Source organism: Lygodium microphyllum, chromosome 3 (assembly GCF_053477565.2).
Source record: "Lygodium microphyllum isolate KBCC chromosome 3, Lygodium_microphyllum_v1.1.10, whole genome shotgun sequence".
NCBI lineage: Eukaryota > Viridiplantae > Streptophyta > Polypodiopsida > Schizaeales > Lygodiaceae > Lygodium > Lygodium microphyllum.
In genome coordinates, this window is record NC_141137.1 from 186142397 (window position 1) to 186214485 (window position 72089).

The 72089-nt window shown below is 41.6% G+C and overlaps 1 protein-coding gene across 1 annotated transcript; it reads right to left on the reverse strand.

Moving 5' to 3' along the window:
• Positions 1–19818: 19818 nt before the first annotated feature.
• LOC148039300 (ABSCISIC ACID-INSENSITIVE 5-like protein 4) lies at positions 19819–55558 on the reverse strand. Its single transcript, XM_087675200.1, has 6 exons — positions 55214–55558; positions 53179–54507; positions 52079–52150; positions 51049–51075; positions 20272–20339; positions 19819–20128 (listed from the first exon to the last, which is right to left on the reverse strand). Exons 2-6 carry the CDS (start codon positions 54283–54285, stop codon positions 20074–20076), a joined length of 1329 nt encoding a protein of 442 aa, XP_087531326.1. The 5' UTR covers positions 54286–54507; positions 55214–55558; the 3' UTR covers positions 19819–20073.
• Between the last annotated feature and the right edge of the window lie 16531 nt (positions 55559–72089).

Here is a 72089-nt window from a genome sequence, read left to right on the forward strand (position 1 = left end):
TGATGTGAACTACCATGGCTAATTGTGTTTCATAGGTTCTATATTTTTAGGGATGATTTGGTAATAATTGTCAAGTGATTCAGAGCTAACTCATATTTTAGCAAAAAACTTACATTCTCCAGGGTTCAACACGTATGTTGGGCAATAAAACCTTCTTTAGTAGCCTTGCACTGAAGAATAATTTTACACTGCGATTAAATTAGCGTTGCGTTGGTGTGGTTGAGAATAGTGAGAGCTTTGTCTTCGAAAAAACTCTTTTGCGGTTCAAAAATCGGGTTTATGAGGATGTTGGTTTACACGTTGTCAAGCGTCTTTGTAAAAGCTAAAAACCCATAGTCTAACTGTAGTTAGGTTTGATTTTTACTAGCTTAGTTGTTTACCTGGTCTGATTGCTTTGTCGTTTTGTAATTGGATTTCTTGTGTATGAATAGCTTAGGATTTGTTTTTGTCATTTTGTTTAGTTTGTTGAGTGTGAAACTTTATAGCCTTGGTCGAGCTTGGTATTTTTTTGGACAGGTTGAAGCTAGAGTTTGCTAGTAGTTGCCGAACATTGTGGAGCATGGTTTGTTTTCTTACTGAGACTCTTGCACATCACAGGGTTTATGGATTCACGAGCACTTCATATTGCACTTATTGATGCACTGCACTCAAGGGTCATCTCCTATTCTTATCAAATACTTCCATGCCATGGGTTGGGACAAATTCATAAAGGCCCTTTCCTATGAGGAAGTTCATCACACAAAACTTCCATGAAGGGTAGTTCTTCTTGTCGAGCTTCTCCATAATGGTATTTCCACTATTCTCTGCCATTATCACAAACAAGGATATAACACACCAAGCTAGTCTTCTGCAATCTTCCACAACACATGCACAGCAATACACCAAGCAACCTTTTTCACTGATTACTCAATAGTACATATAATCAGCAACCTATTTGCAGATAAACCTTATGTTTGCTTCCTGCAAACACCTCAAAAGTTACATATTCACAATCTATAACCTGCACATCCACTTTCAGTCAATACAACCGAAATCACAGTGTACCGTGAAATTGTTGTCCGCAACCTTGCGGCTCTAAAACGGGGCCAGAAATGGTCTCAGATGCCCAAAATAACTGCGGCAAGCCCTAAAGGACTTAACTGCAAAATATACAATGATCTGCTCGCACACCAAATCTATTGAGATATTTGCAATCTCACCTACTTTAGTCCCTTTGTATAGGATAGCTAGGCTAGGAAGATGCAGTCCATTCTAAGAAGAGAGACAAAATCCCATATGCACAGAGGATGTTAAGTGCTACCAAAGAACTCTATATAATGATGTACTTGAACTATCACTTTCATATGATGATAATGCAATAGTACTTGTCTCTTCTGTCAAGTGTCTATGTCATTGTTTTCCATAGATAAGATTGTGTTTATGAGTTCAAGTCTCCATCTTGAAACCTAATTCACTTGTGTAATAGTTGTCTACATTGTCATGTCAACATGAGTTGTGTCTTTATCTTCCATCCTCCATAGCTTCCACCTTTGCCATGCTCTAGATCCCGCATCTTTTACATGGTATCAAAGCATAGTCGAGCATGGCATTGCTGCTCCTCCAGCTCCATTGTAGTCTCATCTAGCTCAGGCTAAGTCCAGGAGCTCATCTTCTACTCCTTCTCCATTTGACCTTGTGGCAACCATAGCTAGCAACACCCTGTCAACGTGAAGCTCCTGAATCTCTCTCCACAGGTCATATCTGAACTTGCTCTGTTCTAGACATTTGTTCATTGACTCCCAAGGCTTCTCTCTATCACTTAAGAGCTTGACATTGGCCACTCTATAGCTCATCATTGCTCAAATTGTAAGTCACTACCATAGCCTAAATCTATGACCTGCATGACATACCTTGATTGGAGCCCCTGGATCTCCCAACACAGAGCATATCTCCTCTTGCTTCCTTCTAAGGAATCATTATTTACATCAGGGTGCTTCATTGTAGCACAACACAGCATGACATTGATCACCTCTGCTCCAGCATTCACGAAATTGCGAGGACATGGTTGAACTGCGCCTGCTGATGATCGAGTTGCTCTCGCCATCACTACAGGCCACGATCTGGACGTGGATCATAGGGCTTTGATAGGCCTTGAAAAGAGCTACATTTCCATTAAAAAAAGTTTTGAAAATGATCAACCATAGCTCCTGCGATCAGCAAAAAACCAAGCCCCTGTCATGAAACCCTAAAATCCACCATAGCCAATTTTCCACTCAAGCTCAAAAATCTCATTATTTCCTCTCTCCTGGCACCTGGAGCAACACACTGCCACTTTGATATATTGTCCCAGCATCAAAACAAGAAGGGAAAGAACCTAGAAAGATTGAAGAAGGATCAACGACCCCGAACAAAGAAGATTCAAGCTCAATATCAACACATACATAGTCTCCGCATAGTGTGTTTTCACACTGTCATTACTTGTGTCTCTTGAAACATTGTAATCTGCTCTTCCACTGATAAATCTCAAAATTCTGAAGTTGGTTTGCTACTGTTCCCATAAGTCTAATATGGGCAAAGACTCTCCAACTATTCAATTTAAAGGAATTGGGTTTCACACCTGGCAGACCCGCATCAAACTCATCCTGATGAAGAAGGGCCTCTAGGCCATTACCACTAGAAAAGAAAAGAAGCCTCGTGATGCGGATCTTGTTGTAACTTGGCAAAAGAACAATGATAAGGCCCAGGCCATTATCAAACTGGAGCTAGATGACAGCTATATCCACCATGTGGATAACTGTGAGACCTCACATGATACATGGAAGAGACTTGACATCTTGTCCGATGCACATTCTAAATCATCAAAGTATGGTCTCCTGATTGAGTTTTTCACGCTTGAAATGAAGTCCAACATATCACTTGCCACACATCTAAATTACATAGAAGGACTTCTAACCCAACTTGCAGGAATCAACATTAAAATGGAAGAAGATATTTGCATCAGTGTTCTACTTAAGAGTTTGCCTCCTAAATATAATAATGTATCAACAACTTTAATCAACATGCCAAATCCTGAACTTGTTGATATCCAAGCATCACTGTTAGAAGAGGAAAAGAATCCAAAAACTAAGGAAGAACCAAGTACCTCTAGAGATGAGCATGCATTATATGTTGGCAACATGTACAAAGGCAAGAAGGATCAGCTCTTCTGTGACTTCTGCAAAAGGACCAGACACATCGAGAAGTTCTGCCACGCAAGAAAGAGGTTCCAAAAGGCATATCTAGTTGTAGTCCAAGAAGAAGAAGAAATTTGAGCAAAGGAAGAAGAAGAAGAAGACCACCAGGAGAAGGACAAACCTCATTAGTCCTTCTATTCAGATAGACTTTTTTGGTTTTGTGTTTCCTAGCCCTAATGTCTCAAACATAAACTTGTAAAACTCCTCAATTATCCTTGTACTACAGCCTCTGTACACTTTGTAAGGCCCCTGCTACAGCCTCTGGATGTTCATCATGTTTGTGGTACCCACACTTAGCCTTTTCTGCAACACCCTCCGGTGTTTTGCCATGTTCATGGTGTGCCCACACTTTGCAGGTGTTGCTTTTACTAAAGCCTCTACACACTTTGTACTTTTGGTTGTGATTGAAGAGGGGTGTTGAGATATTTGCAATCACACCTACTTTAGTCCCTTTGTATAGGACAGTTAGGCTAGGAAGATGCAGTCCAATCTAGGAAGAGAGAAAAAATCCCATATGCACAGTGGATGTTAAGTGCTACCAAAGAACTCTATATAATGATGTACTTAAACTATCACTTTCATATGATGATAATGCAATAGTACTTGTCTCTTCTGTCAAGTGTTTGTGTCATTGTTGTCCATACACAAGATTGTGTTTATGAGTTCAAGTCTCAATCTTGAAACCTAATTCACTTGTGTAACAATTGTCTACATTATCATGTCAACATGAGTTGTGTCTTTGTCTTCTATCCTCCATAGCTTCCGCCTTTTCCATGCTCTAGATCCCGCATCTTTTACAAAATCTCATAGCAATCTGAGATTTTTTCTTGACCCTGCTTCTGGTGCCTCCACAGGCACTATCCAAGAGAGAGAGTGGAAAAATGGGAGAGCTTCTTACTCATTGCTTGCTTGCTCGAGCCTTGCTTCTTCTCCTTCACTTTAGCCTTCAAAATCAGCCTCTCTCAATGGCGCGGCTCTGATACCATGTCAAGAATCATGTGATGGGGGAACTTGCTTGAGCTGCTACGCGAAACACACATTGTATATACAAGAGGAAGCTCACTCAAGAACAGAAGAGAAGAGATGGGAGGCCAAAACGTTTTCTTGTTGGTTTTTTCTTCTTCTTCCACACACTATACAATGTACACAAAGTATAGATAAGATACAACATAAAGGAAAGTGGCCTACTAAGTCAAACAGTGCATAACCCACTACACTAATCGACTGGCGCTATGTCTTTGCCAGCTGTAGGTAGGTGTAACAAACTAAATATAATAAGTGATAAGTCAGTGGCCATGTGAGTATCATAATGACCACCAACGTGCTAAGTGTAGACATGCGGACTCATCTAGCCAGGCAGTCCATCATCAATGTCCACACGTGTTGAGCTTGCCATCTCAACAATAATTGGGCTGGATAGTGGTGACTCCATTGATGGCATCACAGATGGGACTTTGCACTCAAAAGCACTTTGAGATGTTGCAAGGGTTCTAGTGGCATAAGAGGTGTGTTACATTCTATCTGAGCCGGCATGGGGGTGTTCAACTCCTCTGACTTGGATAATTTTGGGGCATCTAGCTTTGGAGGATAAATGAGTTGGGATTCATTCATCACAACCGGTGTGATGGTCCAGCTTGCTTTGCAATTTGAGCTCCGTATGTGCAAGCCTCTCTAGCTCAAGTGAGGTTGCTCAGAGTTGAGCCTCTTGAATGTCCACTCTTAGGCACCCATATCCAGGGGTTGCCCTCATAGTATCCTTATGCTCACAAGAGATTGTTAGGGATCCATCACGGCATGGTCGTGCACCTATATCGATAGTGTCTGAGCTGCCTCTTAGGCTGTGACTGATAGTTTTTGCGTTTAGAAGCACGTTTATGAGGTTTACAAGGAGGTGGCCCTTGTCATTTTGGCACCCATATGAGCGTGGACTCCTTGGCCTTATGAATGGCCTTGGTGGGCTTGGTTTTAGCAGTTTGAGCATGGGGTGAGATATCACAACCCTTCTCCCTAGGCTTGGTCATAGGTGTGGTCATAGGGGTCTCTATCATCGGTGGCTTTGCAATTGTAGAAGGATCAAGATAACCCTTGCTGAAAGTAGTCACTTTGCGCACATTGCCTATAGCAAGATGGATGCAATCTAGGTTACAGTTCACATTGCAGTTCGTCTGCTTTTTAAAAGTGCAACCTAGTAGTGACTTATTACCGGCCCCTTTAGTGTTTGGCAACACATAAAAAAAGACTGGTATACTTTCAGACTCGATAGAGACAACCACTTTGAATTTTCCTAAGAGTGAGTAAGTGTTGCCCCCAAATGGGCTGAGTTTAGTGTCTGTGGGCTATAATTTAGGTTGACTAATGCGTGTCCAATGGTCATGCGTCAAGATATTATAGTCGGCACCTTCGTCGATCAAGGCATCAAAAGAATACGTTCGTTCTGTAGTAGTGACCATGATTCGTAGGTAGGCGGGTGCCACTGCTTCTTTATCTTGATCTGTCAGTTCGGTAATAGTGGCCAGCAGACGTTGACAGGGGCTTCAAGCATAGGTGGCTCATGCAATGGATGGGAAGGAGAATAGTACTTTTTTATTCGACAGCCATTGAAAAAGCCTATTCCTTCACCTTCGAGCGTCTCCGATTCAACATTGCCTATTCTACTAATTGTACGTACTCGGAAAGGTCCTAGTCCTCAAAATTTCATTTTCTGTTTGTGACCCTTCACAGAGTATAGTAGAACGAGGTCCCCCTAATCAAAGTTGCACTATTTGACATGCTTGTCAAACCACATCTTTCTTCGTGCCTTCTCACAAATCAAAGCATGGATGGCTAAGAGTCAAGTCTCTGTGAGACGCTCTAACTCCACTAAGCGGTTGGTCCAAGCCTCTCTTCCCTCCCAATACTCCTGGGCTACTATCATTAAGCTAGGGACAAAGAACTCTAAGGGTAGAATGGTCTCCGTTCCATAAGTCAGCCTAAAGGGCGTCTATCCTACAATCGTCTTATAAGTTGTACGATAGGCCCACAAGGCCGCCATTAATTTGTTATCCCTGTCACTTAGTGATGCGGATACCACCTTCGTAAGCAGGTTGACTAGGATTTTATTTGTGAATTCTGCTTGGCCATTTTCCTGAGGGTAGTAGGGCGAGGACCGTTTATGAATTATTAGAAAGGTCGAGAGCAAATGGGACATCACTTCATTAATGAAGTGTGTGCCCTGATCACTTACTAGTTCAATTGGACAACCAAAACGCGAAAGGACCTGCTCCCACAAGAACTTCACAGTGGTTCTAGCGTCGTTTTTCCTAGTGGCTCTTGCCTCTACCCACTTCGTCAGGTAATCAGTTGCCACAATGATGTAGCATGCTTGGGAGTACTGTGCCGCAGGACTGATAGGTCCAATGAAGTCAATGCCCCATTTTTCGAAGGGCTATCATGCTATTATGGGGGTCAACTCCATCTTATCCTTGCGCACAAGCACCTTAGTCCTCTGGCACTCATCGCAGTGCTTTACAAATTTAGCAGCATCATAGAATAGGGTGGGTCACCATAGTTGGGATTGTAGCACCTTACAGGATGTTGTATCCCCACTAAAGTGTCCTCCAGCTATTCCACCATGTGCTTCTCTCAATACATCATGCATGTTGTGCTTAGACACACATCTACGCAACAAACTGTCTTGTCCTAGCCTATAGAGTTGGTCGGTGATCAGTTGATATGGCTGGATCTTTAAGATAAGTCTCCTTAGCCTAGATTTCTCAATAGATCTCTCAAGTAGACTGTTCTCTAGCACTTGAACTACATCATCAGCCCAATATGGTGTCAGATCGGCTCTAAACAAGTCTCTTTCGCTAGACAGGCCAAAGAGATGAGCGTCCGATAGGTCGTCATGTATGTCTTGTCCAACAGCTTCTGTGGGTATGCGGGACATGTGATCAACCATGTAGTGCTGCTTTCCCTTATGTACAACCATAGAGAAATCGAATTCCAACAAGAGAAGTAACCATCTAGCTATGCGACCTGTAGCGCATGGCTTGTTCACGAGATAAAGCAAGGCTTGATGGTCAACGAAAAAGACGAAGGGGGTGGCCAACACATAATGCCTAAATTTCTTTATAGCAAATACCATGGCTAACACTTCCCTTTCTGTAGTGGAATAGTTTATCTTCGTTTTAGTGAGTTTCCTGCTGGCAAAACTCACGGGGTAATCTAGGTTATGCTCACCAAGTTGGCATAGAATAGCTCCAATAGCAAACTTAGAGGCATCTATGTGTACATGAAATGTTATGCTCCAGCCTGAGGCTCGTAAGATTGGTGCAGTGGTGAGAGCCTTCTTCAACTCTTCATATGCACAATGGCATTCCTCAGTCCACTCGAATACAATCAGCAACTTGTACAATGGTCTAGCAATTAGTGTGTAATTCAGTCCTTGTAGTTAATGGGTGGTGGTAGATCAACAAATGACACTGACTTTTGAGAAGTCAGTGGCAATGTCATTCCTTGACACTACGTGCCCTAGGATACATCCGTGCTTCACCCAAAACTGGCACTTTAAGGGGTTCAACGAGAGGTTGTATAACCGACACCGTTCAAAGACAGCTCTCAACTTTTCTAAGTGTTTCGCCCAACTAGAGTGTACGCATAAGTCGTCTACGAACACCTCTAGCTCACGTCTAAGCATATCCTTGAAGATTGTGCACATTAATCGTTGAAAGGTCGCAATCGCATTCATTAGCCCAAAGGGCATAACGATGTAGGCAAATACACCCCACTCCGTGGCGAAGGCAGTCTTGTGCCTATCGTTAGGGTGCACTTGCACTTGATTATAGCTAGAGAAGCCATCCAAGAAGCTATAGGCTTCTTTGCGTGCTACCCTCTCCAGCATGTGCTCAGTATACGATAAGGGGTAGTTGTCCCTCTTCATAGCTGCATTAACTTTCTTGTAATTCACGCACACTTGAATTTTACCATTCTTTTTCATAGCGATCACTATAAGTGATACTCAATCCGTGTGCTCAATCTCATATATAAATCCCACCTTCATGAGCTTATCGATTTCCTCCTTCACTGCATAGGCATGTTTGGGATTCATAGGGTAAGGTCATTGCTTTGTTGGCACCGCATCTGGAACCATTGGGATATTATGGGTCACAACCCTAGGATCGACTCCTTTAAGCTCCTCCAAGGACCAGGCAAACACGTTGACATACTCTCATAGAAGAGCAACAAGTTTAGCCTCCTCATCCTTGGTCAAGTCGTCAGCAATGAACACAGGTCGAGGCTTCTTGCCTTCCCCTGCCAAGTTGACTTCCTTGACCTTGGCGGGTCCCTCAATTTGCTCATTGGTTTGCCCTTGTCTCTTTGCTCCTAGTAGAATCACCACTCTATCACCCTTCTTAAACTTTGTGAATCGTTTGGGGAGATCCTGTGGCTTCTTTTGCCTCTCTGCTTCTGAGTCAGTTTGCTTCATGGGCTTCTCCTTTAGCCATATGCACCTTAGGTGGACTGGCAAGTCCCCTTTGGTGCGTCTGACCTTAGAGGGTTTGGGTATTTCGAGATCACTCTCCGTACTAACTTCTGACTCCGAGTTAAACTCACATCCCTCACTTGAGGAAGGAGTTTTGCCAGGGGGTCGTAATTCAGTAGGTGTATCCGTCTTAAGCACTGGAACTACCAATGGTTGCGCCACTCCTGCCTGCTCATAATCCATGGCTCCTTTGTGCTCCAACCAAGATCTATTGCACTCCATCCGCATGACTCCTCTTTCATTCCAGCCTACCCTTTCCCTTCTAGGCCTAGAGTCTACCTTGATCTGTTCGATCATTCTCCCTTCAGTGTCATATTCTATCGTGTCTAACTCTTCTTCAATCTCGTCTCCAATAGAGCGGCAATCCTCATACTCCTCATCATAATCTTTGTGTCTGTTCTCTTTCTCCTTCTCCTCCGGCTTTTCTTTCCCAATGAGGCTGTATCCAAGTTACTTTGTCCAAGCAATTAGATGCCTGCCTATTTTGTCTATGCTCGCATCATGACATGTAGTGGGATGGGCGAATCCTCACTGTCAAAGGTCTCCACACTGAACACCCCCAAGGGTACTGAGGGCACGTTGGCAAAACTAGTTGATGGCTTCCATCTAGGACAATCATCAGGAAATAGATGATTCCACACTCAGTGCATCAAAGGTCAACTTTGTCCTTGTTTGCATGTTCCCTTTCTGGGCAGTGTGATGAAATATGGCCTGGATGACCGCAAGTCTAGCATGAGATTGGATCTTGGCTTGGTCCTCCAAAGCCTTTTCCTCTTCCTCTACCTAGCGCCAACACCAGTACTGGTAGGTAGTCCATCAGGATTGGATTGCCTTCCTCATCATAGGATATGTATGGGTTCACATAGGTCTCCTCTTCACTAGGTTCTTCCACATAGTAAACAGGAGCATCACTTGGTGGATGGGTTACATAGGGCCCTGGTGGTCTGGGTATGCCTATTGGGTTCATCTCTAACCTGGGAATGGCCGGTCTTGCCTCATTTGGTGCTGGAAGCACCAACTGGGCTCCCCTGCCAAAGAGGTTAGGTGGCCTGTTGCCTAAGTATGGAGGGTTGTATTGATGTGCATATGGGAATCTCCTTGGCAGTCTACAATGTAATGCATCATGATCAAACCTACCGCAGTTCGAGCATGGCCTAGATCTATGATATTGGCACTCGGCTGGGAGGTGGTTACCGCCACAGTGTATACACTGCACATGCAACCGCACATGTTTCCTCATTTGGTCTTGCAATCGTGCAAGCTCCATTCTCACCTCAGCTAGCTCCTGGCCTTGGTCAAAACTCTTTCCCTTATCCTATATGCTAGAGTTCTCTCTCTCTCCTGAAACTGTTGACCGCTCTGGAGCTCTCTGACTTGTATTGTCCCAACTAGTGTTCCTCATGCTTCACTCCCTAAGATGATTGTCCACCCTTATTGCCTCTTCAAAGACTCTAGCTAACACGTCTCGGTGTAGAGTGGAGTTACTAGCCAAAGCCTTGTAGAGCTCCTCGATTTGAATTCCATTTATAAATACGGTAGAGATAGCCTTCTCGTTAGGTCGCAAATGTAGCCTTCTCGTTAGGTCGCTCATTTGCAGGGATCCTCTTGAAGAGGCTATACACGAGTGACATAGTCCCTTACGTCTTCCTTTTCCCTCTGGTTGACATTCATCAACCGGACAATGAGATTGTCAGAGTACCCTGCCTCAGAGAATCTCTTAATAAAGAGGTCCTTAAGACGGTGGGCAAAGTTTGTGCGCTCAGCTCTGCAGACTAGTGTACCAAATTCTCCCCTTATCACCTAAGCACAGACTGAAAGCTTGAGAGCGTTGTGCGAGGTCCGTGAGACCGTTTGCTTTGCAAACTTGTTCAAATTGCTCCACAAAGCTATATGGATCATTACTAGGTTCATACTTGTCTAGTTGCTTTGCTACAATAGGGATTCTAGATTGCCCCTTGCATGACCCCTAATCCCGAGAGTAATGCAGTGGCTAAGGCTGTTGCACTCTGCTCAACGGACATATTGTCCATGAGCCGCTTGGCTACGAGTTCACTCAACGATAAGTCAGCCTCTGCTGCTCGTTCTCTCTCTTCATTTGGCCCTGCTTTGGCTGCATCAGCCAAGGCTAGCACACGTCAAGCCTCGTACATGTCTGCATCTTGGTCTCGTACATGTCTACATCTTGTTGGAGTTTCCTAGCCTTCTACTCGTGGTTATAGGCAATTATGCTCTCTAGCACCTTTCTAATCGCATTTCTTTCCTCTTCTAGGCTTGCTACCGCTTCCTCTACTGGTCTGCCCTGAAGTACCGTCCTAGTCAACAAGTCGTACTCATTGACTAACTCCTGCACTAAGACTGGGAATTCTCCCAAGTCCAATTGATCCTCTCCTTGTCCGCCTTGTGATCCTGACATTGCTCCCACTTCCATCTCCACAAGGTCATCGATCAATTTGAGTAGCTCCAACAGCATCCGATCCTCTATGTTGTCACCTTCTTGATCTTCGTGTCCTCTTAAGATCCTACTGATGGGGCTTTCAGGCACCCAACTATGTTTTGGGATCTTCTCCTAATAGTGGTTTCCTTGATGTTATTATATCTCCTGATGAGTTCCTTGTTATTGAAAGTAGTTGTCAATCTTATTCACAAGTTGTGCTTCGTGCTTTCTAGTGCTCAATGCGAAAATAGGCTTTTTCTTTTCTTGTAGTGCACCTTTGGTGATAAAGTCAAAAGTGAGGTGCAGATGCAGGAAATGCTCAATGCAAACTCCACTCTTCCCCTCATGTTCGTAGCCTGATATGGCTCTAAGCGCAAGTTCTGGTTGATCTAAGGTCTTACTGAAAGTCCATGCTGCGTTCTCTATTCTGCTTCAGGGTTGGTTGGTTGGTTACCAAAAGTCAAGTCAAGTTCTAAATTCGGTCCACTCAGTGTCTAGCTGTTTGGGGTGAATCCTTGGTTATCCTGTCTAGTCTCTAGCTTCTAAGGGCTAAATTGGGTTTCCAGGGGGGGTCAGAGATGTGAACAGGGTAGCCAGGACTGTCACGCAGGTTCAAAAACCCTCTATTTTAAGTTTTGGTGAAGTGGTATGATTCTCAGAATCGGAGCGTCTTATTTTGGGAATCTGATGAGCTGGTCTGATTGTGAGACTCGGACAGGGTGGTCCAATTTTGAGACTCGGATAGGGTGGTCCGATTGTGAAAATCGAACAAGGTGATTCGATTGTGAAAATCGGACAGTTCAATTTCTACTTTGGTCCAATTTCCCTAGTCGAACAGGGGGGTCCAACTCCTGTGATAGGACGAGTGGTCCGATTGTGGCGCTAGGACCAATGGTCCCTCTCACACTAGGAAAAGTGGTCCGATCCTTGCAGTTGGTCCGATTTTGAGACTAGGATACATGGTCCGATTTTGGCACTAGGTCCGACTGCTGGAATTGGATTGGAAGGAGTGGTCTGATTCTCGCAGTCAGACGGGGTGATCCAATTCTCCCAGTCAGACGGTCCGACTCCAGAAATCAGGTGGTTCGATTCTAGAAATCAGACCCAGACAACTTGGTCCAACTACGGAGACGACAGCCCGCAGGTTACGCACGATGACTCAAGCTCAATGCCTACTCCGTGGAATCATCTAGTGCCTTCCAGATAGGTGCAAAACACTACAAGGAAATGCCAGACATACCTGGAATCACTGTGGTGCTCGAATCAAACGGCTGCCCCTATTTCCCTATTTCTAGCAGCAGCAAAACCCTTTCTGCTTTCTTTATTTATCCTATCCTAATCTTAACCTAATGCAACAAAAATAAAAAACAGAGATGGAGATGGATGGTCCTACTCTAATATTCAACAACAAATCAAAATACTTACTTGCTCCAAGGATTAAAACCTCTTAAATCTCCTAACTATCTCGAGCATCGGTTCGGGCTACAAACCCTACTTCTATGCTCGATTCAATGCACACGGCGCTCGAGGCTCGATTCTGTCGGTCTCGACAAAAACTGAACCAAAATGAGGGGGAGCTATGGAGCTCTATCCCGAGACCTACGGACCGCTTATTGATCAAGTGTTTCAAGCCGAGCGGCCATGGCTACCTCTCACATAGCCGACGTGCAATGCCTACCTTACGGGTGTAGTGAGCTAACCTTAATGCTCGATCGAGTTCCCTCCTCTCTCTTGCACTCCGGTAGCTCCACAATCCTTGTGGCAAGCTCAAGCAACCTCAAGCCCTCTCCGTTAAGCTCCATCCTCCATAGCCACGTGAGAAAAGAGAAGAGAAGAGAAGAAGAGAAGATGAAGAGAGAAGATGGGGAGCTTCTTCTCCACGATCCCTCACTCTCACACACTCACTCCCTCACTCCCTCACACTCCCTCAATCCCTCACTCAAGCACAAGTAAGAAGGCAAGAAACAAGAGAAGAAGAAGAAGAAGCTTTGGCCACACACAAGAATGATCTTCTCATTCACTTTTTAACTTTATATACAAAACCCTAAATCCCTTTTGGACAGTCATCCCCTTATCCCCTTTTTTACATGGTTGGCCGTGGCCTAGGCCCTTTTTCCCATTGTCCTCCTATCTTCCTAGCTTCCTTCCTACCACCCATCTACCTTTACAAATTGCACGGGTGAGAGCCCGGTGCTCCTTAAATTAAATCATGATGCGCTTGCGCTCTTTTACAAAAGTATTGACTTGTGCTTTTCCTTGTGCGCCTTTCTCCCTTATTTAGGACTTCTCTACGCTTCTTGTGTTTCTAGATTTTCCTTGTGCACCTTTGTCTTCAGTTTCACTTTGCCTTGGCCTTTGTCTTCTGCTTTAGCTTTTCCAAATTTTCCACCTTGTTTGTCTACCGGTTAACATTAACTCAAGAACCCAAGGAGTTGCACAGCCTTTACGAAACAAGTGAGAATGATGCAACAAACAACACTCCTGGCAAGAAAAATGAGCATGTTTTGCAAGAGGAAAGAGTCAAAAGGGAAGAAGAATGACAAGTCAATGGGCCAAAAGGTAATCGAGGCCGAGTCCAAGAAAGCAGGCGAAAGCGGCTTGCCAAGGAGAGAAAGATGGCATAGAAAGAAGCTGAGACAAAGGAAGATGGCGAGAAGAAGTCTACAGGTGCTGAGGCTTCCAAGGAGAAGAAAGGACAAGAGGTCGTTCCTCTAACCGAAGAATAGAAGAAAGAGGCAGAAGCTTCACTAGAGCTTCAAAGAGGGGCATACAAGTCTATCTCTGAATTTCTTGGAATTGAACATGATGAGGAGAAGAACAAGAAGCGATTTCCCAATGTGGAGAGTGAGGTGAAGGCTGATGGAGAGGCTGAGAAGTCACCTAAGTAGAAAGAGGAGGCGCCAAAGCAGAAGACACTGACTCCTTATTACTAAGGTTTTAATAAGCCTATACTAAAATATCCCCTTTCACATTGCCTCTCTATCTTATAAACCCTTTCGCACCTATTTTACTCAAACCTGTTTAATTTCCAAAGCTTAGTTCATTGTGCATATCCTCATAGGCATTCCCTTTATTAAAATCCTTATAACTCCCACAACTCTTGTTGTAAATAGGATTAGACACTTCCATTGAGCAAGACTACCAATCCATAAGACCTACCCGTGTTTCAAAGAGAAGATCTTGTTTGATTTTGGAAGAAAATCCAATGCCAATGTATTGTCAAGCCATGAGCCAAAGTCACATGAAATCCCAAAATCTATGTATCCCAAGTGTCTTAACAAAGAAGAAAAGAGCTTCAAGAATGAAGAACAAGACAAAGATAAGGAGCATGAAGACAAAGAAGTCCAAGAAGATCTAGTACGACAAGAAGAGGAAGAATATCACGAAGACTAGCAAAGAATGAAGACTAGATCAAAGGCCAAAGACAGCCACCAAAAAGAAGATAAAGAAATTGTTTCCGTTGACTGACAATAGAAAAAAAACATTTCCCATAGTGGATCTCTATTCCTCATAGTGGATCTTGTATTTCCCATAGTGGATGTAAAAACCCTTGCCAAAGATGTAAAGTTTCAAGCTTTAACTTAACTAGTCTGCCTATGAGCTAGTCTCTTGGGCTATGTCATCATGTAGAGGGGGCAAAAGCCAAAAAGTGTAGAAACTCATCATTTGAGGGGGGTGTTGAAAGATAGAAAAATGATGATTGCTCTAGGAGGAGGTGCTCTATATCCCATAAGCATAGTGAGGAGAGTGAAATAACCCAAAAGCTATATAAGCATGTACTTGGCTCTTGTTTCAATAAATGGTACTTTCAGTTTGAGTCACTGAAGACTATGTTTATGAGTCCAATATAATCTATCTGGAGCCTAATTCACTTGAGTTACAATCTCTTCTCTTTATCATGTATCGGTTCTATGATTTGCTTCCACCATAGCCAACTAGCTCTAGATCCATGTTTCTTGACACCTTTACCTAAAGGCTGAAAAGCTATTGGCTGCAAATGGTTTACAAGGTCAAGCATAAGTGAGATGGATCTATTGAGCACTATATAAGGTACGACTAATTGCCAAAGTGTATGCACAAACTCATGGTATTGATTATGAGGAATCTTTTGCTCCAGTGGCTAAAATGTCCACTGTAAGAGTTATCATAGTGGTGGCTACATCAAATAGTTAGATCATACATCAAATGGATGTTAAGAATGCCTTCTTGCAAGGGGAGTTGCAAGAGAAAGTTTATGTGGAGTAGCCACCTAGTTATGTGGATGAGAATCATCCAAATTATGTATATAAGCTTTGTAAGGCCTTGTATGGACTAAAGCAAGGACCTAGGGCATGGCATGACAGGATTGCAGAACACCTTATCAACATTGGATTTTGCAAAGCACAAGCTAATCACTAACTCTATGTATATGAAAGTGATACAAATATTGTGGTCATCACTATGTATGTGGATGATTTGATCATGGCTGATAGTGACAGAGTTTGAAAATGTGAAGGGTCTCCTTAAGACTGAATTTGAGATGAAGAATTTGGAAGAGCTATGCTATTTTCTCAACATAGAGATAATCAAGACTCTAAAGGGTATATAGTTGTCACAAAGACAATATGCATTGGATATGTTAAAGAAATATACTGTGGTTGATTACAAACCTATTTCTATACATTTGGATGGTAATGCTAAGCTTACTATAATAAGGGTGACTTGATTGAGGACTTCACTATGTAATAAAATATTCTAGGCAACCTTATATATTTGATGATTAGAACATATAAAACATTTCTAATGACTTACGCAACTCCATTACACCAAACCATTATCAACAATTAGTGCATAAAAACATACAACATGCAGTCAAAATCATACATACTACCAAGTAATCAATGCCTAAACATCCAACCACATGTAGTATTTGACTATGTTATGCTCAAACCATGACTAGTTACCAAGTACAAATTTCATATTTTCACCATTAGTAATGCTAGCATATGCAAAATGTTTTGAGGCATTGACTCTTATCCAAGGCCTCCTAAAACATTACTGCCACTTGATTGAAACTCACATAGCCCTTCCAATAGCCATACTTACAAGATATGAATGGAAAGCTACATTCAACATATTAGAGAAACAACATTACACATTTCACCAATACACAAATTAACAAGTTAGTTGTGGCAAAACAAGACACTAGCATCAAATTACTAAAACTGCAACTATTGGATGAAGTCTGCATAAACACATGCTTGTGCTTACACTCAATTAAGCATGATCCAACAACCCATTTAGAAACCTTAATGTGTTCTTTTATTATGATTTACTGTGAGAAATCCATGTCACCAACATTGAATCCTTCAAGTAAGTAAAAATCCATTTAATTACTCATTCTAGAAAGAATGTCTAAAATATGTGAGTTAACATAACCATGAGTCAAATCAACATAGAATTTACAAGTATACTAAACAAAATACATCAAACACAAATGTAAACCAAGTGACACAATACCTACAATATATCATGTCAACAGCCACCAAGACATTCTTAAAACATCTTATCTATTCACACAAATAGATAAATGTGAACATAAGAAATAAGTTTTTGATCGAATATAAGAAGAACATGTAATCTTAGAAAGCAAAGATAGAAGATTACCATCATGCTCCAAATCAATTAAAATAATTAGTGATCTATGCAATACTTTACTCTTTGTCTAACTCTTTATGTAATTGCATTTATCTATGCAAATATCAGAACACATGACCTTCTGTACACATCACAATCAAAGATCTCAAACACATTCAAGTACATATACTTAACCCAAATTGAGAAAAAATGCACACATGTTGATCCATTAGTAGCAACAGGAATAAACAAGATTTAAAACAAAAGCACCATGGCATACTACATTACAACAACAAAACAATAATAACACTCTTATCTGAACAACTAACACACAACCCATAAAAACATTTTGACAGCATTGCAAAAACAACCAAAATTAACACAATCGAGTCTAGTATGCCTACTTAAAACAAACACAACAATACTACAAATGAATCCCAAACTTCGACTCTCTAGTCTTCACAACCAATCATGTACATCAATCCCAAACTTCAACTCTTAAAACTTTAACAAAACAAAACACCAAACTCTAAACACACAAACAAATATCTATACATCAACTTCTTGGACAAACTAATGCACAGATGTAGCTATACAATACATAAAAACATGAACCGCTTTGCCACTAAACAAACCAATCTTTCACATACATGCTATATAAAACCAAGCAAAGCATAAAAAGAAATGCATCTAACAAACAACATGTACAAAAGAATACCCATATAATTGGAGGTTTTTAATCTAGAAAAATGAATGAGACTTTGATAGACTTGATCATATTAATGCTAACAAGCATTGAGCTAAAGATAAAGCTAGCAAGTGAGATGGCAACAATTAGTATGATGATTGAAAGTGCAATTAACGAATTGACAACGAAAGTGAAAGAGGAGAAATTTGAAACAAGGAATGTGGCAAATATTAACACTATTCTATCAAATCTCAAGCAAACCCCATTATAAGAAATTGTTTAAATCACATGATGCAAGACTAGGAAGCCTCCCTAATAAGTGGCATGATAAGAAGAGAGAGAACCAATCATGTCCAAAGTCATGAAATCGAGAGTTGAAACAATTTATTGTGTGATCCATGGTGTTGTAAAAGACATTTGTATGTATGACACCTTGAGATATTGGTGTTTTCCCTATATGCATTTTGGTGGCATCCTAAAGGATGTTAGTACAACTTTCTTTTCTTCCTCATAGTTGATAACCATATTTTATAAAACAATATCATAAGTACAAGATGCTCTACAGCTTCAAATTGTCATGTGAATCATGCCTAAAGCAAATTTGCATTTTCAAACGCCTCATGTGCTTCTAAAAAATTGGATCAACTATTTTTAAGCATGAATCAATGAGCACTCATCTAGGTAGATGGTGCAAAGCACAAGCTGAATTGGACATGTAGAGTCAAAAGGAGAGTAGCTAAAGAATGTCATACAAGCATTGGGCTGCATAAATGTATCATTCTTGCCATGTATTCTTTTCATCCTAGCAAAATCCTCAACTTTCATTGATAATGAATGACTTGTATAGTTTTCCTCATGTTCTCCATTTGAAGAACTAGATAATCAGAGATCATAAATCCCAAGTACTAATTTGGATGGTTTGAAAGGTGAAATTTTAGTTGCATTTTTACCTTTTGGTTGGATATTGAAAAGCCAAAAACTTTTAACAATTAATGTAGAGCAATATAAATGGCAAAGCACAAATCAATCTATTGTACTATTTTTTGCAGTCAAGGTCCAATGCATTGCTGGGTGAAGTCACTAAATCACATGTCCAATTCCCCAATATATATGATAGTTCTTTCTTTCTATTTTGCTCCACAATCACGTTTGTATACTTCATAGTGAAAGAAAATTGATTCATCATATCTAACCTTTACAGTTCACTTCCTAGAAGCCAATCAAATTAAGGTTTTTTGGAGCAATTTAAATATGTAAAGGATACATGTGTCTTTCTCCTTTTCATTATCCTCATTAACTTGCTATTAATTTTTTGGAAAGTTGAGATCAGAACCACTAGATTTCTCCTTTGGGCTTGTAATTTATTTGGGAAAATCAAGCACATTCGCATTCTCACTTGCATTTATAGGGTTCATATCTTTCTTACACAACACACGTATGCATCACTACACGTTAAAATCTCCATGCTCTTCTATCAATCACTCCAACTACATGATGCAGGTAAGATGGCCATGTTCAAATCCTACCATCCCACTCTTACCCTTTCCCTTGTTCACACTTCGACAACTAGAGCTATTTTTTGAACATTAATAAAATGTAAATTCAAGCTTGGGCAGCCCAACATACATGGTAAATAGCCCTCATTTTGGCGGTTAATGCAAAGAATAATAAGCCACATCATGCAAACTGGATCATTGGTGACAAGGTGGATGCTCAATGTCAGGCCTTGATTCAGAACAAGTTATGACTGGCTATTTGGTCTTGGATGGTTGTATCATGTTCCTATGTCATTGTATAGATGTGAGCCTATACTTCCATTAGCAGCTTCTTTCATAAAAGGATTCAAGTACACATGTTTCTATGCTATTGTACAGCATATCTTGATAACATTGAATAAATTTGTGAGCTTGATACTTCCATAAGCTGCTGCTTTAATTAAAGAATTTGACTACACATGTTTCTATACTATCATACAACAAATCTTGACACTGTAGAAACAAATTTCGAAGTTGCAATGCAAGTCCCAGATTGTTTCAAAAAGTTGCTTGTTGTCAAGAACAAAAGCAGACAATTGAAACTCATGATGTTCAACAGTTTGGCAGGTATCAAAAACCTAAAACCCTACACTTCTAACATGTGTTACAAGTGCACAAAATTGAGCCTTTCATTGTTGAATAAAAGTTGTGAAGCAAATACATTTGGAACATATTCAAGTATTGTTTGCTCTCACTTTTAATACGCGCATATAAATCCATACCACACTGTTGGAACCTCCATGACAATACAAGCATGTATGTAATCACCATTCATGCCTAAGTCAACACAAATGTACAGTATGAAAGTTGATGTACAGTAAAATAGACAAAATCATTACCGAGGGTTCTGATGTACTGGCTGGTTTGCATTGCTTCTATCAATATTTTACACACATGTTACACTGACCAATGAAAAACTGTCAACGCTATCACTATGAGTCTATAAGCAGTCACCATGCAACACACCATGTCATCAAGCACAAAAAATGAACCAACATTAAAACTTTGGTGCTTTGAAGGCACGCCATCCTCTCAAGAACTGTTCAGCTTTCAAAACACTAGGATGCCTATGAGAAAGATGGTAGTCTGGCAATTACAAATGGCAACCTCCCAGCTTTGCAACTGTAAACAATCAAAGCTTCAGTATAATCCCTTCAATGGCTCAATATACAGCTCAATCAACACAAAGATAGGCAGATGATACAGCTTATGAAGAACCACTCCTCAAAAGTTTAATCCTGCAAGTAGCAGGGAGTGTACTTTACCATGGAACAGTGTTTGTCCTCCTCAGTTTCCTTTCTTCCTTCCTATTTTCTTGGGATGTGGCTATTACCTGGAATATTTTGCACAGAAAGGAGATAATAACGTGTCAGTCCAAACTCTTATATAAGTCAAATCCTTTGATGCCAATTAGACATGTGAGAGAACAATTCTCAATCAGTGTGAAACAGGAAACCAGAAAACCATGAGGAAAGCAAAGCATAAACCTGGAGCAAGTAATATCCATTGGAAAGATGTAAAGAAGGGTAAAGTGCTCATCTGCTGCATTCTAGTGTTCGGCCACAGATGTCGCACATTGCAGTTGGTAAGCACCAACTGCACACTACTGTGTTGGTAATCAGAACATTGAGGATCTGTTAGCATGGCCTAATGTTGGAGGCTCCCAACCTTTCCAGCTTAAGGTGGCTAAAAGCCTGCTTGAAATCCCAGGCTTTCCTATGATACTAGTAAGTCAATACTCAACACGTTATTTTAAGTGACTTGTGAGATCATGACCTTAGGCTCTCAACCTCCAGCTATTTGGGAAAGATGCATTTGAAGTGGGAGAGCCTTTATAAGAAGAACGAGTCAATACTTTCCTTTTGTGCAGTTCACTTGAATCCTTGCCATAGACATGGGGACCTATTAGGCCACATTTTATTTTATTACAATGCTATGGTGAAAAGGTGATTCTTCTTTGAAAAATTGCCCCTAGTTAACTTGAGTTACATGTCCTACTTTTAGGAAAGAAAACTAATAACAAAAGGGCAATGCTCCTGCGCACACGTGTGCACCCTTGGTGTCCACCCAGAGTACTCATCGGCTAAGACAGACTGTATGACATGGTTGACTGATTTGTTAGCTAAAGCTTGTAGTGTAAACCTGAACAGTTGCAAATCAATCCTCAAAAGATGCTAGTGCTTTCATTGCAACATCGTCTTGTCCAGAGTCATACATTATGCTTCTCTCTCGTCATGTAATATTTCTTGACAGAGTAGTGCACACAAATCAAAAACAGGGTTCTATACCCCAGCCATTGCACTCTACTGTCAATCAGATAGAAGTGATGGTTTATAAAGATATCTCAAGTTTTAGGGTGTTTTTAATTTTAGCTCTTGTCTATGGGCCCATCTTTGGTTGCTCAGTTAGCTAGGAATATGGCTGGTAGGTGGCCATGTTCCTAGCCAGATCAGACACTTTCAGCCAGTGCCTATATATATGCTGCACCTACACATGTAGGTTTTCAGTTGTCATTTTAACTGCTTCAGCCTGGGCTCTTAGCCTGGGATTGTTCTCCATCACTTCCTAATTCTTCTTCTTGTGGTCTGCTCCTCTCTCTCAGTATCCAATTGACCTGCTATGCCATGTTTGTTGAGGTGAGTGTGTAATGAACTGCAAGACAGAAATGGAGCAGGAACAGTGTTGAGAGTAAGAGTGAGAGGATCCCTAGATGAGTATACCAACAAGTGACGGTACACAAAGAAAATAAAATGTATTTGTATGTTAGGGTACAAATAAGGGTGTTCACACCCATATAAGTTTATACACACAGATTAAGGGACTTCACACCCTAAGGGATTTTACACCCAACAGCCTCCCACTTAAAGGCCCAAAGTGGTACCTTTAAGTTAGCCAACTCCCACTAATCAGATGCAATGATCATGATGAGCCTTTCCAAGACTCTTAATGAGAATATCTGCAAGGTTATCTTGGGTTTTGACCTTAGTCAGTGTGACAATACCATCATCCAAGACTTGTCGAATGAAGTGATACCAAACATTTATGTGTTTGGTACGAAACATGGCATTCTTAGCCAGACCAGGTAATGCTTTGTAATGCAAGTAGTACAAAGTCCCCTTTTTGCTGCCTTTAACAATCAGCATAGAGCCCTTCTGGACCTTCCAAGATCCACCACCAAAGGTAGTAAAATATCCTCTTGCATCAAGCTACCCAACTGACAATAGACTTTTCTTTATGCTAGGTACATATCTGAAATCTTGTAAAATCAGCTCTTGGCTATTTTCAAGGCCCAAGTGAATGGTACCTATACCCTCTATCTCACATGCCTAATTGTTGCCCAAGTAAGCCTTGCCTAGGCAACCTGCAGTGTATTCAAAAAATGACTCCAAAGAGGGAGTAACATGAAAAGAGGCACTGTTGTCCACTATCCATGATTGGGACAGCCCATCATGAGCTGAAAATAAGGCATAAATCACCTCCTTTTTGGTGATGTGCATATCACTTGTTGCTGCCATAACATCTACATCATTGCATGAGGCTGCAAGAAGTCTCTCTCCAATGTCAGAGAGCTCTTCAATGACCACACTAGATGTAACATTTGCCTTTGCAACTTCTTTTTAGGGAGAGCTGTCATCATCTTTCTTGTCATCCTTCTTTTTCTTTCCTTGTTGTTTCTTTATTTCTTGCTCTTTCTTGTAGCACCGACAATCGGGCTTTTTATGCCCTTTATGCTACACTGATAGCAAGTAACATCCTGTTGTTTACCCTTGCTTTTGCCTTTATTTCCTGCATCACCCCTCTTTTCTAACCTGCCTCTAAGATGATAGGCTGAACCACTACTTTCCCCACTACACTTTCTTCTAATCTCCTCATTGAGAATAGAGCCCCTAACACCATCAAAGGTTAAAGCAGGGTTGTTGCTTAGTGAAACAACCAAAGACTCCTAACTATCAAGCAAAGTCATCAACAAGAAAATAGCATTCAATTTATCATTGAAGGATTGTAAACCAAAGTCCTACAAACAACTGGCTCAAAATCCCTACGAAAGCACTCAAATGCTCCAATGCTCACTTAGACAGACTCGTCCAACTCCATGTTCACAAGCTTGCGCATGAGATGAACTTGATTTACTGGAGTTGTATTTTCGGAAGTATCCATCAACTTTTTCCATATGGCATAAGCCGTATCAAGACGCTTAATGTCAATAAGTACATCATCAAATAAGCCATTTTAATGTATACAATGGCCTTCTTGTTGAGTCTAGCCCAATCCTCATATGTCATATCTGTAGGCTTAATTTCCAAGAGAGCACCATCACAATCCTTGAGAAACAAAATGCCTTGCATCCTAACCTTCCACAAATCAAAGCTAGTGGCATCAAACCTCTTGATTTCAATAAGCATCATCACAATCCTTGAGAAACAAAATGCCTTGCATCCTATTCTTCCACAAATCAAAGCTAGTGCCATCAAACTTCTTGATTTCAATAAGGGATTTAGTATCATTGCTGCTAGAAGCATTACTGGCCATTGCTCAGCAAAGGGCTAAGTACCAATGCTATATTTTATGACACTCAATATTAGACTAAATATTCAGCTAATTTCAACCCAAAATTTCAGGATATAAAAGCAAGATTTGATCCAAATTCATGTACAACAGTAGAAAGGATGACTTTCAACAATATCACTGAGATTTCAGCGTATAATCCATGCATGCACTGCTGCAAGGTGACTCCCACTTCAGCAATATCACCAAAAATACATTTGCAACAATCCCTGATTTGCAAATGATCACTTAGACCACTGCACCATGAATATTCAGCAATACATTAACTCAATGGGAGCTGCCAAACATGTGTACTGCATACATATGTGCCCAAAAGCACTTCTGATACACAAAAACACCAGAATTCTCTGCAATTTCTTCAAAATCTCACAAGTGGGAGATAATAAACTCGAATTTCACTGCTTATAGCACCAAGATTTCTTCAACAATGTCCCCAATGTGCATTTCACACATCAATTTTGCCAAAATTCACAAATTTCAACAAAAGCCCCAAAATTTCACTAATCAATCTGCCCCAATTGCATTAATATGTGTTCCCAAGAGCATAAAAAATGCAAATTTAGCAAAATTTTGCAAAAGCCCCAAATTTCTCGGGTCCAAATGTGCACCAATGTCAATAAATTTAGCTTAGCTTAGCAAAATTTCACTGATATATGAAAAGCCCCAAAATTTTCAAGGCCCATGTGCACAATTTCTACAATTTCCGGGTCCAATATCACTGTTATGCATGAACAGCATCAAATCTGGGAAAACCCCCAAATTTTCAGTTATAAATATGCACAAATCTGAGAACTGTGTTTGTGCATGCAAAACCCCCGCCAACAAGAAGGGAAACTATACTGCATTAATTAATTTTTTAAAAATGACGAAAAAGACTGTCGGATCGTGATGCTGTTGACCCATCTCCTATTGCGTGGTCTCCGCCAGCTCACGCCTGCCTTGACCACGCCGTCAAGTGCTTCATGCCTCACCTATCCAAGTCAAAAACAACCTATCGCCACCTGACCGACTACCCACGCTGGCCTGAAAAGATGCAACTGACTAACCTGGCCAATTGCCTAGTCAAGACGAACACCTATTGCCCATCGACTGGTTGAAAGATGAACTACCTAATTCCTTCTTCGCACACACATGTTGAACTGACTTGCAATGTCCTCACAAAGCGCACACACTCTTGCTGCAGCTCTAAAACCAATTTGTTGAGGTGAGTACGCAATGAAGTGCGAGACAAAAATGGAGCAAGAACAGTATTGAGAGTGAGTGAGAGAATCCCTAGATGAGAATATCAGCAAGTGACGGTACACAAAGAAAATAAAATGAATTTATATGTTAGGGTACAAATAAGGGTGTCATACTGACAAGAAACGGCCCGAACGGCCCCCTGGCACATGGAATCGCCGTCCCCGGCACGTATCCGTCATGGACCACGTTTCCAATTGATGAAACGTTCCCTATCCGGTTTCAAACAGGAAACACAACAGGGAACGCGAGTGACGGTACACAAAGAAAATAAAATGAATTTATATGTTAGGGTACAAATAAGGGTGTCAGTGTGACAGGAAATGGCCGGAACGGCCCCTCGGCACATGGAATGGCCTTCCCCGGCACGTATCCGTCGTGGACCACGTTTCCAATTGATGAACGTTTCCTATCCTGTTTCAGACAGGGAACGCAGCAGTTCCCTGTCTGAAACAGGACAGGAAACGCCACATGGCACAACTTACCTACGGCCCGCCGCCCGCTTATCCTGCCTGGACGATCTGCAGCCGCATCTTGCTCCCGCTTACGCCCAGTTTGCCTGCTCCCGCCTGCGTCTTATTCCCAGCCGCCTTCTTTCTCTTCCTTCTTCTTCTTTCTTCTCTTCCTTCTCTTCCTTCTCTTCCTTGTCTTCTTTCTCCTCCCACCTCCAACCTCTTCCTTCTCTTCCTTCTTCTTCTTTCTCTTCTTTCTCTTTCTTCTCTTCCTTCTCTTCTTCCTTCCACCTTCTCTTCACTTCTCCCTTATTTTATTCCCTCTTCCTTGAACCTTCTTCCTTCTCTTCCTTCTTCTCCTCTTCTCTTGAGTCTTCCTTCTAAGTTCTTATCCAAGTTCCAAGTTCTCCTCTTTTCTTCTTCTTCTTCCTTCTCTCCTTTTCCCTTCTCTCTCGACTCTTGAGTGAGTCAAGACTCTTGAGCCTTCTCCCTTCTCTCAAGCCTTCAATTTTTCCTTCTCTCGACTCTTGAGCCTTCAATTTTCAGCCTGAAATCAAAAATGGCTTCATCTTCCCGCCCCGCTCGTCGGGTTGGTGGTCGAGGAAGAAGGTCCGATGATTGGTCATGGTGGGAAGAAGTAAATGCTGACCACCCTTTGCCCATACAAGCGAACTAGTGGAGCAAACAAGGTAATCCATTGAGCCGAGCATTTGTATTTCAAATTTTTATTGATTTTAATTTTTCAAAGTTACTTAAATATTAGAATATGGAATAGCAATTGCCACTTGTTCCATTTTAATATTTATGTATAATCATGTCAGAGGTACAGTTTTGTCCAAATGTGACCTTGGAGAAGCAAAGGGAGCTTCGTGACCGTGTAGCAAGTCAACAAGCTTATCTTGCATCTAGACCACGACGTGTTGCAACGTTTGTGACACCATCCCCATCAGATGTATCTAGAGCAGGGTCAGTATCAGGAAGTGCTACCTCCACACCTACTGCAGGCATTGCATCGGCCATGGCATCAACAACGTCACATGTTGCACGTAGACAAAGCACACTTGATGCTAGTTGGGATCCCAAGAAGAAGGAAGAGGTGGATGCATCAGTGACACGCTTTTTTTATCATGACTATATTCAATTTCGTGCAGCCATGTCAGAGTATTTTAAATCGATGTGCAAGAAGATTGGTAAGTATGGCTCTTCGTATGTACCTCCATCATCAGAGACCTTACGCACCACTTTGCTCAACAAGGAAAAGCACCTTGTTGAGCAAGCAGTAGTGACTAGAAAGAGCATGTGGGCTAAAAATGAAGTTTCCTTGATTGCTGATGGTTAGAGTGATACACGCAAGCGATCCATTCATGGTATGGTTGCTTATTCTCGTCGGGAAATGTATTTCATATCTTCACATGATGCATTGCGGACAGGAAGGTCAGCAGATGTACTTACAGCAGAGTGGGTTACAAGTGTTGAGCTTATTGGCCCAGAGCATATTGTGGGATTTGTTGCAGATGGAGAAAAGTAAGTTGTCATTATTTGGACGCCAATTGAACAATCCGCATATCACAGTTTCATATTGTATGTCTCATTGCTTGAACAACCTACTAAAGGATATTGGTAACCTGTCATGGATTGCACCTATCATAGAGCAAGGAGCTCAAATGGTTAGCTTTGTTTTGAATCACCAGGTTCTTCGCCATCACTTCTCTTTGCGGTCGAAGAATACATTTTTAAAATACTCTGATACCAGATTTACCTTTAACTTCTTGATGCTAGGCAGGTTAAGAGAATGCAGTGGTGCCTTAAGGTAATTATTTCTCAGTGATGACTTTACCTCATCAACATTGGCAGATACTCCTACAGGTATCTTATGCTTGGAGAAAGCAAATAACTCCACTTTTTGGGATGATGTAAAGCTGATAGATGCTATGGTATCACCTATTGTACATTTATTGAGGGTTATGGATGCTATGCAACCTTGCATTGGCAAGGTATATGAGGCTATGGATAAGCTGAATGAAAAGTTACAGGACTTGGCACCAATTGATGAGGCATATGAGGAGATACACCATTTAGTTATGACGAGGTGGAAATCCTATAGCTCACCCATGCATGCAACTGCATTTGTTGTGGATCCTGAGTTCCAGGGCAATGGTCAAGAGAATGGCACTGAGGTTATGGATGCATGCAGACTTATATTGTCTCGTCTAGTGCTTGATCATGGCACTAGACGAAAGATCAGAGATCAACTTTCATGTTATAGGACCTTTCGGGGTTCTTTTGGTTGTGGGGATGCACAGGAGGATCGCTATAAGATTGCGGCAGCTTTGTGGTGGGAGGACTATGGTTCGGATGGTTCTGAGTTGCAACAACTAGCCATCCGTATTTTGAGTCAGCCAGTTAGCTCCTCTTGTTTGGAGCAATTGTGGGGTACATACGCTCACATTGCTTCAAAGAAGAGGAACCGTCTTGGTGTGGAGAGGGCAAACGATCTAGTATTCGTTAGTGCTAATTTGAGGATGTTATGTAACAGTATGACAACAAAGCCCGATCCATTCACAGAGTGGGAGATGCAGCAAGAAGAGGAGGCACATGCTGATGTTGAGGGAGATACAGCAATTCATGGTACACATGATGATGAGGCCAGCACTTCAGGAGTGGCTAAAGCAGCCTCAGATCATGATCATGCTCTTTGATTTAGTTTACTTATCATGAGTCTCATGATACATGACACATTTACATTATATATGATATTATGATCATTGATGACAATGTGACACTTGGGCTCTTGACAGTTGTGCCATGCCGATATTATATTTGTACTTGAGCCTTGCAGTCTTGTAGTTGCCCTTTAGGCTATTTTGGCATGCCACATTTTGCTTCAATCTAGAGATTAGACTTTATATTTGTAGTCTTTTTTAGGGCAATGAGCATATTCTTTCAAAGATTAGACTTCAATTTCATATTTGTAATATTTTAAGTTTTTTGGCAAGGGTACCATAGGTATGTTCTTTTAGCTTAGACTTTAAAGTTTAGTTCATTGTTCATTGTTTTATCATTTTTGGCATATGTATTATAGATTTTATTATTTATAATTGAATAGCTTACCTCTTGAGCCTTGTAAGTTGCAATTCAATTTCTAATGAGTAGTTTTAGAATGATGCATGATATCTTAAAGTTAAAACTTAAAATGATTTGTCCTTGTGGATTATATACCTTGGTTTTAAGTTTTAACACTCCAGAATCCACATGGATTATGAGTGAAATATTAATTTTTTTTCATGAATTTTAATTTTTTAAATGCCATTCCCGTTCCCACATCCCCGTTCCCTAGATTTGGCATTCCCATCCCCGTCCCCGTCCCCGTCCCGCGTTCCCATTCCCCGTTTCATGTTTCTATGAAGGGTGTTCACACCCGTATAAGTTTATACACATGGAGCACCCAACAATGTTGAGGCAAATGAAAGGTCTATCTCAGATGCTGTCATTTACCAAGCAATAAACACTTGCAGAAAGTCATGACCCATGCACACCATCTCCAACGTGCCCTCACTCTCTCAGGCCCCATGTTGCATGCACATTGTTATGGTCAACAGTAGCAAGGCAAGTAATGGATCAACTCCCACAACAGGGCACTCTTGCCTAAAGGCTATTTATTGGTAACAAATGCAAGGTGGCCTAGTTATCCTCACCATTAGAATTGAAAAAGTACCAAAAGTCCAAGCTCACCAGTCCAACATTTAGAGGGTGTCTAGCTTCATATCATGACCATTTTCGGTATTTCACCCTTGTCCATGGCCCCATCTCTGGTCTCTCAGTTGCACACTTTCCCAGATGGTTTGTCAGTCAATCTCACACTTTCTCAGGCACTGCCTAAATACAGGCTGCATCCATGCTTATACCTTCGGAGTCCTGATTTTGCATGCCTCAACCTGGAGTCTTTGCCTGAGATTATTCTGCCTCCATCATCTTACTAATTCTTCTTCTTGCTGTCCATTTAGAGGATGTCCAGCTTCATATGATGACCATTTAAGATATTTTGCCCTTGTCTGTGAACCCATCTCTGGTCTCTCAGTTGGGTACCTTTTCCTCGCTAGTCTCGCTCTTTCCCAGCCACTACCTAAATACCAGCTGCATCCACACTTGTACCCGGAGTCTGATTTTGCATGCTTCAGCCTGGGTCTTAGCCTCAGATCCACCATTGCACTAATTCTTCTTCATGCTGTCCACTCCTGTGTCTCACTGTCTCCATCATCTTGTGACAGATTTACAAGTATGTCCCAACTCAACTATGATCTGGCATCATTCTGAGGCAGGTGAACCCTTTGAGAGATCCAGGAACTCCATAAGCAAATCCACCTCACCACTGTAGAAAGGCAGTTGCACAATAGTAAGGAGTTTCAGGCGACCCTACCCAAATCCAGGCTGCCAGCAACACCCAAATACAACAAAATCTCCACTGCCACTCGGAGAGAATTCAACCAACTCCAGCAAGATATGGGAATAAAGAAAGTAGGGCTTGAGTGTTCAAAGGGACTCACCTAATCAACCAGGGTGAAAAAGCAGAATGCTATAGAAATATCATCATCCTATCTCGAAGGAATGACTCACACCTGGCAAAAGCAACAAGAGGAATCCTTTGTCGACATCCACACTCCGCTAATCATAGTGTTCTCTTATCAGATTATCATGCCCTCATCCTACCTCTAGCATGGAGACACCTAAACATGGCATCACAGAACTCAGCAAGCACAACACACTTATGCTGCCTACAGACAAGTAAATGTACCCCCCCCCCCCCCCCCCCCGCAACTTCCACACTCAGCTAATCATAATGTTCTCTTCATTGACTATCATGCCCCCACACCGGCTCTAACATGAAAACACCTGAACATGACATCGTAGAACTCGGCAAGCGCAAGGCACTAACATTGCTTGCAAAACAAGCAACTGCAAACACACAAACCCCCCTTGTTGAGCTAAGAAATGCATTCCATGCTGTTTAGCCTCTTAAACAGCCCCAAAATATGCTTATTAAATGAAAAACGCAAAATCAGTGCACGGTTCGAGAGTTTCTGTGAAACGCTAATTTGGGAGGGTCCATCCACATCTATAAATAGACAGACTACCCCCATTTAGTCTTCATCCCTTCTATGCAATTTTTTCATGTTCACATGAAGATCTTCGCCATCATCCTTCCTCCACATGGTTTTCCAGCCTTTGTGACTATTGCCACCACTCCATCTCCTGCTCCAGCCCCTAGTGACTGCCCTTCCAACTGACGCACACTGCCTGGCACTTCTTCCACTGCTGCATTTGGCCCCAGATAGCCATCGCCAGTCCCAATTTACACCTCTTCTTTTGCGTTTGGCAGTTTCAGCCATCGTTAGCATCCTCGCACATCTCCACTGCTATCGCCAAGCATCCTACTGCTTCCAATGATCTGTGTTTTGGTCTTCTACACACTCCGACTAGTGGTTACAACACTCGGCATCCATCTTTGGTGGATGTCACACTCCGACATTTACTCTCTGCCCTTGAGCGTTCTTTACACCCTTAGATTCATTTACTACATTGATTCATTCACTTCAGAGTTCTCCTTCTCTCTCTGTTTGTGTTTGTGTTTTTGCATTTTGCGTTTGAGTTTTGCATGTCGATGTCTATGTATTTGTGTTTCTATTGTGGTCGTACACACTATCTTTCCTTAGTGCAAACCCTAGCACTTTCTTCATACGGTGTCAAAGCCAGCGCTCTTGTAAAGAGTATCCTGCGGATATTGTGGAGTGCTAGGTCTTGTGCGAGGCACACAAACAACTCGTAACCAAATCACAATGTCTCAAGTCTCCTTCTTGGGACCCCATGATGTCTTATCAGGCTTCTCCATCAGTAGAGGACCTGAGGAGGCATTATGGACTCAACGAGGAAAATGACACCCCACCTTCACCTTCTTTATTTTATTCTATTCAAGATTTCAATCTCATGATAGAGGAATTTGAAGAGTACTTGCGCATCACGTATAGTCGATCTTACGCCCCTCCTACTAGTGTTGCTACACCATTCAAACTGTTTGGTGAGGCTATCCACCTCTTCGATCATGGAGGACATTCGACATTTGGGATGACTAGTGACCCATCATTTTCATTTCAGCCAGGCCCAATGTCAAGTTCCTATAACCCCTTTAAGTCATATGAATCAAAACCCTCTCTTGTTTCTCCTTTTGTTGTGTAGGATCCAAAAGATTTTTTGTATGTAAACGTCAATAAAGGAGGCTCTCAAAGCAATCATCCTTCATCAAGTATATCTACATCTTCTATTTCATCTGAACATGTAAGCCACTCTTGTCAAATCCCTCGCATCCCACCCCCCCCTCTTCTAGCCCACACCTTGATTTCCTCACTTCTTCATTCCAAACCCTTAGATTACACTGCACATCCGCATCCTCCACACTAGGAGTTAGAACCTTCGTTTCTACTCCTAGCACATTCCCATTCCCTGTTCAATACTCACACTTTCCTGCCCCTTCACATCACAGTACATCATTCAAGAAAATGCCACCCATTAACATTGTACCTTCCACTTACCCTCAAGCCTCTTTGCACCATGGGGCCTTGTTACAGGGCATTACACCCTTTACCACAATTCTCTCCACCTTTCTGTCAGTGAGCACATCATTTAACACTAGGACGGCTGTGATGGGCATCCCCCTCACTACCCCCGCTCACCCACCTCCTTTGACCTCTCAAACACAAGGATTTCCATCCATTGCTTATGGTGTGTCATCTCACATTCCTTGGATCACTCCTACGCAGGGATTCCCATCCTCTGCTCCACGCGTCCCTATCCCTCCACCATGGGCTCCTCATGTGGTTACCATGCCTAAAGGGCCATACCCAATCAGCCCATAATCACATTTGGATCCACTATGCACACTTCTCGTATACTTCCCAAGTGTAATCCACTCCCCCACCCTATCCCCCCTATCCACCCTACCCCCATTACACACCTTATCCATCTCCTAGCACTACCACTCCTATTGAAATGGCCAAGAATGCCTTCACAAATAAAACTCATTTTAAAGGGTCGAATTTCACCACTTGGTCAAACTTCATACAACAAGTGCTTGAATCTTAGGGAACTTTGGGACCTCGTCATTGATATAGAGCCTATGCCGGACTCTCAATTAGGCCACCTTGATCTCATCCATCAATGAAGAGCCCGCAATGCAAAAGCCAATGTTCAGTTAATGCAAGTTTTGCTTCATGAGTTCCACTCTCAAATACAACATTTTTCCCTCACATCTGAGCATTAGAAGTCATCTCATTGACCACTATGCGGTGCAAGATCGCACTCAACATATCAATCCTAATTTTGAGCTTCAAGAGTTTTCCATTACGGAAAGGGATGATCTAAAAGCCAAGTTGGCTGAATATCGACATTACTTGCTTAGTTTGCCACTACTGGCTCCCAGAAGTCAATGACAATCACGTCACATTCTTCTTGAACAAGTTGCCCGACAAATACTTCCATTTTATCCAACACATTATCTCACTACCTAGATTGCCAACCTTCTACAAATTGGAGTGTTAGTTCTTGCATTATGCACAACTGCACGATCCAAGTCCACAAGAAAGCCTCCACACAACCTTACTCTAAGCAAAGGGGATTGATTGCCTCTTCTTCGGGAGAAAAAACCACCAATGGAAAGAACTCGCAAGATGCGAAGGCAAGCCAATCAAAGGGTCACACCTCGATTAGCAGTCATATGTGTCTTGTGTAGTCATCTCTTGCCTATAAGCCTCAGTCAGAGTCAGATGAGGACATTAGGAGCTCTAACATTGTATTTGTCTATTATTTTATGTGTTTTAGACATTTTAGATGGAGGGCACATTAGTGCATTCCTTTTTGTGCACTTTTAGCCATTATTTTAGTGGTTTGACCACATTTAGAGTTTTGTCTCTTTTTCCCCTATATATAGCATAGTAATATGGGACGGGGAACGGGAACGGGGACGAGGACGGGGAATAGGAACGGGGTTGGGTAAACGGTAAAGGACCGTCCCGGGGACAGGGAAAAAACCGGCAATTAAAAAGTTTTTTTTTTAAGTATTTTAAAATCACACTTAATCTACTCTAAGAGAGGAACATTTAGGCTTGAGGCCCAAGGGAGGAGAGAGTGGAGACTTGAGACTTGAGAGGGAGAGGAAGAGCCTTGAGCACGCTAGCCTTCAACCTTGAGACTTGAGACTTGAGAGGGAGAGAAAGAGTCTTCAGAAGTTGAGACTCTTGGCCTTGGAGTGTGAGTGTAGCTTGAGAGTGGAGCATTATATAGGAAACATTGGCAAGAGCATGGCAGAAATGGCCGTTGGCAGCCAAACATTCAATTTTTCTTTTTTCCAAAAATGGCCCAACGGCTCCCTGGGCCTTCCTCAATTGGCATCCCTGACACGCACACGTTCCGGGAACGCATCCCCGCTTGGCTCACCGGCGTCCCCACTCGGAGATGGGACGTCTGTCCGTTCCGCCCAGTCCCCCGTCCCCGAGACTGCGTCTCCCCATCACACGTTGCCGTCCCCTCCGTCCCCTGTTACTATGATATATAGGTAGCGTGCCCTCCCACTTTCATTATCCATTATCCATCATTGATCCTTCATGATCAACCAGCCCTCCTCATTCTCTCATCCTCTTGCTACCATCTGGCGCCCACACTAACGCAGAGCTGCATGTTGGAGCTAACCGTTGCAGCCTTGTATCTTCAACCATTGCAATCACAATGTTCCTTATCTCTCTTGCGTTCTCTCTTTGTCTCCTCTCCGTTTTCACTTTCCTCTTTTCGTGTGCACTATCACATGGTATCGAAGCCACGCGTGGGAGCCAAAGATCTCAAAGCGGAGCATGTTGTCCATGACAAAACTTGCTAGGCATCATCCCCACATGCTGCAAACCTTGTGCTTGGAGTCAAACAAGGCAGGGCGGCCTGTTTCCAGCCCTTTTTTAGGCAATGTTTACCAGGGAAGATTTGCGTTTTGCCCCAGGGCAGCCTCTACCAGGCTGGGTGGCACCATTACAGCACTCCAGTAGTGTCAAATAGGCTAGGCGGCCATTCTATTGGCTGGGCAACAGCAAACCAGACCTGCATTTTTTACAGGCAGTCCCCCAGCACATGTGCTGCAAAACCAGGCCCTATATCACTTGTGTTTTTGTGCAAACAGCCCCCAGCACACTTGCTGCAGGAATAGGCCCTGCATTGGATTCGTTTTCTATAGGTAGCCCCCTCCCCTGAAACTGCATTTTGCTGTTGGGCAGTCTCCTTTCTACTAGGCGACATCATTTAAAACAGGGTGGCAGCTCTTCTCAGCTGGGTGGCATTGTTCTCTATTGGGCAGCCTATTTACAAGTGGAAAGCATCCTTTCTCTGCTGCATTTCAAACCGGCTAGTCTTTTTTTATCAAGGCAACTTCTTTTCAGCGCTGGGCAGTCTCTTTTTTCATGCCAGCATTAGGGCAAATTTGTGTTTATTGCAAGTGCACCATTTTTGGGCACTCCTAGTACACTACCAATCCCTGGATTGGCTGCGATTATAAGTTGAAGACATGTTTTCCTCTGCATTTACTACTCCCTCTCTCTGCCCGGCATTATGTGTTCCCTTCAGCATCGGATACTCCCCATCTACATTGCCCCAACTAGTCTTCTTTTGTCCCATGGCCTGACGAACCCCAATTATCCCGAGGACACCTCTTATTGATCACCTTTATTCCAGTGGCAACATCTTGTTTGTTTTCTTGCAAGTACTTTATTGAAAAACATCTATGACCAGCATGTATGCTATGGGGAGTCATGCGGTTTGAGATAATTCGACCGACCACCATCTTATTACTCTTTCCTGTTATATTCTTCCGGGCCTTGTAGTCCCCGATTGGCATTGATGGCATCTCCTGAGCAGGTGCCAATCTAAACATTTGGGCATCGCTTATCTATTGAGTTGAAGCTAAAACAACTTTCTGTTGTTGAATCCCCTACAATAAGGGATCACATCCACAAGATGGAGGAGATTCACGATGAGCTTTCATGCCTTGGTATAGACATTTCTTCAGAGGATCTAGCTGTGATACTCTCATATCTTCCGTCACCGACATATGATATGTTCTACACTGGTCTTCTGACTTCTCATAGCTAGGAGACACTCACATGGGAGGAGCTAGTCCCATTGATGCTTGAGCAGGATGCATGTCACAGCGAGCCAGATTCTTGCAGAGCCCGTGCACATGGCTATGCTTATGTGGTTTTATCTACAGGTACAAGGCAAGCCAAGCAGAAGAAAGGGAAGAGGAAGAAGTTGGAGTCATCTTTCGAATTTGATACAGCTTTTGTGAGGAAGGGTAGAGGATATCCCACATGTCCTCATTGTGGGAAGACCTCGCACCTCGATGAGAAATACTAGAGAATATACCCCCCTTTGTCCAAGAGCGAAGGGTGGATTTGCATCAGAGCCTTCATCTACCTCTACTTCGTCACCCGCTATTTCCACTGCATCAGTGTTTCTACACATTCCTCACGTGAAGGAGCATTCTTCGACTATCTTGTCTTTTGAGCAATCTTGGCTCTTTGACAGTGGTGCATCGAATCCTACGACTCCCCGAGGTGATTTGTTACAAGTTCTCCATCCGTCAAAGGGTGTCATCACTACTAGTGAAATTTCTTTGATGCCTATTAGTGGTGTTGGCACCTTGTCTCAATTGTCTGACCGTCCAGTGAGCTCCATTTCTAAGGCCCTATATGTTCCTGACTTGGGCTTTCCTCTCCTCTTGATTTATGGCCTTCCTAGACTCGAGACCTGCGTTATCTTCACCAAGCCAATTGTCTTTGTTGAGGATTCCTCTACAACAACCACTTTTGTGATAGGTTAGCAGGAGAGGGGGCTATCTATGCTCCATTCCCCTTCTGTTGTGTATGGCCCTCCGAGGCATCTTTCTATAGCCACACCCGTTCCCGATCGTACACCATCTATTCCACATGTTTCATTCCATCCCCCACTATCTCCTCTGGTGGTTCCCTTGTATCTAGGGCTTCCCAAGACCATGAGGAGTTTCTTTAATGTTTCCACTCTACTTTGGGCCTTTTTTTTATGTGGCTACCCCTTTTCTTCATCATCAAGCCACCATTCCCTACCACTTGGCCCTTGGTCCTTGGTGTCTTTATACAACTTATGGCATCTTCAATAGTTCCTCACTATTGTCTCATAGTTGGGTTAGAGGCTCAGCTCACCCATTCCCTACTGGAGTTTTCTAGAGTGATCCATTCGAGGCCTCTCCATTTCCATTGCCCTTTGGTGGCCTTTTGTTTGATCAGTTGTTTATATGGAGGGGGGGTCTTACTCCTTGCCTAGCTTTCTTCATCAACCGGCTACATCAGCATTGGCACTCTTCCTGCCACCCTCAGATCGACATCTCCTTTGGTCTTCTACCACACCCAAGATCTAAGAGGGGGTGTTAGTAGCCATGTGTGTCCTGTGTGATCATCTTCTACTTGCAAGCCTCAATCTGAGTCAAATGAGGACATTAGGAGCTCTAACATTGTATTTGTCTTGTCATTTTATGTGTTTTAGACACTTAAGATGAAGGGCACATTAATGCATTTCTTTTTTGCACTTTTGGCCATTACTTTAGTGGTTTGACCACATTTAGAGTTTTGTCTCTTTTTTGTCTATATATAGGTAGCCGGCCCTCCCACTTTCATTATCCATTATCCATCATCGATCCTTCGTGATCAGTCAGCCCTCCTTATTCTCTCATCCCCCTGCTACTGATTGGCACCCATGCTTAATTCTTCAAATCTACAAAAAAAAGGGGTTGGGTTTGATGAAGAGGTATGTCCCACATGCACCGCCAATTGTGTCCTACATAGGGGCCACACAAACAAGGACAATTAGGCTCAGAGGAAGGTTGAAGGGAGGGAAGATGCAGCAAGTTATTCGGAATCTTTCCATGCACACTTGGCGATGATACTATGTGAGTGCATAGAGTAGAAGCAAGAAATACAAAGAGGAAAAATGAGCGCAATGAAGAGAAAGGGATGAAGGAACAAAACTAATCTGAAATAGAATACGGAATACAATGACAACTGCTGCAAGTGTGGCAGACCCACGTTAGGTGAGTGCACCGGATGACAAGCAAGAGAAAGAAGATTTGACTCGGGAGGGATAAGAGAGAAGATAACCATGCCTAGAGAGAATGATCACCACAGCAAGGGAGAGGAAAAGTTGATTGCAATAAAAAGCAAGAAGAAGGGAAAGGGTATAAATAGCCTATATAAATAGCCTAAACCCAAGCATATTGCCAACTTGCTACTTAAAATCCTCCTTAAACACATCATTCACTTTTGCAACTTGCACTAAAGTCCTCTTTAAGAGAGGGAACTAGTACCAATGACTCACTAATGTACGCAATTGTCTCATGTTTGGTATATGGATTCCATTTCCCAAGCATATCTCTGAGTTCTCTCTTTGCAATGTTCTTCTCCTTTTTCCTTTTTCTTGTGTTGTGCAGTCTATCACAGCAGTTTTCTTTACTTCCATCGCTACACCCACTTCTGACATGGTATCAGACATCTATGTTAGGTATGTGGCGTTGTTTTCTACTGCTACAGGTCTACCATCACCTTCAATTGTTGTTGATCATTCATGATCATTACCCCCCGTTTCCAACTTGGGCGACCCTTTATAGGTATTGTATGGTGTTGTATCGCTACGCGGACACAATGTGAAAAAACTTGGAGTACATCATCATCTGGCTTTTTTATAAATCTAGAGAGTCAATGTCATCTTAGTCATTAGTGCTAGTGTCCATAGTATGGTTAGTTCCAAAATATAAGATTTTTAGACAAGTTTAGTCTATTTTCGATATTTTGGATATTATTTCTTGTAAATATCCTTAAAAGATGGAAAAAACTTCTAGAATACAGTAACATGCAAAAAGCAAGTGGCTTTTCAATCAATTTCAAGAGATCTCATGCAAAAAGAATAGGCTTCCGAATTCGTGAGGCGTGTGATCGTGGTTTAAAGGCAACAAACAGCATCCTGAGAACGAGAAGAAGGAAAAGAGCAATCCAAGGGAATTCTAACCAGTCATCCTATGGTTTTACCCCCTTTCGGAACCAACAGAACCATCAGATTTGCGATTGGAGCAACAGAGAAGAAGCTAGTGTTTGGTGCGCATTTTTGGTCTACCAAGGAGCTCCACGAGATCTAATGCTTGGAGATTGCTTCTGAGTAGTCCTAGACAAGGATTTTGCTTATCTTCTCAAGTTCTATCAATACATAGTGTTTTGATTCATTGAGCTTTGTCTTTATCTTGTGTATCTCTTGTCTATTCTTTTTCTTCTCTTCTATCTCCTATTCTCTTCTTCCTTCTCTCTCTGATCCCCGATAGATACGACCTTTCGACTAAAAACCCTCCGACATTGGTAAACCCGATGTGAAAGGTCATCGGAAGGAAAGACCGGATGGAAGAACCTTTAAGTACAATTTCTAGTGATGTTTTGTAACAGTTACTGCAGAATATAAACATGCTTATGCATGTACAACAACAAAAACAAGTGATGCAGGCTTTTGCTCAAACAGAAAATGTTTTAATGAATGCTCTACAAGCAATAAAGTGTGAAATAAAGTTGTTTAATGGTAGGAATGTATCTACATATTTGCATACCTATTGCTCAAAAGATGAAGTTCTTTGGGGTGGCTCAACTTGCATGAAGTTAGTATTTTGTATGGGCCACTGTACATGAATTGAAAGCCCAAGTTACTGAATTGTACATGCAGGATGCTAACTAAGTAGCTTTCAAGAAGACACTCAGGGAATAATTTTACATTGAAGACACCAATTTGATTACCCATAAGACTTTCCAAGAGTGGGTTCTAAAACCCAATAAGGGTCTTGTGGCTACAGAGTTATTAAGAGAATTTGAAAGTCAGTTTGAGCAGTTAGATCTTGCAGAACAACAAGCTCTTGCAAGTCAAAAAATTAAATTGTTTCTATAAGCAATAGATCCTAAGCTTCAAGAGAAGCTTGATGATTTGTTAGAGGATCAAACTACATAGACAAGGCTTAAAACAAAGTGGAGGCATGTTAAGGAAGCTGTTAGTGCATTGGTGAAAAAGCAAAGTAGGAGAAAAAGATTGCATGTATCTAGCTTACCCACTGTTACGGGCAAAATATTTTATGTATCCAGTAAGCCACCCACTTTTGTGGCTAATCCTATGGCTGCACTGTTCCCACTGTTAGGGACGATATATTAGATGAATTGGTTAAACGCGTGCAGGATCTTCAATTGAAGGTTGCAAAATTGAATGGGAAAGGACATAAGGAAAGGGGACGAGCAACAATCCCTAAACTAGGGAAAATATGTATGTGGTGTGATAGTTTGCAACATGAAAGGAAGGATTGTGCTACTTATAAGGAGACCTTGGCAAGACATCTCATCTGTTGGAAAAATGGCAAGATCCATGCACAAAAAAGAGGATTGCCTCTTGCTTTGAATTTTGGAAAGAGAGGTATGCAAAAGTTGTTGGAAGACTTGGCTATTCGAAATGCTTATGTGGTTGTACATGCTTCTACTTTTGGTCTACTAGGGAGCTCCACGAGATCTAATGCTTGGAGATTGCTTCCAAGTAGTCCTAGACAAGGATTTTGTTTATCTTCTCCGGTTCTATCAATACATAATGCTTTGATTCATTGAGCTTTATCTTTATCTTGTGTACCTCTTGTCTATTCTTTTTCTTCTCTTCTATCTCCTATTCTCTACTTCCTTCTGTCTGATTCCCGATGGATATGATCTTTCGACTAAAACCCCTCCGACAACGGCCTATTTCCTGCCCCCAAAACTTGTGTTTTGCTGAGTCGGTCATCTTCCACACCTATTCGTTGCATTTAATGCTTCTCTTGCCTATGTTCTCATTAATAGCATTTGCATTTGCAAGTTCTCTACCCTCAAGCGGCTGAATGACAGTGTTTTCAGTCTAACATTGCTGTGTTTCAACTTTATCCAGTTGCGTTTGGCTTGTCTTCACCTTTCTAATTTATTTTGTGCAATCATTTTCTCATCAGTTTCTCTCTATACTACATGTAACTCCTGATAGTGCAGTCTATGCCATGTTTGGCTGTACTCTCTCTCTATTTTCTTTCCCTTCTCCTCCTATCCTCTCCAAATGGCACCTGCCCTCTTCTACTAATGATAAACTTCATGGCCCTGACTATCTCACATGAAGTGTTGTCATGACAGCACGCTTTGTTCAAAAGCACTTATGGTATATAGTTTCTAGAGCTAATGAGCAGCCTCAATCTCCCATTCCTCTTTGAGACCCTATCAACCGTGAGGAAGTTGTGCCTACATGGGATTCTGATGATGCTCATGTGTATTCTACTCTTCTCCAATGGATCTCTAAAGAGGTTCTACTAGAGGTCACCTCCTGCAAAACAACATTAGCAATATGGGGGAAGCTTCAAATGTTATACGATGCTCCATTGACTACGTGTGTAGTGACTCTCTATGGCCACCTCCAGCAGATGGAGTTTGAGCCGAAGAATACTATCTAGTCTTTCTTACTTCATGTTACATAAGTAAGGTACAAGATCAGCTTCGGCACATGTAGTCCGCCCTTCTAGAGACTCATCTCGTTGGGGCTATGCACTATAAACTCCCTACGAAGTTTGATGGAGTAGCCAATGCTTTGTGGGTCTAGATATCGTCAATGCCAATGAGCTTTACACGTGTCCTCAATGTTGCTTGAGCATGAGGCATCAATGAGGCTAGAGGGAGGCTTCCACCTTGATATGGTGGCAATGGTGAGGCATCTGCAGCTTTAGAGAGAGCTAACACGAACAAGAAGTCAAAGGCTTAGTACTATCACTATAGTAAAAAGGGCCATTTGCACAAGGACTATAAGAAGTTAGCAGCTTTGAGGTAGAAAAAGGAGAAGAAGAAGAAGAAGCAAGATACAAACTCTCATAACAAGTCATCCTCGTCCTCCTCAAACTCTGATTCAAATCCTCCAGCCAAGGTATGGAAGGGTTCATCTTCTTTCCAGAAGGGAAAGGGATTGGCTGCCCCTCCTTTTGCTACTTTCTAGTCCAGGTGATGCAATCATATCTCCCACTACTTTCCAATACTAGAGAGGGAGTGTGAGAGGGTGGTGACGTGGGGCTAGTGAGCCTCATCTATACATGTATATAAGTGCAAAAGATCTAGAGAGCAACTTCTTTTCCGCATCGACTGAAGTCTAGCAGCTTTCAAATCCTAGACATGGAATTGACATCCAGGTTCATGATGGGCTATTTCTTGACAGAAAGCACGATTGGATCCTAGTCCGAGCTCACATGAGGGGACACTTTGGTGGTCTAGCTGAAGGCAAGGAATCCATGTTCATGTATGCTCAAAGGCATTGTTGGCAGGATGGTCGTGCATGCTACTACAAGGCATTGTTTGATAGACCTTGAGAGCTGCTATGATTCATCTCTATTTTGAAGTTCTAGTACGACTGACATCGACATCAAGTTTTCTCCGAGGCACCTTAGTGGTGGCTTGATCACCCACTGCTTGGGTAACCATAGTCGTATTCTAGTGGTCTTTGTTGTATGGACTATTGATGGGTCATTACCATTGTATCATTGCATTGAATCAGATCACCATCTGAGAGAGGATGTTAGCAGATTAATTAACTCATGAGTGAGTCTATGCAAGTGCATTGTCGACTAGGTGCATTAGATTATTTTAGGAATTTTTCTACTATTATTTTATTGTTTGCTGACCTAATGCATTATTGGCATTATTTTTTGCCTATATATCCATGGGCTCCCTCCTCCTCAACTTCACTTGTAGACTTCTAGTGCAAGTCTTGTTGGAGAGAGAGCCAATTCCAGTGACTCACTATTGTACACGACTATTTCATATATCTCATGTTTGATGTATGGATTCCATTTCCTAAGCATATCACCAAGTTCTCTCTTTGCAGTGTCCTTTACCTCGTGCTGTGCAATCTACTATAGCATTTTTCTACACTTCCAAAGAACAGTCAACCCTAGAAAGAAATGTGCTATCCAGCATGATCCCAACATAGGAAATGTGTCACTTACTGCTGCTGAAATGCAACGTGGGCTGCTGATATGAAAGAGAGAGTGTGTGTGTGAAATGAAATGATATATTAACGTCTACAAAAGGCCAAAATGACCTATGAGACCATGAGTTACAATCATGTGTATGATAGTACAACTGTCTGGGCAAAATATGTAGCACAAAGCAAAATAAGAAAGGAAACTAACTATGGCTATGTGTAAAACATAGAGCTCTATCTAGTAACAATGAGCTCCAGATGGAGCAATCTCATGTGGGTATGAAGAGCCTAGCTCTAGCCCGAGCAATAATCCCCTCTATCTACCCATGAAGGTGTCGTCGATGTCTGTGTCAAGGCCTAGGACGTCTAGACCAGCTAAGCTAAATGGTCTGATCAATCAGTACTCCTTGTTTGTGTGTGGACTGTGGCGATAAGAGAGTCTCTCATGTAGATTGGGGCTGTAACTATATTGAAGTCTCCTTTGCAAAGAAATCTATGAGCTGCCTCTGTAAAGGGCCTCGGTGTCCTAAAGCAATTGTACTCCTGAGGCGCATGTCATGAAGCCCACGTATCTCAAGGAGAAAGAAGCCAAGGCATCGCTAATCAGTAAAATCCATGACTCTGGATAGTGGTCCAAATCCGTCTCTAAAGAGACAGTGGAAATAGCCACGGATCTCATAATACACTGGGCAACAGCAGATATAATGCTCCTCTGTCTCTAGCTCTAACTGACATATCTAGCATATGCGCTCCTCTAGTGGGATGGATCTATATCTGCCACTCTCAATCTCTAGTTGATGTGAGGAGATGTGCAACTGGCCAATAGTACATCTGATCCCATGGGAAAGGTGGGTGTCCATGTATCACAAGCAAACAATAAATCGATCATCTATAGTACAAAGGAAGTGCTTGTGGTAGAAAGCCATCTTTGTCCCTAGCTCCAGTTGTTCGAAGGTGTCACCCCCGTGGAGGCTCTCTGTGTGGGTCGTGAGTGTGGGAAGGCTACACCTACATCGATGTGTAGGGCCTCACTAAAGTGCTGAGTCAACTCCTATAAGGGAACATCGGGATCTGCATCATGTAACAATCTAAGGATCTTCGCCTCATAGATATCCTCTCTCTTTGGAAAAGAGGTATCTCCGGTGTCGGTGAACTGCATGATGGGTCTGCATGTTAGTGCATTAGAGGTCAATGGTGCATGATAGGTAGGCATGATCCACTGCAACTTCGAGAAGGCGTGGTGATACTGAGAGGTCCTAGATGTGAGATATCAGCATCGATGGAGTAAGTATATAGCCTACTGTGTTGGCACCGTGTTAGTGAGGATAACATGTGAAGGCGTCGGATAGGGGGTATCTAGCCAGGCCATTGAGAATGGCCAACCTATGTTGTGCCCATCTCCACAAGGTACCTTCCATATTCGATGACTTCCCCCATATCCTGGGATATGCTCTCCAGCTATAGTTTTGACACATCCTCCTCCTGTAGCATCTCCTCATATGCATCAAAGAAAGACACCTAATGCGAGGCTGTCCTGCATTAAAGTCTCCTAGCACGCGCACGCGAGAGAGAGAGAGATTGACGTCTACTTAAAGACTAGATCAACTTATGAGACATATCCATGTACAACACAATATCCTTATAGTATCAGGAAAGTAAAAGTGAAAAGTCCTATATAATGTGCAATGAGTGTGTAGCTCATCGGGGCGGGGGGGGGGGGGGGGCGGCGCGCTCTCTTGAGTGTCTCCTAGGTACAAGAGCTAGTGCAACAGGCCAAGTACATCTCATGCTGTTGTAGAATTCAAGTGACCTCTCTTTGGTGTGAGTAGGGCCACCTTCAATCTAAACGCGTTGAGTTATCATCCAACTCTAATCTCATGTGCCCTCTATAGGGATAGTTGATACCCCTTTATATATCCCTAAGTTCTACCCCATGATTAAACTCTGTAAGGACTATCTATTGAACTCTATCACATGTACTAGCCACTAGTAGGGATGCTCTGGCTCTCTGGATCTCTAGTATAAATCAGCTTAAATATCACTGATCTGGTGTGCTCATCATCGACTGTATGGTCTGCTACCCCTAGAACAATGTGTGATATCTCTCTCATGTCTGGGCATATGTACTAGATCTGCATAAGGAATGCTCCTCTGTCCCTACCTCCTCATGGCATAGTCTACATATACTCCCCTCCCTGGGGACTCATGAGGCTCTACCTATCTCTATCTCCAGCTGGTGTGATGAAACTCTGAGCTAGCCTATGGCAACTCCCATGGCCTGTGGCATATAACAATCAATGTACAAGGGTCTAACGATGAAACCATCCTTGGTGAGACTCATGAAAAGATCTCTGAGCAAGACTGAGAAGGCCATGGGCAGTAATGAACAAGTCTGAGAAAGGCTAGTCTCCCCTAATATGCCCATGGTGAAGATAGCTCTCATATGCAAAGGCCTAACAAAAAAAGAGTGCCAAAGATCCAAATGTCCTCACTAGACTCTGGCAGAGCCTGTAACCGTGGGGTCGATAATTTGACACAGAAAAAGTCAAAACAATAACATGTCATTTAAGAGAATGAAAGGTTCACCCAGCACAGATCATTAGCCCAAAACAGGGAAGCGCCCAATCTACAGGGCCTACCTTGACCCAAACCAAACTAGATCCAAGCACTGCAGTAGACAAAATACATAAAGCAATCTGCAACACTCCAGGAAAGCAAAGTGATAAGAGCGAGTGCCTCCATTAAACATCCACCAAGGCAAAGACAACTAAGTCTCTCTTTTTCTCTTTTTGTGCCCTGGAGAGTTGGCTTTTTTTCTTCTTCTTCTTCTTTTTTGGGGGGAGGGGGGGGGGGGGGGGGGGGGGGGGGGGGAGTGTGGGGTGGCATATGTGGGTTTTGGGATTTTTAAATACGAGTGGGGTGGCATATGTGGGTTTTGGGATTTTTAAATACGAGTACATGTATGTGACCATCAAAAGTTCCTTGTTCATTTTGTGGGGTGGCATGTATGGATTTTGGGATTTTAAATACAAGTACATATATGTGACCATCAAAAGGTTCCTTGTTTGTTTTGCACTATGCAAGGGATGTTTGCAAGGGGTTTGGCTACTTGACCCGCAAGAATGATGGCATTTTGAGCTTTGGTGCATCTAATAGCACACAAGATCACATTAGCTATCCCTGCTTGTGAGATGGGCACCAAGGTTTGTACTTTATTTCTTGGAAATACATATGTAATCACTTAAGATTCCATGCAAACTTGAAAGGAAGTTATCAAAATCGGTTTCTCTTAAGAGAAGCGAGTCTTGACAATGCAATCTTACACGTGGATTAATAAGTGTGACTCAAGGATAAGCTATATGATATGCATATGAATTTTTCCTAAGAGTTTCTTCTAGGCCAATTTCACTCCCTCATAATGTGGATGAATTCATCCAGTCTTTTCTCGTGCATGTGAAGGTAATACACGATCCATTGATATAGCATCTTCTAACATTTGGTGGATCCATGGTGCACTTTGTTCCCTATCAATGTTCACCTAAAAGATGGCAAGCCTTGCTTATACCAAAATAGCAAATGATTTGTTCCACCAACTACATAAAGCAATCTCCAATACTCCAAGAAAGTAAAGTAATTAGAAAGTGCCTCCATTAAACATCCACCAAGGCAAAGAGCACTAAGTCTCACATATTGTTATGATAATTATGATATACAAGGTCTAATCCAATTCTATCCATCTTATTCTTTGTTCATTTGTTTGATAGTTGAAGTAAGAAATGGTGAAGCAAAGAGGAGGAAGAAGGGGAGAGGGGGATTTATCAATATGAGTACGTGTACGTGACCATCAAATGCTTCTGTGCTCATTTTGCACTATATAGGGGACGTTTGCAAGGGGTTTGGCTACTTGACTAACAAGAATGATGGCATTCTAAGCTTTGATTCATCCAATAGACACAAGATCACATTAGCTATCCCTGCTTTGTGAGATAGCCACATTGAGGTTTATATTTTATTTCTTTGAAATGTAAAATTTACACACACGTGACATAGCGTACACAATCTAAGCAAGAAATAGAGAGTACACAACAAATAAGAGAATAATAGAAATTTCTTTAATTCCAAACAATCTAATACAAAGATGGCTTTGTCCACCCGTACACTTCCACTGTAAAGCTTAGGTGGTGATCTAGACAAATGATAGGTGAAGAGCTTAAGGCTAGCTAGAAGAACTCTAGCTGAATGAAAGATATGTAGTCATGGTTCTAAGGGGGTCTTCCTTTTATAGCTCACGAAGGCGATCAGGTCATCCTAACCAACCTACCATGTTATGACCCTTTGCTAATTTGGGAGGATCCACTCGTCTATAAATATATAGGCTGCCCATCCCATCCTTGTTTTGCAAGTTGTTGGCACTTGTTCTTTTCTATCCACACCCCTTCTCGAAGATATCTTGATTTGAGATTATTATCCACCAGCTGGCGCCTACATCCAAACTGTCTTCTACTGCTTGTACCAAAATAGTAAATAATATATTCCACCAACCCAAGAAATACCTATTGGGATGGGTATTGTCATCATTGTTCTGCCTAATCCAGTGCCCTCACTAACACCTTGGACTACATGTAGGGATTGGTCAATCCTCATTGTATTCAGCCTTCTTCTTTGTTCAATGTAGATCATTCTTCTCTTTCTACTTTCTCTTCTTCTCTCCTTTTCTCTCCATGTTCATGATTCTCTTCCGCTGCACACTCACACGGTATCATCGCCAACGTGAGTACATGGAGTTACCCTATCAAGAGGAGACCCCCCAGGCTGGAAACGCAGATTTTCAGTGATCTGCTCCTTGCTGGGAACACAGATTTTTTGCAGGCCACTGTCTAGATGACTCAAGCAGGACATCTACAATCTTTCCTTCACGAAGGTGTAACTAATTTCCACTGTTCGGGGCTGTCTACAACAAAATGCATATTTTTGTGGGTGCTTGCAAGTGTTGAAGATGTCTTACCATCAGTCCAATGGCTTTGGTGACTCTGACAAGGAGATTTCTCATCACTCCTCTAACATGGAACGTGATCATCGTGAAGAATGGAGGTCTCCGAGCCCTTTTGTTCAATCTCATCTCAGAGCAACATTCTCCCCGCTCTCTCCATGTTTCCCATAGAGCCTATTCTACTCGCCTTAAATTGTCCTACATGCGCCACCTGTTCAAGTGATTGTTCTCCCTACTTCACCCAAGGAGGATCGGCTCGATGGTTCCAACTATTCACTTTGGTCCTGTAAGGTAGAATGCACACTTGACACCTTCGATCTTTGGCAACTTGTTACCCTACCTATACCCCATCCCGTGGAGGATCCCCACGTGGGAACAACAATGGATTGTGCGGCCCTCTAGGATTGGGTCAATTCTCAAGCCCAACCGATCCTTCCTTTTCACAAGCTCATAGGATTCTGTCCTAGTACATGTTCACCCGTTGAAGACAGCAATGGAAGTATGGTCAAAGCTTGCATCTTTGTATCATAAAAAAGACATTTACCCACATGATCTCTCTTGAGAAGAAACTTCGAATGCTTAGGGTTGATGACTCCCCTTCCATTAAGGACCACATCAACAAACTAAAGGACATGAGGGATGAGCTTACCTCCCTCCAGAGGGCTATCTCTTCAAAAGATATGGCAATCATTCTCTTGACTCAATTGCCATCTTCAAAGTTCGATGTGTTCTACACCAACCTTCTAATATCGTGGACCCAAGAGCCTCTTCTTTGGGAGGAGCTTACCTCACTGGTCTTGGAGCATGAAGAGCCTCGCCAAGAGGTTGGTGCCAGTGGAAGCTTTTATAGCATGAAGGCTTTTACAACAGATTCAGAGGAGGAAAGTAAAAGGCAAAACCAAAGGCAAAGTAATAGGATGACAAGAAAGAGGACACTCTAAGAAGAAACCCAAGTGCTCACATCGTGGGAAGGGCACTCGTCCGAAGGAGAAGTGCTAACAAATGTACCCCCATTTGAAGCCGAAGGAGGGGGTCTAAGGATTCGAAGGCTACCCCAACTACCACCAAGTCCTTCGTACATTAATTTGAGGATACCGCTCTTGCTTTCTTCTACAAAGAAGCCTTGGCTCATGGACAGTACCACCAAGTCCTCCTTCATACATTTGTTTAAGGAGGATACCACTCTTGCTTTCTTCTACAGAGAAGCCTTGGCTCATGGACAATAGGGCTTCTTCCCATATGACTTTCCAACAAGATCGGCTTCAAGATATGCATTCCAAAGGGGGATCCATCACCACTGGTGACAACTCTTCCCTACCCATTCGTGGAGTGGGGACCATTTCCCTTTTCCCAGATCCGCAACACTCTATTCAGTCAAAGTTCTCTAGGTATCAGCTTTGGGATCTAACCTATTGTCTATTCGTGGTCTTACATAGCTAGGTACCCGCATTGTGTTCACCCGTGATGCAATGACTGTGGAGGATGCTTCTACACGAGTGGTTCTTTGGACAAGCACATAGGAGGGTGGGCTTTATGCTCGCAACCCTTACCACGAGAACTTTCCACAAGCTAGGACTACTTTGGCATGCTTGATACGGGCATCTCAACTTCAATGCTATTAAGCAGGCTTCACAAAAGAAGATGGTGGAGGGACTTCGAGATTTCCCTCTTGTTCACACTCTTTGCCCCAACTGCTTGAGCTCAGTCATAGTCTAACAGAGACATAGGAGCTCTAGCTCAATTTACGTGCATTTCTTAAGTTTCTCAATCAGTTTCCAGCCTGTGCTACCCTGTCAGACATTATCCAGCCTTCCGAGGAGTTTGCACCTACATCAGCTGCCACATCAGCACTTTTTCACATTTTTTATGTGCTGCTGACTTATTAAATGCAGTTGGCCAGGCTGGTACAGGTCGGCCAGCAGCTGCTTGGCCAATTTGGCTGATTTCCAGTTATATATAGCTGGCCACTGGCTAGGCCAGATCATTCACTTCTCTGCCTCACAAGTGCTCCGTCAGGTGGCTGCAGTCTTCTTCTTCTCTAGCGTGGACAGCAGGCTGCATACTCTCCATCTTTGTCACCGTCTCCATTACTGTCAACGGTGCTCTCATCATTATTCAGCTTGATCTGGTGCCCTCATTGACGACTTGGGCTGTATGTAGGGACTGACCAATCCTCATTGTATTCAGGCTTCTTATTTGTTCAGTGCAAATCATTCTTCGCTTTCTGCTTACTCTTCTTCTCTCCTTTTCTCTTTGTGTTCATGATTCTCTTCTCTCGAGCACTCTCACAAGAACGAGGGGTTGTTGGGTGCATTGCGAATATGAGTGTGTGTATGTGACGATCAAGCACTTACATGCTCATTTTGTACTATGCAAGGGGTTTGACTACTTGTGAGACAGCCCCCGTGGTTTGTACTTTAATATATTCTTTCATTCCTTAGTGAAAAGTGAACTCGAGTCATGGATGCTTCATTCCATGCGAACTTTGAAAGGACGTTATCAATATTGATTTCTCTTAAGAGAAAAAAGTCTTGACAATGCAATCTTATGTCTGATTCTTACACATGGATTAATAAGTGCAACTCAGGGATAAGCTATATGATGTGTGCAAATTTTTCATGAAAGTTGCTCATCTTCTAGGCGAACTTTCTCCCTCACAATGTGGGTAAATCCATCCAGTCATTTCTCATGCACATGAAGGTGATATGCAACACACTCAGACACTGCAGCATATTCCAACATTTGGTGGATCTATGTGCACTTTTGTTCACCATCAGTGTTTCACCTATAAGATGACAGCCTTGTACCAAAATAGCAAATGATTTGTTCCACCAAGGCTCAAGCCAAAAGAAATACCTGTAAAAGCAGTGTGATGGGAGATGGAGAAGATACACATGGTACTACCCTTGGAATACAGAGTCAAAATGCAAGTACCACAATGATCATTGACACTCCAATGTGCTTAGTGATAGGAGACTTGACTCTATAGTTCTCACATTTCAACCAAAAAACATACCACCAGAAAGAAAAAACCACCACCACAAACAAACAAAACTAACTTCCACCATCTCTAATGTCTCCACGTTATGCAGACTTGGTAGCCTTTCTTCTGGTTACTTTTGGTACTCATTCTGGTTTGGTCACTAAGTAGTATCTCAAAAAATGTGCCCCAGCCCCAATGAGGGACTACTTGTACTTTTGCATCTCACTTAGTTATCTTTGGGGGAGATCCTTGTTCTTAGACATGGAGAGTGCCTGCTCTACTCTTCTTTCTTCCTCGCTATGGACCATGGTGATTTCTATTGTATGTGTTTTTGACTACTGGATTTTGATCTATTTCCTTTGTATAGCTTTTGTGTTCGTGCAGTCACATGTTTGCCTTGTCTCTATGCTCATTGATGGTGTGTTCATCGTCTATATTATCTCAATCTGAGTGGTCTGCTTCTTATATTCACAGAACAACAGCTGTAAAAACAAGCTTTGCTACAACGTTCCATAAAATGTGTTTCCTCTCGTTCCATAAAGTTTTCTTGCATGGGGCAAAAAAATAAACTATATACAAGACTCTTACAGCACAATACACAATAGCATGCGGTAAAAACAATTCAAGTTGTACATGTGGCTTCCCTTCGACTGTCTGATCACAAACATATTTTTAAGCAGACATACAGAAACAGTTTACGGTAGCACACCTGTTTGAACTTTTTTTCTGCAGTTTCCTGTGCAAAAAAGGAACAAAGCTCATTAACTAAATGCAAGACTGCTTCACATAGACATAAACACAAGTTTGCTCAGAAAGAATATCAAATGATGGAGAGCTAAAGCTTAATGTTAAATATGACCTTATTGGCCCTGACTTACTTCATACAAGTACACAAGGTCCTAAATAGTTTATGTGCATTGCAGTCATATCCTTGTACAGGCAAATTTCTTTTCAAAGGATCAGAATCTCTATTTCTTTTGCAGAAACTACAGGTTTTATTTTCTACATGCTTGCACTTGGTAGAGTGTTTATCATGTTTAAGTTGTCAATATTGATATGGCATAGAAGATATCTGGATTTGGCAAAGACTAGATTCCTAAATGGTGCATAATTGACTTTGAATAACAGAAGCTCAAAAGCTTTAATGCAAGATAACTAGCATCAAAAGAGCTACAATTTCATCTGCATCTGTTTTGAGCTTTTTTGGGATAGAGAGTAAACCTGTGTTATCAGTCAATTGATAGGACAATATCAAAGAAACTTCCTAATGTTGACAAGTAAATTGATAGGACAATATCAAAGAAACTTCCTAATGTTGACAAGTAAATTGAACATGGAAGAAAGAAAATAACTTGTACCTAACAAAACGGCTCACCTTCTTTGGTTCAAAGCATAACCAGATTTGGACTCTAAGAATAATGATTGGCGGACTCAAAAATAAATTATTCCTTTTGAGTGTTGCATCATTTGGCTGACAATGTGCACATTGTTAACAGCAGTACAATAATCAAAGCACATGCACTTTTGTCACTTTTGAAGACTTAATGAGAACCACAGCTGATGCCCATGGCTGATAATTTCTACTATCAAGTAAAGTGTTCTGATAGTCTTTCACAGAGCTGAACTGAAACTCATTCCAATCGATTCTAAACCTTCCTCATTGCAGATAGATACTGCACAGTTTTTTTCCCCCTAACACAGTACTTTCAAAATGACGAATCATGTGCCAAGTAACTAACCTGTTTCTGTTTTAGCTTTGAATTTTCTTCTCTTAACTGGGTTAATTCATTTTCCAGCTCCACTGTATAAGCCTGAACAGCACCAGCACCATTGATAGCTTACTAACAATGCAATTGCTACTAAGAAGAACATTTTTATGCTTTAGTAATTAAGAGTAAGGGATACTCACCAATCACATTTTTATTTTCTACATAAACAAATAGGCAGTGGCAATCGCAGAGGGCCATACTATATCAATTTTCAAATTACTTGATTGATGTTTTACTGTCCATTTATAAGACTCAGTACAGATATGTTCATTGAGAAAAGCAAAGAGGGCTTGGAATAAGAGATCGTACACGTTTCACATACACAAAATCCAAAGGCCAACCCAGGAAACCATAAGCTCAGCCGAAATGATTGGAGAAAAATTTATCCTAAGCTTGATTTTTAGTCACACACTCCACAGCTAGAATAAAAACCTTCCCCCCTCTTTATTTCAGTACATGTAAAACAGCTCTTCTGTCAGGAAAAAAAAGTTCTGGATATCCATCATCTAGACTTGTTCCAAATGGAAGTGCAACTGTTCCACGCTATTGTTGCCTATAGGCCTGCAGATCATGTGCCTATTATTTTTCCACGTAACAAGGGAATTGCAGGACAAAACAAGGGACTTCTACCCTATTGGGTGGATTCAACCTTGGAAGGCAGACAATCTGGACAGTCTGTAGCAGTTGCAAATACCTTGGGACTAGCTGCCACTTTCATTCTGGTAGTAATACAACTTGTTTCTCTACAATGCAAATAAGTCTACTAGCCATTCTCTCCCCCACACCTAAGGAAAAGAGTGCTCCTAATTGATGAGAAAGAATAAACTACTCACCTGAACTAAGTACACTGCATCACTGTAGATAAGTCTTTGAAATGATTCAGCTATCAAGAATCTCATGAAAGTTACCAGCTACTTCTTGACAAGAGCTATTCAGAAATCTACTCATTAAATGAATGTAAATGGGCAGTTAACACATTGACATCAAGCAACCGATAACATTAAGAAACAACACCTCCAGGTAAGAAAAGTAATCGAACTTAGGAAAACATAATGCCATAAACGCAGTACCTGCTTGCGAGCTCTGGACCGAGCAGCTGATTCCCTGTTCTTGATCATGCGGCGTTGTCGCCTTTCTACTGCCATTTCAGCAGGCCCTTCTGCTAATCTTTTCCTTGAAAAGAAAGGACCATTCAAATCAGACTGCATCAGAGGAGATAGTGGCATGTTGCCTTGGCTTGTCCCTGTTCCATCTGATGAATGGCTGAGAGGTGAATCTGCTTTGAAAGCAGGAACAGTTAAGCTCAACCCATTGTTGAATCCATAATTTACATTAGCATTAAGGCTTGCTGCAATCCCTCCCCCAACAGGAGAGCTGAGACCTCCTAAACCTATTGGTGCTGCAGCCAAGGAGTTGGTGGAAGCTGACTTCAAAGAGTTAGGAAAAACAGCTCCCACCTCTGTCACCAAAGGTTGTCCAAAGGGTTGTCCATGATGCTGTGTACTTCCATTATGATAAGCATTCTGTAATGATGCTGGTGATAGGTTGACAGGCATACTTGAGAGTAACGTTCTAGATGGTGGAAATGCAGAGGGGCATGAGAAAAAGCCACCTTCGAACCCATTTCCTCCACTCCTGTTTGGCCCCGCAATCCCACCAAAAGAGAAAGGACTCTGACCTGCATTTGGTCTTGAGTCTTCCTCCTTTACAGCCCCTGCTTTCATCAAAAAATCCTCTAAGGTTATTTCCCCAAAAGTCAGCTCACGCTGCTTTGGAGGTTGCCCAGATTCACTCACGCCACTATTTCCCTGCTGAAAGACACTTTTCCACACTTCATCTACTGTTTTCCGACCTAATGGGCCACGAATTGAATAGGAGCCTTGCCTTTGCAAACTTGCTTGTTTTACAATGCCTCCTTCAGATCCTTCTGCATTGCCCATCGCAGCTACCATGGCCTGACTTTCCTCTGCTGTCCATATGTTTTTTAAGAGTTCTTCCATGTTCATGGAGCCAAAGCTCCTACTAGGCTCTCCGAGTGTGTTTTGAAACTCTTCCAAAGTAAGAGAATAGATAGACTTCTGTCTGGCAAGTGGAGTCTCACCGGCCACATTTCCTGGGTTCACAGAACCCACTGAGTATGCCTGACCAACATGAGCAGATTGTGTCGGGTAGCCCATGATGGTTGTGTCGCAATTGACAGTGTCTTAATTGTTCAGCGGATGAACAGTCTTTGAACTTTCAGCAAAGATGAAGACAGTAGAAGACACTTCTCAAGCATCACAAGGGCCCAAAACCAGGGCAATCAACTGGTGGGAGATCGACTCTGCTTAACTTAATTCACTGAGTTCTTACATTCAAGCATGCTGGGGTTATCCAACCTAGTCTTTCCTGACAACTTCCTGTAAGCAGACAATTAGTATATCGTTAACCTTGTCAAGTAGCAGTGAAATCTGAGTGTAAATGACTGATTATGCAACCGAAGCAGTAAACAGATTCCATTCAAACATAGGGGGGGGGTGAGAAGGAGAAGTGGCTCCCATATACAAATGCGTGAAGCCATAAAGCCAAGAGCAGCAGATCGAGAACGGAGCTGAAAAATGGATGGGAAACAAAAGCTGAACTTGAGCATTGCCATTGGCTTCCAATTGTCATGATCGTTAGTGACAGGTCAAAACAACGAGCATCAGAACAATGCAAGAAAACCTCCCCGGTGATGGTCACGTAACACAGACTGCCATCAATCAATCTCTACGAAGATCAGAATTGAGGCGAGATTAGCTAGAGCGTAACTAACGTCATACAGCAAAACAGAGGCAGCGAACGGAGGACACAGACAGACAAACAACAAACGTTTTCGAGGATTGAGAAGACGAAGCAGGCAAGGGCAGCAGAAGAGCTGCAAAAAAGAAAAGATAAGAGAAGAGAAATGGCCGAAATTCAGAAGACGAGTTGTGCAGAAGAATCGAACGAGTTAATTATTGAGATTCATATATAAAAATGCGCCGTTGCAATGGCTCTCGAGCAGCTCGAATCGTGGAGACCGTGGATCGAAGACAGCTACAAAGGAACCAAAAATCTGCAGGGCTACCATTTTTCGTTCCTTGCCTGCAAAGTGTCTCGTGCTGGTGCCGACACGCAAGGCCTTTCATAACAGAAAAGCGTCTGCCTTAAAGTCCATTCTCTTCTCTCTCTTTCTTTCTTTCTCTTCTCTCTTTCCTTTCTGACTCTTGCTCACCGAACCCTAATCCGCCATAGTCGACACGAAGCCCTCCCGTCCTCCCCCTGCGGCGTCTTCTTCTTCGGGGAATCTGGGCTGACAGAATCATGGAGGGATGTATGGATGGATATGGAACGCCGATGACGGAGGAGAGAGAAGCACCAAGGGGCAAATTTTTTCTTTTTTAAATATTAAATTCGGGGGATGAAGAACGAGCCTTCACGTTGTCTCCACGTCAGATTTTCACTCGTGCATTCACCTTTCTACCCGTTTGTCATATTTTGCCAGTAACGTGGACGGTGGCACCCTCTCTCTCTCCCTCTCTCTCTCTCTCATCATAATCTCTCGATTTGAGGTCGCTACACAGCACAATGATCAATCTATTTTTCTATATTATATATTTATCCTATAAATCATGGATCTACCAGACCTAGTCCCAAGCTTACATTTACATGGTCTCCATTGAGATGTCCCCAAAGCCTAAGAAAGGATGTAACTTGCTCTTTTTTCATTAACTTTTTCCATGTAAATATTTTACAAACGCCCTTCACTTTAAAAATATTTAACCTATAATTCATGGATCTACCGAACCTCACTCCCAAGCCTACATGATCACCGTCCATATAATTCATGGATCTACCGAACCTCACTCCCAAGCCTACATGATCACCATCCATATGTCCTCAAAGCCTTAAAAAGGATTCAATTTGGTCCTCTTTTCATTAACTTACTTTATGAAAGGATTTTCCAACAGTCCCCCCCCCCCTTAAAAATATTTAACCTATAATTCATGGATCTACCACACCTGACTCCGGAGCCTACAAGATGTCGTCAAAGTCTAAAAAAGGATGCAACTTGGTACTTTTTCATTAGCTTTTTTCATGAAAGGATTTTTTGAAAGTCCTCGGTCTTTTAAAAAAATGCAAGTTGGTTGATGAGCTTAGTGAAAGATAAGAAGTTAAAGCAGCATGAAGCCTTCTTAATGTAGATGGAGGTGACTTCATGAGCCAACATGTGAGTATGAAATTGGAGGACAACCCAACCTTGGCTATAAATAGAACCTATAATTCATGGATCTACCAAACTTGACTCCCAAGCCTACATGGTCACCATTGATATGTCCTCACAGCCTAAATAAGGACTCAACTTGGTACTTTTTCATTAACCTTCTTCATGAAAGGATTTTACAAAGCCCTCGGCCTTAAAAAATGATACAAGTTGGTCTTTGCAGTTGAGGTGAATCGAATGACCTTAACAAAATATAAGAAGTTAGAGCAACTTGAAGCATGATTAATCTAGATGGATGCAATTTCATGAGCCAATATGTGAGTATGAAATTTGATGACAACTTCATCCTACCTATATTTTAAACTTGTAAGACATGGATCTACCAAACTTAACTCCCCAGCCTGCATGGTCACCATTGAGATGTCCTCAAAGCCTAAAAAAGGATGCCTTTTGGTATTTTTAGATTAACTTTTTTCATGAAAGGATTTTACAAAAGCCCTTTGGGCTTAAAAAAGGATGCAAGTTGGTCTTTATAGTTGAAGTGAATCGAATGAGCTTAATAAAAGATAAGAAGTTAAAGTAGCATGAAGCCTGCTTAATCTAGATGGAGGTGACATCATGAGCTAACATGTGAGCCTGAAATTGGAGAACAACTTCATGCCACCTATAATAAAACCTATAATTCATGGATCTACAGACTCGACTCTCCCAAGCCTACATGGTCACCATTGAGATGTCCTCAAGGCCTTAAAAAGGATGCAACTTGGTCTTTTTCATATATTTTCATGAAAGTTTTTTACAAAAGCCCTTGGCCCTAAAAAGGATGCAAGTTGGTCTTTACAGTTGAAGTGAGTCAAATGAGCTTAATAAAAGATAAGAAGTTAAAGCAGCGTGAAGCTTGCCTAATCTAGATGGAGGTGACTTCATGAGCCAAGATTTGAGTATGAAATTGGAGGACAACTTTATCCTGCCTATAGTAATACTTGTAATTCATGGATCTACCAGACCTGACTCCCAAGCCTACATGGTCACCATTGAGATGTCCTCGTAGCCCAAAAAAGGATGCAGCTTGGTCTTTTTAAATTAACTATTTTTATGATATGATTTTATAAAATCCACCAGCATTAAAAAAGGATGCAAGTTGGTCTTTACAATTGAAGTGAATCAAATGAGCTTAGTAAAAGATAAGAAGTTAAAATAGCGTAAAGCATGCTTAATCTAGATGGAGGCGACTTCAATATGAGCCAACATGTGAGTATGAAATTGGAGGACAACTTCATCCCGCCTATAAAATAACCTTGTATGCTCACATTTTCACAATCATTCCTCACCCATCAAGTATGTATTTCGACGATTTGAATTGATTTATTGATTTGGAAGTGCTTATCTCAGATCATGTCTCACTTCAAATGCTTACAAGCATACATATTTTTTGTCAAGTGTACTTGATCAATATCTTCATCACTTTCTTCTCTTCATTTGTAGCATCTATGTTGACAAGCATATTCTCAGGTTGGCTCTTTATGTATTCTACAAAACCATATAGAAATGCATATTGGGGGTAAAGGCACCCATCACTATCACTTCATTCTTTATTCTTTCAATGACATTTGAATCAAGGGAAGGCCAGTCACACATTGTCACTATTGGAGTTCCCAAATCTTGAGTCTCTCTCTCTTGCTCTCTTGCTCCATCTGCCATAGCTCACACATCTCTTGCTTTCACTTGGACTTCTCCCTTCAAATGGTATCAGAGCCACATTCTTCGTGACCTTGAGCTTAATTTGGCATTGCTCTAGCTCTCATTCAAGTTACCTATAGTAGGATTTCACCATTGGCAGTTATAGCTCCACCTGTTGAGGTTCATATTGAGCTCTCATTGCTCTAGGACTTCTCAAGGCCTATTGGGGCTATCTCAAGCAATCTTGAGCCTACATTGAGCTTATTTCAAGGAGTATTCAGCTCAATATTCAGGATTGAAAATACAAACACGTTTTTTCATCTATAGCCACTTTCGACCACTTGTGCTTGCTCAACCACTCCCCAACATTGGACAAAGGCTTTGGCATTGTTTACCACTTCTCCCAGCATTGACCATTAACATTGAGCATCGATTTTGAGTCACTGAGCTTTAGCTATTAAATATGCAAATAGGGCAACATGCTATCATAAAATAGGGACAGCCATATCTTCAATGTTTGGAGCTCATATATGCTTCTCAAGATGCCTGTATACCTATGTTTTGTTGTTGAATACTTGGGGCATCATATGTCATTGGTTTGAGATGCTATTGGACTGATTTGAGCACTCTTTTTGCTTAGTTTTCTCATTGATATCATTCCTAGTTATAACGTGGCTGAAAGCTATTTATCTAGGAAATGTCATGCTCTTGGCTTATGTGATACTCATTTGATGCTAGACACTTAGAGAATGTTTGGCCAATGTATTGGAAGGATTTTGGATTGATTTTGAGCCCATATTTGGCTCAATTTTAGTGTCATTTTTACTGATGTAATAAGCAGGATTGAAGGTTATTTTGTTAATGAAAGCATACACCTATTGCTTGTTGATGCTTCCCAGCTACTTGGGATGATACATTGATGTCTATGGTTGATGCCGCATCCTTAGCTATGGCTTCGGAATGTTATTGGGCTTCAATTGAGCTCATTTTTGCTCAATCCTGAATGTCATTTTACTATTGTACATACAGTGGACAACAATCTTTTAACAAGGATAGTTTATGCCTAATGCTCTTTCATACTATTCGAGCATTCTATAGGATGTATTGGTGCATGACATTAAAGCTCTATACTTGGTTATGCTATTGAATGCATTTGAGCTTTGATTTGAGCTTCAGAGGTCTATGACCTTACCGGGTTGAAGCTCTATGCCTAATGCTCTTTCATACTATTCGAGCATTCTATAGGATGTATTGGTGCATGACATATTGGGTTGAGCTTCGGAGGTCTATGACCTTACCAGGTTATGCTATTGAATGTTACTTCATTAGATGCTTTAGAGGTCTATGACCTTACCGGGTTGAAGCTTTTATTGGGTCTTATGCTCCCGGCTATATACTTGATGTAACTTGGATGCTACTCACATGAGGATTTGAGCTTTGTTTGCTCGTTTGGCATCTAACTTTTGTTCCAGTGGGAGCCGCTTACTTGACATTCGGATGTTACATTGAGCTTTAGATTTTATTTGCAGTGAGCTTGAGTGTGTTGTACCTCATTTTCAAAATGCTATAATTGCATACTATTGTACTATTTATGAGAGTAGTCTCCTCCATTTGATGCTATTTTGGTCATAGTTTGTGGACAACTCATTATATAGTCCGTACCTCTTGTTTTTAGCTTGTTTTGGCAATGGTTTTGGGGCTATTTGCAAGTATTACAGTAGCCTGTTTGGTCTGTATTATGCCTTTTTTTCTTGCAATATGGCTAGTCATCCAAATGACTGTGCCATCTTCAACATTGAAAAGTTGGATGGGGCAATTATGGCTATTGGAAGACCCAAATTTGGTAGGTTTTGGTGTTGAAATCTCATATTAGGTCGATCAAATGTAAAAGCATTAAGCTTGAAGGTCATGATCAAGATGTACGAGATGACTTAGATGAGCTTTGCAAGTCCACGATTGTCCTATCCCTCAACAAGCAGGTTTATTATAATGTTGTCACACAAGTGGGAAATTTGCATGGGATCTTTGGGAGAAAATCAGCAATCTCTATGATAAATAGTGCCTTGCTTCTTAGATGTATTGGCTAAAGTAGCTTATGGACCTTCATATGAAGGAAGGTATAAAAAAGTGGATCTTCTTGCTCCTCCTTTAGATGGAAGATTCCTAGGCCATCCTATTGCCTTCTAGATAGTCTTGGTCATACTTCCTTGGGCTTAAATTTCAAATGGCCTTCTTTGTCTCAATCCTATAAGACACATGTAAGGGATCAAGTCACTTTGTAGTAATGTTTTTTGGCTATTCTATGAGTAGTTGCACAGTGCGCAAGGGAACATGCTTTCTAAGTCTACTCTCGACATTCACTTTAAAGTCAAACTTCATTATAGAATTGGCCTCCTACCTCTTTAAATACTTCTATACCATCTCCTAGGGATTTTCATCCTCTTTCTATGTTGAGAGCTCAAGGGGAATGGGGTAGGGTGTAGATTTACAACATTTGAGCAAATTTCATGCTATCGTTGGCCAGCTATCATTGCAGGGTATTGAATTTAAAGACAATCTTCCACCTTTGTTATTGTTGGTCACACTGCCTGAGTCTTGGGACACGTTCCATAGAACTATGTGTATGCAAATATGCCTAAGAATGGGCTGAAATTGTCTTATGTAGAGGGTGCACTCCTGGTAGAGGAGATCAATAGGAAGAATGTGGATGCTTCTCATACTTCTCATGTTTTGACTATTTAGGGTCACCATGATGGTAAGAATGGGAATGACCGTTGTGATAGAGACTCACAAAAGTCTCATTCTAAGTCCTATGGATAGTCTCGCAGTAAGTCCCATGGATGTGAGTCCGATTTGACATGCCATTATTGTGGGAAAGCAGGACATATCAAGCCCACAGTGCCATAAAATGTGCAATAACAAGCATAAGAAAAAGAGCAAAGAGAAAGCGCAAGACAAGTTTGATGATCACAACATTATCCCTACCAAGTCCAATCTTAAGATTGAAGAGATTAATGCAGTGCAACAACCTGATTTTGATGATGATTACATGCAGCTTCTTCTTTGGATGAGTCAAATTTTTCTGATGCCTTGCCTGGTTTTACTCAATGTTGGTTGATGAATTCAGGGGCTTCCTTTCATGTGACCCCTCATAGAGAGTGGTTCCACTCCTATCATAGTATGACTGGATCTGTCCATTTGGGGAATGACTTGGCATTGCAAATAGTTGGTATTGGTGATATTCAACTATAGTTTGATTCAGGTGGTATGTTTATTTTGCATAATCTTCAACATATACCAACTCTCACGAAGCGTCTTATCTCTGTTGGCACACTGGATGATGAGGCAAACTTTGTTTCCTTTGGGGATTCTTCTTGGAAGATCACTCGTGGGAACCCTGTTTTGGCATGTGTTGCCAAGTCTAGCACTTTATATCCCTTGGTAGTATCTGGATCCATAGATCATGTTTTGTTTATGGTTGCAGTTCCACATGTATCTCTTTGGCATCGCCGCCTTGGACACATGTCCTTAAAGGAAATGAAAATGCTTACTCGTTGTAGTATCTTCCGTCCCTTGACTATAAGTATTTTGAGTCATGTGATCATTATTTGTATGGTAGGCAAACACATAGCACGCATAAGAAGTTTGGCCCTTTGCGCATGGGTGAGCTGTTGGCTCTTGTTCATTCTAATGTTTATGGACCTATGCCCTTTCAGGCATTAGGAGGTGAGAAGTACTTTGTCACATTCATTGATGATTACTCACATAAGGTCTAGCCATATCCTATAAAGTTGAAATTTGATGTTTTGGGAACCTTTCAACGTTGGCTTGCATTGGTTGAGAACCAGTCTGGGTATAGGTTGAAATGCCTATGGTCAGATAAGGGGGGTAAGTATGTCTCTAAAGCCTTTGAGCAATTTTGCAATGAAAGGGGTATTAAGCGTCAAATTGACTACCATGTACACCCCACCTCAAAAGGTATTGCTGAGCACATGAATAGGAAAATACATGAAAGGGTCCGGTCGTATGCTTAGCCATGCCGGCTTACCACAATAGTTTTGGACTAAGTCTGTGAGTGACTACTACCATACACTTGATCAATCGATCTCCTTGTAGTTCTATTAACTTTCAAGTTACAGAGGAGGTGTGGTCTGGAAAACCTCCCTTGTAGTATGATCATTTGTGTGTCTTTGGTTGTGGGCTTTCTACCATGTACCCAAGGACAAGCGCACAAAGCTAGATCCTAAGTCTGTGAAATGCATCTTTCTTGGTTATGGGGATGTAGATGAGATGGACTATTGCCTATGGGATCCACATGCTCAGAAAGTCATCCGCAACCATGATGTAGTTTTCCATGAGAAAATGATGCATAAGCAGCCTGAGAGCAGATAATCGGGATACGTAGGGTTATCTTTCAAGAGGAGCCTCCTACTCCTATGCAGCTAGCTAGACATCCTGCATAGCAGCTGATGCTCTAGCAGCCCATGATCATGATGTTAGATAGAATGTGCAAGCTCCTTAGCCTACCTTGAGATGCTCTGCTAGAGCTAGATGTCCTCCTAAGCGGTTTGAGCCCTTCGTTGATTACGTGATGGTGACAGATGTAGGTGAGCCTCTCACTTATGATGAGGTCGTGTGTCGTGGTGATAGTCACTCTTGGGAGAGAGCCATGCAGTTAGAGTTTGACTCTTCATAGAAAAATCATACATAGGAATTGGTTCCTTTGCTTGGTGGAAAGCGTGCGTTGCCATGTAAGTGGGTGTACAAGTTGAAGAGCACCCCTGGGTGCCCCAAGCCTGCCTATAAGGCCATTTTGGTTACTAAGGGTTTTAAACAGAAGCATGGTGTTAACTTCGAGGAAATTCTTTTCTCTTGTAGTCAAGATGACTGGTACTAGAGTTGGTTGCTCACTTAGATTTGAACCTTTATCAAATGGATGTCAAGATAGCTTTCTTACATGGAGACTTGTGTGAGGAGATTTATATGCAGTAGCCTAAGGCTTAGAGGAAAAAGATAAGGAACACCTAGTGTGCAGATTGAGAAAGAGCATTTATGGCCTTAAGTAGGAACCTAAGGAATGGTATTGCAAGTTTGATGCTTTTATGCATTCACAAGGCTATACATGTAGTGATATGGATCTGTGTTTTATACACGAAGAAGGCTCATGATGGTAGCCTTTTGATTTTGGCACTCTATGTGGATGACATGTTAATTGCTGGGAGAGTTGCTAATAAGTTGGATGCTCTGAAAAGTCAACTCAAGAAGAGCTTTGAGATGAAAGACATGGGACAAGCCTCACATATTCTTGGGATGCACATTACTCGTGACCACTCTCAGGGGCTTCTTTACTTGTCACAAAATGAGTATATCCAAAAGGTCCTTGAGCGGTTTCATATGCAGGATGTTAAGCCTATTAGCCATTATTTACCTTCTCATGTGAAGGTGAACTAGGCTGATTTTCTACAATCTGATGAGTAGAAGTCCGAGACAGCCAAGATCCCTTATGCATCCATAATGGGCAGTTTGATGTATGCCATGATAGTCACTCATCCTGACATAGCTTTTGCAATGGGAGTTGTAGCATGCCATATGGCTACACCTAGCATGCAACATTGGGATGCCATCAAGAGTATCATGAGGTACATGAAGGGCATAGCAAATATGTGTATATGTTTGGTGGTTAGGATACACAAGTCATGGGGGGTACATTGACTTTGATTATGCAAGACATGTAGATAGTAGAAAATCCACCTTTGTCTTGCTGGGGTTGGTGTTTCTTGGATGTCCAAGGTGCAAAAATGCACAACACTCTCTACTATACAGAGGCCAAGTATGTTGCAGCCACCACTAAGGCTTGCAAGGAGGCTCTCTGGTTAGGCTGAGACCTTGGTATGACTAATGTGGTTCCTACATTGCATTCGGATTCTATGAGTGCTATCTAATTAGCTAAGAATCCAGTCTTCCATACAAAGACGAAGCACATTGAGGTGTGGTACTACTTTATCAGAGAGGTCATTGAAGACAAGTCTGTTGATCTTGTCAAGATCTCATCTGACCAAAATCTTGTAGATCTACTCACAAAAAAGTCTCTCAACAAAGTGTTTTGCCTTCCTTAGGAAGTTGATGGGCGTTAGATGAGATGACCTCTATTCCTCATCCTGTTGTATTCCATGTATACATTGTACTTTGTCACTTTTTTTTCTTATTCCCTCTTCACTCAAGGCACATTGTTGGGGGTAAAGGTGCATGTGTCTAGCTACATGTGTATTACTGCACTAACAGTACTTGCACCTGCACAATGTAGGTGCATGACGAGCGCCCATCACTATCACTTCATTCTTTATTCTTTTAGTGACATTTGAATAAAGGGAAGGTTAGTCACACATTGTGACTATTGGAGTTCCCACATCTTAAGTCTTTCTCTCTTGCTCTCTTGCTCCATCTGCCATAGCTCACACCTCTCTTGCTTCCACTTGCTCGTGCTTCTGCTTGCTTGTGCTTCCACTTGGGCTTCTCCCTTCAATGCAATGAGTCTTTAATCCTTTTGTTTATGCAAACAATAATACAACCTGACACCCAAGCCTACATGACCACCATAGAGATGTCTCCAAATCTCACCTTTTGAAAACAAAAATTTGAAATTAATCAAATGAGATACCTTTAACCTATAATTCACGGATCTACTAAACCTGACTCCTCGCCACCATAGAGATGTCCCCAAAGCCTAAAAAAGTATGAAACTTGGTCTTTTTCATTAACTTTTTTCATGAAAGGATTTTACAAAAGCCCTCGGTACTTAAAATAGACCACATGATAGAAAGGTTTTGATCTATATGAAGGAACTCATTAGATGCAACAAATGGTTTGGGAAGAGTTGAAACTATTTATGAGATGTAGATGTACCTTGATGCTTCGATATGTTTCTGCATGTAAGGCATCTTGGAGGATTTTTGAATACTAATTGCATAATGATAGGCCATGTGTTGTATGTTTGTATGTTTTTATACATGTATGTAAAAACCATCTATTTTTAAAAATTTGACCTCTCTTGCTTAGTTTTTCACTCTTTGGTGTGTTCAAGATGTCTCTTTTTTCATTGGTTTTTTAAGATGTCAATCCCTATTTTACCTACATAAAAAATTCAACTACCCCTCTAGGAATAATTCACATTTGTGTTGTCAAATCCCATTATGCATAGGATTCTTCTAGTCCACCATTTGTAGAGACTCATTATGGAACTTATATCTAGTGTTTTAAAGTTTTGCTCCCATTGAAGCATTCTTGATTCAAAAAGGCATTCTTTGCGCATCACATGATGTTGGGTGAATCATGAGTTCACGGATCTTTCATGCTTGGTTAGGGTGCATCAATTACACCTTGGTATTTATATTATCTAGTGGAATAGAGATTCATGCTCCATTTAATTTTGGTGATTGAAATTATATTTTCTATTTCATTTCAATGGTTTTGTGATACAAGTCTTATATTGACAAGTGATTTACTTCATTTTAGATAGTTTAGAAAGATCGATGATTACAACCATCCATGTAAAATAAACATGTGACCATTACCACTACATAATGTCACGGATGCTCTAATGCTCACTAGCAATGCCCATTTGTGGAAAAAAAAACCTTTTTGAATGGTTTTTTCCTTTTTATAGTATACTTTTTGTTGTCGTTTATTTAGCTTTTGCTACATTTTTCTTAAGGTTGCACTATTTGAATGAACTTCAACTTTATATTTTTCTATTCATCTATATGAAAGGTAGAGTCCAAGTGAAAGTACACAAATGGAAGCAAGAGCAAAGCAAAAACTATGGTGGATGGAGCAAGAGATCAAGAGAGAGATGCACCGTATGTGGAAACGCCAATAGTCACAACGTGTAATCGGCCTTTCCTTATTCAAATATCATTGGAAGAAGAAAGAATCAAGTGATAGTGATGGGCGCCCACCGCCACATACAATATACATGTGTGTAAGTATTGTTAGTGTAATGAATACACAAGCAGTTAGGCACAAGTGCCTTTACCCCCAACAACCTCACTCTTAAAGGCAAATGTAGCACTAGTGAGGAGAAAATAAGAAAAAATGGCAAAGTACAAATATACATAAAGCACAATAGGATGAGGGACAAATGCCATCTCATCCTATGCCCATCATCTTCCTAAGGAAGGCAAAGTGTTTCCCTGAGAGACTTCTAGCAAGCAGATTTGCAAGATTCTTGTTAGTTGAGATAACTTAACAAGCTCAATAGACTTGTCTTCTACCACCTCCTTGATGAAGTGGTAGTGCTTTGTCTTCATATAGAAGACAATAGCTGAATGACACTCATAGAATACAAATGCAGTGTAGGGACCACATCAATTTTTCCAAGGTCTATGACCAAATGGCCTAACCAGAGAGCCTCCTTGCAAGCCTCAATGGCTGTAACATACTCTACCTCTATAGTAGATATAAGGCCATGCATTTATGCACCCTAGACATCCAAGAAATAGTGCCTCCAACAAAGGTAAAGACATAGCCAAAGGTGGACTTTCTACTGTCTACATGTCTTGCATAATCAGAGTTAGTGTATGCCACGACTCATATATCCTAGCCACCATAATATATTCACATAATTGCAATGCCCTTAAGGTACCTCATGTTACCCTTCACGACATCACAATGCTGCCTATTGAGTGCAACCATATAGTGTGCTATAACTCTCATTGCAAATGTTATTTCAGGACAAGTGGCTATCATGGCATACATCAAACTATCCATTGTAGATGCATAAGGGATCTTGGCCATCTCAGACTTTTGCTCATCAGACTGCAAACAATCGGACGGGACTAACCTTCACATGAGAAGGTAAAGGACAATTAATAAGCTTAGCATCTTGCATATGAAACTGCTCAAGGATCTTTTGGATGTACCCCTTCTATGACAAGTAAAGGAGTCCCTTAGAGCGATCGCGTGTGATACGCATCCCAAGAATATGCAAGGTTTGTTCCATGTCCTTCATCTCAAAGCTCTTCTTGAGCTGACCTTTCAAGGTATCTAGCTCATCATATGCACTCCCAGCATAACAGCATATCATCCATATAGAGTACCAAAATTGTAAGCTTGCCATCACGGGCCTTCTTTGTGTATAAACATGGATCCATATCACAGTAAGTATATCCTTGTGAGTGCGCATGAAAGTATTGAACTTGTGGTACCATTTCCTAGGTGCCTGCGTAAGGCCATAAAGGCTCTTTCTCAACTTGCACGCTAGGTGTTTCCTACCTTTTTCCTCAAAGCCCTTAGGCTACTACATACAAATCTCATAACATAAGTCTCCATGTAAGAAAGACATCTTGACATCCATCTAATTGAGGTCTAGACCGAGCTATGCAACCAAAGCCAAAACCAAGCATAGGGTAGTCATCATGACAATAGCAGAGAAGACTTCATTGAATTCAACACTATGCTCATGGTTAAATCCTCAGCATACCAATCTAGCCTTATAGGCTGGCTTGGGGTATCCAGAGGTATTCTTCAACTTGTACATCTACGTGTATGGCAAATCAAGTTTTTCACTAGGAAAAGGAACCAAATCCCATGTATGATTTTTCAATAATGAGTCATACTTTGATTGCATGGCCCTCTCCTAAGATTGACTATCAGCTATGCACATGGCCTCTTTATAAGTAATAGGCTCACAAGTATTTGTTACCCTAACATAATCCATAGAGGGTGCAAATTGACTAGGCTAACGTCTATCTCTAGTAGATCATCACAAAACAGGTTGTGAGGCTTGTATATCTTATCTAACATCAAGGTCCTGGGGCATTAGAGCATCAACTACTACAAGTTATCTAGCTAGTTATACAATAACATGAGGGTCCTCCTAAAATATCACCCTATGTACCTCAACAACCTACTCAAGCTACTTATTCCTCATGGAAAACAACATTATGGTTGTGGATAACCTTTTGAGTCTATGGATCCCGTAGCTGACAGCTCGTCTCACCTACATTCCCATAACCAAGAAAATACATTTCACGAACTTAAAATCCAGCCTATTGCATTTATCCTTGGGAACATGGAAAAAAGCCCCACATCCAGAGACAAGCAAATGAGTATATGATAGAGGTTTTCCATATCGTACTATTGGGGGTAAAGGCATATGTGCCTAGCCACTCATGTATTACTACACTGACAGTATCCACACACATATATACTATAGGTTGTGGGTGCCTATCACTGTCACTTCATTCTTTAATCTTTTAATGATATTTGAATAAAAGGAAGCCACATCTTGTGTGTGTCTCTCTCTCTCGCTCTTGCTCTTTCCACCATAGCTCTTACATTTGCTCGTCTGCTTCCACTTTGGGCTCACTCCCTTCAACCGGTATTAGAGCCAACCATTCAAGGAGCTTTTCATCCTTTGCTTTAGCCCAGATTCAAAGCTTCAACTCAATGTTTCCTAGTAGGCATCGTTTCTTTCTCTCAAGGTATGCATTTCGTCTTTTCTTCTTTCGATTTGTTCCAACTTGCTTCTCATTTGTTGAGGAGCTTCCCAAGGCTTACCCGAGCCTTGTTGAGTGCTTATTGAGCTGAGGAGCAGTCATTTTATCCATTTTGAGTGGATACATAGCATGTTGTAAAAGTTGTGGACAACTATGGCAGCTTGATAGTAATGTCGTTTTTTGGCTATAACTCTTGCATACGATATTGGATTTAGGCATTCTATAGGTAAAATGAAGAGAATGACAAGAGCTACAAATTTGGACACTCAGTTGATTTGGATAGCATACAATAAATTTGGATAGCAAACAATTTCATAATGCATGTTTGATGCTTTGGGGATGCTATTTTGGTACCCGGATGGTATAGCTATTCTTTTGGACCGATTTGAGCACACATTTGGTTGAGTTTTCTCAAAGATTTCATTGTTGTAATAATAGGGCTGAATGTCATTTATCTGGGAAAAGCATATGCCTCTTGTCATTTAATACTTCCAGGGCTTCATATTAATGTCCAAATATTAGTTTGACACTTGGGGATGCTGCGACACATGTCTTGGAATACTTTTGGATTTCAATTAAGCTTGCATAGGCTAAATTTTAACAAAGATTTCATTGTTGTTCACAATGGATAGCAAGTAGTTGTCTAATAAAGATTATACTCATTACGCTTTGAAGCTACTCGTGCACCACATATTGGATGTATCAACACTTTGGCTATCATGTATGCCTATGGATATGTTTATGATATGCTCCTAACCTGATATTGGAGCTTGGATGCTTTGACATTGGCTTTCATTCTTGTCCTTGGATGCTACTTGGACGCTATAGTCAAAGTCTTGCAAACTACTTGGGTTCAATGCTTTTGGATGTATACTCTATGGATCTAGGATGTCTGGGTGTCATTCACATGATGTTTTGAGCTTTGCTTGCTCATTTGTCATTCGAATTTTTCTTCAATGGGAGTTACTCAGCTTTATGTATCGAGCCACACTAGCACTTGGATGTACTACGGAGCATTTGGTTTTTGCAGTGTTGATAGATTTAGGGGATTCCTTTCATTTGACCCCTCATAGAGAGTGGTTTCACTCCTATTGCAATACTGGATATGTCCATTTGGGTAATGACTTGGCATTAGAGATAGTTGGTATTAGTGATGTCCAACAGCATTTTGATTTAGGCAATATGTTCACTCTTCATGATGTATGTCATGTACCAGCTCTCATGAAGAGTTATCTCGAGCACCTTCTTGGATGATGTAGATTATGTTGCCTCTTTTGGTGTTTCCCCATGGAAGATTTCTTGTGGGAATCTTGTTATTGCACATGATGCTAAGTCTAGTATAGTACACTCTATTCTTTGCTTGTATCTGGGTTAGTTGACCACATTTTTGGTTGTGGCTATAGTTCAACATGTATCTCTTTGGTATCACCACCTTGGGCACATATCTTTGAAAGGAATGAAAATGATTATTGGTTTGTAGTATCATTTTCCCTTAGACTATAAGTTTTTTGAGTCTTGTGATCATTGTTTATATGGCAGGCAGACATGTAGTATGAGCCTTTGGTTCTTGCAGTTCATTCGGATGTATGTGGTCGCATGCCCTATTAGTTGTTAGGTGGTGCAAAGTACTTTGTCACTTTCATTGATGATTACTCACATAAGGTCTAGGCTTACCCTATTAAGTAGAAATCAAATGTCTTGTCTACCTTTCAGCATTGGCTTGCTCTTGTTGACAACTAGTTTGAGTATAGACTGAAATGCCTAATATTTGATAATGGGGCGAGTATGTCTAGAAAGCTTTAGAATGGTATTATCGAACACATAAATAGGATGATTTAGGAGAGAGTTCGTATTATACTTAGCTAGGCAGGATTATCACAACACTTTGGATTGAGGCTATCGCTATTGCTATACACTTGATTAACCGATCCTCTTGCATTGCTATTGATTGCCAAGTTGTAGAGGAGGTATGGACTGGGAAACCTCCATCATATGCTTATTTACACAACTTTAGTTATGAGGCATTTTGCCATGTTCCCAAAGACATGCACAATAAGCTGGATCCTAAGTCCGTGAAATGCATCTTTCTTAGTTATGGGGATGCAAGTTAGATGGGCTATTGCCTATGGGTCTGTAGGCTTGCAAGGTTATCTGTAGCCATGATGTTGTTTTCCATGAGAAAAAGATACATATGTAGCATGAGGAGGTGGTTGAAGTACATAGGGTGATCTTTTAGGAGGAGCCTTCTACTCCCATATGACTAGCTACATAGCCTCTAGTAGTAGCGGATACTCTAGTGGCCTAGGCCCCACCTGTTGTGTAGGATCAACCTACTTTGAGATGCTTTACTAGAGTTGGAGCACTTTATGCCCTTCATGGATTATGCTATGGTGAGAGATGCAGGTGAGCCTCTCTCTTATGATGAGGCCATGCACAAAGATGATAGTCACTCATGGAACAAAGCTATGTAGTTGGAGTTTCACTCCTTACAAACTAACCATACATGGGATTTGGTTCCTTTGCCTTGCGGCAAGAAGCTATTGTGGGTATACAAGCCAAGAAGTATCCCTAGATGTCCCAAGCCCACTTATAAGATCAGATTGGTAGCTAAGGATTTCAAGCAAGAATATGGTGTTGACTTCGATGAAGTATTTTTTTCCTATGGTCAAAATGACGACTCTACACTTGGTACTAGAATTAGTTGGTAAGCTAGATTTGGACCTTTATCAAATGGATGTAAAGATAGATTTCTTACATGGGGACTTATATGATGAGATCTATATGTTGCTACCTAAGGAATTTGAAGAAAAAGGCAAGGAACACCTAGTGTATAAGTCAAGAAAGAGCCTTTATGGCCTTAAGTAGACACCTAGAGAATGGTGCCACAAGTTTGATGCTTTTATGCATTTAAAGGGATATAACCGTTAGTGCTATGGACCCATGTTTATATAGAAGAAGGCTTGTGATGGTAGCCTTATGATTTTGGTACTCTATGTGGACGATATGCTTATTGTTGGGAGGGCTCTGATGACTTGAATGCCTTAAAAACTTAGCTCAAGAAGAGCTTTTACATGAAGGATAGAAAACTCCTTACAAACTAGAGTTTGTTAGCATACTTTGCAGAGGTTCGAGACATAAACTATTTCATGGACCTATATTATTAATATTTAGTTTTGGCATTATTAAGTTGTGCATATGTGAAATGCACATGTGAAGTATGATGGGAAATGTCCAACCGCACAAGCCCTCCAAATAAGAACCTACTGTAGTAATGACTTTACACATGCATCTAACTAGGTTGGCAATGTGCTAAGCCCCTCTACCATTTATCTCAAGCTATATGGCCATTGTTAGCAACCATCCAATGCTAAATTTGTGACCTAATATGTAATTAGTTGCTCATACACCTATATAGTTTGTCTCAAGCTATTTGGTCACACTTAGCAACCACTTGGTGTTGAAATCAGGACCTAACAGGTAGGTGTGTTGCTTATAAAGGCCTTCTCCTCGCATAGGGGGGCTCATAAAAATAGAGTGAACAATTACCTATGCTATTACTTGTGTTGTGGAGCATTGATTT

What these genes read in the sequence shown, in the direction of transcription:
- LOC148039300 (XM_087675200.1), bottom strand. Translation starts at nt 54,285, where the DNA reads ATGGGCTACCCGACACAATCTGCTCATGTTGGTCAGGCATACTCAGTG. An exon ending in GGTCCAGAGCTCGCAAGCAG is followed by an intron (nt 52,151 to 53,178) that starts GTACTGCGTTTA and finishes GGTGCTGTTCAG; the next exon opens with GCTTATACAGTGGAGCTGGA. An exon ending in CAAAGCTAAAACAGAAACAG is followed by an intron (nt 51,076 to 52,078) that starts GTTAGTTACTTG and finishes TTTTTTGCACAG; the next exon opens with GAAACTGCAGAAAAAAAGTT.